Raw genomic sequence first — 71,450 nt, 5'->3', positions numbered from 1 at the left:
ACGATGGGCAGACGACCATACGGGCAGGCAAGATGGGTACTGAGATGACAATTCTGTCCCTGCCTGGCTGGTGACCTCTGGAACCCAAGTTTCCTCACCTGTGAAGTAGAGGAAGCTGTGCCTGCCTCCTGGGGTGACTTATGTGAGGTGACAAAGTATGCCTTGTGTTTTAGATACTTGACAAATGTCACATGTTAGATCTGGATGAAACGTGAAAGCCAGACGGTACAGTGCAGACTCTGCCAGCTTAGCGGGGGGCTTCAGCCGGCCCCTAACCTGTGACGGGGTCCATGTTGTCTCTGTTAAGTCTTGGGCCATGTTCTCATGAAGAACATTCCACAACAGGCCAGGCTGGAGCCAGAGCTAGCAATTAAGGCTGAGGTCCACTCCAAAGGGAGGAGTCTTTAGTGGAACCTGAGCAACAGCATCAGTTCCCCGGGGAGCTAGGGTGTGTGAGTGTGTGTGTCTGTGTGTGCATGCTTGGCATGTGTTCATATCAACCCAAGGGCTGGGCTTGCTGATGCCCGTTCGCAGAGTTTGGGCTGTGGCAGACTTTCTGCTCTCTGAGTGCCAGTGCTGGCTTCCTGAGCTTTCTTTGAGATGGAGGCAGCCAGCTGGACCCAGCATGCTTCCCAGAGGCAGGCTCGCAGCTGCTTTTGCCATCACAGGGAGGAGCCTGGCCTGGCTGGAGCCTCGTGGCGTCGCTCCCAGTCCTCAGCCAGTGGACAATAGGAAGGAGGCTGTGCCCTGGCCACTAGGAAAGTAGATGGGAAACATGGCGTCAGGACCACTGGCGCAGGATCGTCGGTGTGTGGGGTGGGGGGCTGGGGGGTGGGGGCAGAGGGGTCGTTGACCAGGGAGTTATGAGATGAGAGCAGGGAACAGAATTCAGGACAGAGCCGTTACAGGCTGGGAAGAAGTGGGAGGCCAGAGAGAAGGGTGGAGGTAAACACAGGCTATAGAGTCACAGGCCAAGAGAAACAGAAAGACAGACGAGGACTCAATTCTGAGAAAGATTTAGGCAGGAAATAGGTATGAGAAGTCATAGAAACAGGAAGGAGAGGGAGGGAGGCTCCAAGACTATCAGGCAGAGAAGAAAGGATGCACGACAAAGAGACAAGGAGCAAATAAAAGGACCGTGGCCCAGATAGATGGTTGGAAAGGGTTGAGCCAGAAGGGGCTTGAGGACCTACATTGGTCAACCTGCTCCCCATTTCCCACATGAGAACACAGAAGCCATACCAATCAATGGCAGAACCAGACCAAATACAGGGTTCTAAGACAGTGCCAGGAAACAAGAGCCATGAACAGGATGCTCTGAAGGGAAGATGAGCTGGGCTTGGTGGTGCATGCCTTTAATCCCAGCACTCGGGAGGCAGAGGTAGGAGGATCGCTGTGAGTTCGAGACCACCCTGAGACTCCATAGTGAATTCCAGGTCAGGCTGGGCTACAGTGATACCCTACCTTGAAAAAAAATAAAAGGGCAGAGACAGAGGACAGAAAGCCAGACACGGGGCTGGGCACAAGGCAGGTCTGACTTGGCATGTGAACCCACATTGCCAGGGCACCCAACCCTACACCTTCTCATCTGGCTGAGTCCTCGGGCCCCTTTCAGATCAGAGACAGGAAATCAGAAGGAAGAGAACACTCTGGAAGTGGGCACCCTGCCCAGCCTAAGAAATGCCAGCCATGGCGTCCTGTAGCCATAAACCATGAACTTAAGAAGCCATCAGCCTTAGACCACACAGCAGTGGAGGGTACCAGCACCGTGACAGTGACTGGGTGACGATGACACAGGTATCGAGCATGTTCACTCCTTGGTAAACATGACTTACAATGGCCCAGAGGTACATGACGCATTTTAGGAAGGGATCCCGATCAGGACTCTTAACATGGCATATTCTGGAGGCTCCAAGATTTCAGTGAGATGTTTGTTGCTTTGTTGTGTTTTTGATACCGGGTCACTCTATACAGCCCAGACTGGCCTCGGACTTCTGATCTTCCTCCCTCAGCCCCCAAGTACTGGGATTACAGCTATGCACAATCGTGCCTGGCTTCAATAGGGATCTTTGAACAGTGTCATGTAGGTGACAATATTTAAGTGTTCCTCCCAGTTATGGAAGCAAATGGGTTCTCTTTCAGTGAGTATATAAGATTCTTTCAGAAAATAAGATGCCGATTTCTGAAGCCCGGATTACTCACACCAGACCGTGAGAGGGTCAAGGCAACTGCATTGCCTTTTAGATGCCAGGGCCTGGGACAGAAAGGGGCAAGACTGGGATGGCCATCAGTGCACGGGCTGGGTGGGAAGAATGTCCTACCCAAGGGCTGGTGGCTGAGATAGGACAGTGTTTACATATGATCAGTAAATGCGTTAAAGCAGTGGGGGGAGGGGGCCCCTCACCCCCAGAGAGTTACAATGATGGAAACACAGAGCCATGGAATTACCCCTGTGTGTTGGCCCAGAATTGGAGGTAGTGGTGTGAACTCATGGAGAGATCTCACTCTCTCCCTCTCTCTGCTGAGAGGACCCGAAGACAACACCCCCAAAGCAATGGGCACATAGATTTTGGCTTCTAAAAGGAGCCAGGGCCCCTGGCAGACATGACTTCCTCTAGGCCCTGGGGCAGGGAAAGTACACGGTGAACCCAGAACAGCTTGTTGTGCCAAAAAGTAAACAAGTGCTCAGAGAATGTTGGGACATGTCAGAAAGATCCAGAAGGTACCTTATAGGCGCTCCCATGGGGCAAATCTGGAACACACTGCACATCAAAATAAATAGTGATTGTATAACAGATTGTGACTCCTTGAATAAATTAATGAAACCGGGAGTCCACGGTGCTAGGGAGGGAAGGGGAGAGGGAGGGAGCATTCTATGAGGCACAGACTACTTACATTGTCTCAAACTACCACCCCACCAAATTCTTGCTCACTACGGATGGAAACAGGATGGTTTGCTGTGGAGCTTTTCCAATGGAGAGGGCCTGGCAGGCATGTTCCAAGAGTTCAAAGTGCACATCATCATTGAAGGGACAGGTTGAAATTATCCAATGACAGACCAGCCCCTGGACTATTCCTGCCCAAGACCCAAACCTGAAGCTAATCACCAGGAGACATCAGACAACCAGAACTGAAGGGAGGGCTACAGAAAACTGAGTTGTAACCTTCACAAGTGTCAAGGTCAGGAAAGCCAGGGAACATCTGCAGCTGGGCCTCGGTCTGAAGAAGACGAAGAGACATGACAGCGTAAGACCTTAAAGACCAGTGGACTATAAGGAACATTGCTGGGGGCTGGGATGATGGCTCAGCAGCACAGCCAAACCTAATGCTAACAATCAACAGACCATTAAGGGAAAAGTTATATTTCATCTCACAAATAAAAAATGGGCTCAAAACAGTTCAATATCCATTTGTGATTAAAAACACTCAGCCGACTTGAAAGAGATAAAGACTGCTTTGACTTTGTAAAGAAAACCTACAAAATCTCCCCAAGAAAATACCATATTCAATAGTGAGATGCTGTTTTTAAAAAGCTTCTTTTAAAACCCAGAACACGACAAGGATTCCTGCTGTCAGGACTTCTGTTAAATTCTATTCTGGAGCCCCACGTCAGCACAATCAAATGAGGAGGAATGAGAAGCAGAAAGATATGAAGGGAAAACACCAAAGCCCATTGTTTGCAGAAGGTATTATCATCTATAAAGAAATCATCAGTGAGCTGGAGAGATGGCTTAGTGGTTAAGGTGCTTGCCTGTGAAGCCTAAGGATCCAGGTTCAACTCCCCAGTACCCATGAACGCCAGATGCACAGGTGGCACATGCATCTGGAGTTCATTTCCAGTGGCTAGAGGCCCTGGCATGCCTATTCTCTCTCTATCTGCCTTTCTCCCTCTCTATCAAATAAATAAATAAATACAATTTAGGGCAGGGCGTGGTGATGCACACCTTTAATCCCAGCACTCAGGAGGCAGAGGTAGAAGATCGCCAAGAGTTCAAGGCCACCCTGAGACTACATGGTAAATGCCAGGTCAGCTAGTGTGAAACCCTACCTCAGAAAACCAAAATAAAAATAAATAAATAAATAAATAAAATTTTGAAAAGAAACCATCAGTGTATCTAAAAACAATAATGTTTAGTGAGACACAAAAACATAAGATAAATATGTCAAAAGCAAGTGCACTTTTGTGCACATGGCATGCACTGTGCATACATGTGTGTGCGTAGATGCACACCCCATGCCCACGCGTGTAGAGACCAGAGGGGAACTTCAGTTGTACTACTCTGTCACTCAACTGCATGTTTCCTTGAATTGGGGTCTCTCCCTCAACCTTGAGCTAACATGGATCAGTGGACCCTAGCAATTTTTCAGTACTGTCCCAGGACCAGATTTTGCGTAGGTTTTGGGGACCTTAATTTGGAGATCTCCACCCCAAATGGCCTTTATGCTTAAGTAACAAGTGCTATTATCTAACGAGCCATTTCCCTAGCCCAACAGGTACATTTTATATGCTTATAACATAAAGTTCAAAAATATGTCATTTTAAGCCAGGTGTGGTAGCACACGCCTTTAATCCCAGCACTCGGGAGGCAGAGGTAGGAGGACTGCCGTGAGTTCGAGGCCACCCTGAGACTGCATAGTGAATTCCAGGTCAGCCTGGGCCAGAGTGAGACCCTACCTCGAAAAACCAAGCATGTATGTATATAAATGTAATTTTAAGACATGTATTTATAATTTTAACAACAATTAAAATGTATCTTGAAGCAAATTTAACAATAGACAAGTATGTTTTTCTGAGAACATTTATTTATTTTTTAAATTATTTTACTTATTTGAGAGGGCTAGAGAGATGACTTAGTGGTTGAGGCGCTTGCCTATGAAGTCTAAGGACCCAGGTTCTATTCCCCAGGACTCACATAAGCCAGCTGCATGCATGGTAGTGCATGCCTTTGGGGTTTGTTGGCAGTGGCTAGAGGCCCTGGAGCGTGCATTCTTTCTATCTGTCTCTGTCTGTCTGCCTATCTTTCAATCTGCCTCTCTCGCTCTGTCTCTCAAATAAAAATAAAATAAAATATTTATCTATTTGAGAGAGAAGGGGAGAATGGGAGCGCCAGGGCCTTCAGCCACTGCAAGCAAACTCCAGTCACATGCACCACCTTGTGCATCTGGCTTATGTGGGTCCTGGGGAATTGGGCCTGGGTCCTTTGGCTTTGCAGGCAAGCACCTTAACCACTAAGCCATCTCTCCAGCCCTAGGAGAAAATGTTTTTAAATATTTTGAAACCATTATCAAAATTCTTTAAATTGAGGAGTTTTTTGTTGTTGTTGTTGTTGTTGTTGTTTTTGGTATTTCAAGGTAGCGTCTCACTCTAGCCCAGACTGACCTGGAATTCACTACGGAGTCTCAGGGTGGCCCTGAACTCACAGCGATCCCCCTACCTCTGCCTCCCAAGTGCTGGGATTAAAAGCGTGCACCACCACGCCCAGCTTGAGGAGATATTTTAGATTAAGAGTGAAAATAGCATTATCAGTGTCAATTAATGACTTTGTGGATTCCATATCTTTCCAGCCAAAATTCTAGTGTACTTCTTGGGAGAATTTTGTAAGTCAATTGTATATAGATTTTTTTTTTTTTAATGAATGATCACAAGGCCAAGATACAATCTCCCTCCCCATTAAAAAAATAATAAGGTGAGGGGCCTGCCCTGTGCACTATTGAGGCTTTCCGCAGACCGTGCAAACAGTAAGAAAGATTGACTGCGGAGAGAGATAGTAAACAGAGCAAGGCAACAGAGGAAAGACCCCAGGCGCCAGTCCCTGCATATAGGAAACTTGATAAGTGGCAGCTGCCTTGCAGATGAAGAGAAAAAAAACAAAACTGTTCCCCAAATGGCACGGACACTTCAGGCTGTCCTTATGGAAAAACTGAAACGTGATCTGTGCCTTCCCTCAAACACAAAAATCAGTTCCAGCTGAATCAAGGTCTTAACATGGAACAGCCAATAGTTTTTGTTCATTTTAAGAGAGAATATGGGAACATTCTTTTATGAATAGGAGGCAGGAAAGAATTCCAATAAGATATTTTAAAGTGCAGACATAAAGGGAAAGTGTAATAAATTTAACTGCTGCAGAGTTCAGAACTTCTCTCCGTTGGAAAGTGTCACAAATAAAGCAAAGCATACAGGTGCAAAAGCGGGTGTGGCAGACTGTATTTTCCAAAGGTAACTGTGACAACTCTATCCCATAGACTTTCTTACAGCCTGGCTACGCTCTACCAAAAGGCAGGGTTCATACATTTGTCCTTGCACTGTACGCAGGTGTACCTATGACTCAAGGCTATGACTGTCTTGAGCAATAGGTAGAGTTCAGCCAACATGGCATTATGTAACTACTGAAGGTAGGTCATGAAAAGGCCATAGGTTTCAGCCTCCATCCCCGTGTTATGGCTTGGATCTGAAATGTAACCTCCCCGCCTCCAGCTCATGCTTTGAATGCTTGTCCCCTCTTTGGTAGTAATAACTTGGAAAGATGTAAAGCCTTTCTGAGGTGGGCCCCTTCTGGAAGAAGTAGGTCACTAGGGTCAGATTCTTTTGAAGATTATAGTCCACAACCCTTGGCTTCCTGATCCAACGTGATGTGAGGAGCCTCTACCCTGTGCTCCTGTTTTTGTGAGCTCCACCACACCTCCTTCATTACACCGTGATGAGGTGGAACATCTAAAAGCCTCCTGAAGTGGCTTCTGTGATCACAACAATGAGAGACTAAGTAATACACCCTGTGTGGTCGTTTGAATGTAAAACGTCTCCCATGGCCTCCTGTGTTTGAGTGCTTAATTCCCAGCTGGCTGGCACTGTTCTCAGAAAAGCTGTGGAGCCTTTGGGAGGTGGACCCTTGCTGAGGGAAGTGCGTCAATAGGGGAGGGTCTCGAGATTTCATCGTGCAATTCCACTTGCCAGCTCTACTTCCTTTCTGCTGATGTGAAGATGTAATTCTCAGCTGTCTGCTCCTGCTGTGCTTTCCACACCATGATGAAACTTCCTCTCTATGAGCCAGAAATAAACCCATTCCTCCCATAAGCTACTTCTGGCCAGGTGGGCTGTCCCACCAAAAAGAAGGTAACTGCTACATCCTGCTTCTGGTGTTGTGTCTCACCCTGCCGTATCTGCACCACACAGTAGACACCCAGCTGCAGCAAGGTTCAGATTCTGGTTCTACCATATCTGAATGCTCAGATTCCCAGGCCTCAACCTGGCAGACGGGGAGAAGCACAGAACACAGAGATAAAAAGATTATATACAATGTCTATTAGTACTGAGTAGTCAGGGGGTGGTGGTTTGAACAGATGGCCCCCAATATATTCAGCGTTTTATTACTTTGTAGTTTGCATCTGCAGCCACCTGGCTGGAAGCACTGTCAAGGAGGTGGATCTTAAGGTGTGGTGGTGGGTTTGGGATTTCAATCTAAAGATATGCAAAGTGTGCCTAGCTGGAGTTCCTGAAGTGTGCTGTGCTGTGTAGCTTTTGACTTTTGGCTCATGCTTCTCTGTGGTTGGTCCTGGGAAAGCAGGCCAGCTTCTTCTGCCATTACGGAACTTCCCCTGGGTCTGTAAGCGTCAATAACTCCCTTCCTCCATCACTGTGCCTGGTCTGGCCACTCGCCTCAGTGAACCTGCAGCTGTCGGTTACACAGGGCATTGGGGCAGGAAAGGTGATCTGGAGCACATCTGTGTGGACACATCCAGAGCTGGGAGCTAGTTCCCCACCAGCAATAAGGACGTAGAAAGGTCTTGGACCTAGAGACTTGGAATTCTTGCTCTACCCCAGTGCGCTACGTGACTCAGAGCAAATCACTTTGCTCTCTGGGCCTCAGCTTCCTTGGCCCCAAGGTTCTTGTGCATGCCATCTTCATCCTCTGGTGTATGAGGGAGCGCCTCGTGTGCAGCAGATGGTCCATAAACAGAGCTGACAGGGTGGAATGCCCCCGTGTGTCTAGCCAGCCCAGTCCCACTGCCTGTCATTCTTCAGTACCCATCTCGTTGCCACCTCTGCTAGAAAGCCTCCCTTAACTCATTGAGCCACTGCGGGGGGGGGGGTCCTCACGCCTCCCTCCATCCCAGCATTGAGCCCCACTTCCCATCTCCATCCCCTGCGACCCTGAGCCTCGGTCACCAGAGATCGGAGGGAAACATCTGCTCGTGGCAGAGAAGAAAGCAGACACCAGGCAATGGCTGCTGAGCTCACCGTTTAATCAGCATATTATAAGCCTGCTCCTCCAAGAGGACCCAGGCTGCTCTGCTCTGCTAAGGGCCTGTTATGCTGGGGACCAGGTCCCCTGACTTCTTTGAGTCCCGAGTGCGATCCTAGTCACAGGGCTGCCAGGGAAAGTCACTGTCATCTGGACAGCTGCTCTCTCAGGTCTCATGACAGACATGGGAGTCTCATTTATTCATCAGCACTGGCAATATTCCAATAGGGGCATTTTTCCTGTTAAGATCTGCAAGTATGTATGAGGATGTGAACCGACACCCATGCTGTCTTAAGTACATCTTTAGTTTTATGTTGTTGTTGTTTATTTTTATTATTTATTTGAGAGTGACAGAGAGAGAAAGGGGCAGATAGAGAGAGCTCTATCTGAACATGCCAGGGCTTCCAGCCACTGCAAATGAACTCCAGACACGTGCACCCCCTTGTGCATCTGGCTAATGTGGGTCCTGGGGAATCGAGCCTTGAACCAGGGTCCTTAGGCTTCACAGGCAAGCGCTTAACCGCTAAGCCGTCTCTCCAGCCCTTAAGTACATCTTTAAATCTTCCATAGCTTTGTCTGAGGCACAGGGCAGGCTTGGTGCTGTGTGTGAGAGTTGGACATAGCCACCGTGTGCACTCCTGGGCAGTTTCCTAGAACCCCTGGCCCCCTTCACCCAAAGCGAAGCCCACCAGCTTGCCAATTCAGCTTGAACCATGTAAGACGCAATGCCCTGAGGTTGGCTCATATGTATTTGACCTGTCCAGCTTGGTCCAGCCTTGTCCTGCTCAGTCGGGGGTTGAACTCAGACATGGGGCCACCCAACCCACAGCTCCACTATGGGAACCAGTCTGTCCCACTCTTCCTCTACTGGCTTCCAACATAGCCTGGGACCCATGGTCTCAGAAACCCTCCTCGGGCTACGGAGGAGAGACAGGCAGAAGAGGGAGAGACTGAGGCAGAAGACCAATCTGGCAGATACTGAGGTGCCTGCCCTGCAACCTGGAAGACTGCTCCAGCTACAGGAAACGGCTCATTACTGCTGACTACTGCCCACTGCCCACCCCTCTGTCCAGCAAGAGAAGGACACCTGAGATTATTTCTCTATCTACTTTACTGCCTTTGCTCCTCACTTTCTCTATGGCTTATTCATTCCTACAACCATCCGGCCCACCCCACATAGACTCCATAACCCAGGTCCTTGTCTCAGGGTCTGCTTTGGTGGCAACCCAAAGGAAAGCAGCCAAAGATGCAAGACAAAGGCCTAAAGCAGGAAAGGGACCCTAAGGGTGGACAAAACTGGCTGATGGAGAGGATTCAGAGGTGAACAGGGCAGGACCTGGAAACTGATGAGATGTGGAAGGAGAGAGAAAGCAGGAGGCAAGGGTTTCCAGGTTTGACAGCACCTTTTCTGCAATAAGAAATAATAGAGAAGGGCTGGAGAGATTGCTTAGTGGTTAAGGCATATGCCTTTGAAGCCTAAGGACACAGGTTCAATTCTCTGGGTCCCACGTAAGCCAGATGCACAAGGTGGCCCATGCGTCTGGAGTTTGTTTGCAGTGACTGGAGGCCCTGGTGCGCCCATTCTCTCTCTCTCTAGTGCACGAGGGAGAAGGAGAGAGATGGAGAGGAAGAAGGAGAGAGACAGAGACCAAGAGACAGAGAGACAAAGGCAGAGAAAGAAATTGGCAGACGCAGAGAAAGAGAGTGGCACATGCATAAACCACGTGTAGAAGACAGAAAGACACAGCCACTCACCAAGGAGTGATAGCCACCAGCAGCTGGCAAAGGGACAGAAAAATCTGTCCTAGAGCTTCCAAAGGTATGTGGCCCTGTCAACACCATATTTATTATATTAGCTCATGACACTAACTTCTTGCTCTCGGCACCCAGAGCTGTGAGAGAAGACACTGTTGCTGTATTGTCACTGGGCTTGTGGTTTTTAATTTTAAAAAGGTGTGTGTGTGTGTGTGTGTGTGTGTGTGTTAAGTGTGTGGGCACACATGTGTGTACCGATGTGCATGTTGGCATATACATATGCAGGTGGAGGCCAAAGGCCAGCATCGAGAGGACACTGGGTATCATTTTGGATTGCTCTCCACCTATTTTTTTTTTTTTTTTAATGGAGAAAGGGGTATTTATTAGAGCTTACAGATCCAGGGAAAGTTCCATAATGGCAAAAAAAAAAAAAAATTGGACTTGCTTTCACAGGTCCAGACAGAGAAAGAACCACAAGCCAAAAGCCATACCACACAACACACTTCAGGAACTCCCGGCGGAAGTAGGACACTTTACATATTAAGACAGGGTTTCTCTGACTGGAGCTCGCCGATTTCACTAGACTAAACTAGCCAGCAAGCAAATAGGGATCCTCCTGTCTCTGCCATCCCAGAGCCAGGATTGCAGGCACGCACACCGTGGCCAGCTTTTACGTGGGTACTGGGCTCCCAACTCAGGTCCTCGGGCATGCAGAGCAAGCACTTTTCCCACTGAGCCATCTCCTCCGCCCTGGGTTTGTGATTCGCTAGCAGAAAAGGGGGGTGCTGGCTGCGCATCGGGCACTCTGGAGCTAATCCCCTTGTGTCTGGGGAGATCGGCAAGGCTCACCACCACTGCCCACATCCCAGGGAGCCTGCACCTCTCTCCTGCCTGAGCTTCCTCGGGGCTGTGGGAATTTGTGAGCTTCCTTTGGTCTGTCTTGCCAGGCTCCTCCCAGATGCCTTTGCTCTTCCAGCCAGGACCTGCCCATTCTTCCTCAGCCTCTGCCTAGAGATCAGGCACAGGGGCGCCCGGCTCTTGGAGACCCACAATAGCCTTCTGCCTCCCGTGGCTGGTCCCCACAGACCTTCTTCCTAGAACAAAGGTGGGGGGAAGCAGGTGGTGCCAGCCCCCTCTTAGCAGCCTCCCATCTTTCTCCACACTTCCTCTTCCTTGGTCAGAACTCTGTCTGCTCTGGAGTCTGAGCAGCTTGACCTCTCATTAGTCCTTCCCAATGAGTGGCTGTCCCTCCAGTTGCAGTGGCCAAGCGGGTGGCTCTGTTATTACATATGTCGCACCATGACATGAAGGTGTCATTTCCAACTGCTGGACAAGGCCAAGGGCATTGAGTTAAGGGAACTGTGGAGAGTGAGAGGCTTATTTTTTGGTAGCAACCCAAAGGAGACCGAGGATGATAGATACAAAGACAAAAAGCAGGAAAGAGACCCCGAGGGATGACAGGCTTTGCAAGCAAGTGCTTTTAACCACTGAGCCATGTCCACAGTCCCTAGAATTGGAATAACATAATTGTCTTATGGTTACACACACTCAAAACAATGACTGCCAAGAAATACTACAAAAAGATTAGTTACCTTTGAGTCATTTATATTTTCATTCATGTACATGTCTCAAAATAACTGACAGTAACAAGTCCTATTTTTGTAATCGAGAGGGGAAAAAAGGTTATTTTAGAGGATTTCTTTAAAGAAGCTAACATTTAAACTATATTTTTAAAGTAAGTGTGAAAGAAGCAAGCATAGGGATTATGCTGGAGCTGCGTGAAGATGGCACATTCCCTGTGGGTAGCGGTTGCTGGGCTCGGGTGGCCAGACGCGTGAGCAATGGCTCCACATTCATGAGTGAAACAGACCAACCGCTCAGAAGGACTGCTATTCTTAGGTCTGAACGCAGACAGGAATTTCTGCCAAGGATCTGTGAGACATGTATTATTAATTTACTTTTTACAGAGGAGGCTGAGGTGGGGTAGAGAAACAACTTGCCTAGCAATGCAGCTACAATGAGGAGGAGCCAGGCTTAGAACCCATAAGACAGCCATGTGGGGCGACCCCTTTAAGACAAATGGCAAACCTCGTCACTGCTCGGCTCAATGCCCCTGGTGGTTTCTAAGTCACTCAGAGTAAAACCAAAGCTTTTCCCTCTAATGGCCTACGAAGTTCCCGGTGAATTGGCTCAGTAGCAAATGCCCTGACCTCATATCTGGACTCTCCTGATCCCAGCTCCGCCCTAGAAAGCTAAATACACTCACTCCACCCCAGGGCCTTTGCCCTGACTGACCAAGAACACTCCTCATCGATCTCTATCTAGCAACCACCCTTTCCCACTTTGAGGCCTACTAATGTAAAATTGTCCCGCTCTCTTTACCACACATACCCCCCCCCATTAGGCTCTATTGTTATCTATAACATTGTCACCTTCTTCAAGTCACTGCTATTGACTGCCTGTGCTTCCTTCTAGAAGGCCAGCCCCACAGGGACAGACGTTGTGACTTTTATTCACTGTGTCAACTAAGCTTTGTAGACAGAACCTGAGGCGTAGCGTATGGTCACTATGTGTGCTATGTTTGTGTTTTTTTAAAGATATAGTTTATTTTTATATATTTATTTGAAAGAGATAGAGAGGAAGAGGCAGATAGAAAGAGAGAATGGGCACATCAGGGCCTCCAGCCACTGCAAATGAACTTCAGACACACACGCCCTCTTGTGCATCTGGCTTATGTGGCTTATGTGGGTCCTGGGGAACTGAACCGCAACTAAGTTTTTTTAAAAAAACATTTATTTTTATTTATTTATTTGAGAGTGACAGACAGAGAAATAGGCAGAGAGAGAATGGGTATGCCAGGGCCTCCAGCCACTGTAAATGAACTCCAGACGCGCGCGCCCCCTTGTGCATCTGGCTAACATGGGTCCTGGGGAGTCGAGCCTCGAACCGGGGTCCTTAGGTTTCACAGGCAAGCGCTTAACTGCTGAGCCATCTCTCCAGCCCCTAAGTTTTTGTTGAGTGACTGAACGCTTCATAGAGAATGCTCCCCACACTGCTGGCACACAGTGAGGCCCAGAGAATGTGGTCCTGTTTTAATCTTTTGAACGTCAAGTCCAGGGCCACCAACACTCTACAGATGTTGTGATGATCCAGTTCCTCCTATGTGAGGCACCAGGGATAGAAATAACCCAGTTTGGAAAGCCTTCCCATGCTGGTGGGGAATATATGCCAACTAACATAAGGCAGAAACCAAGATGTGTTACTTTATTGGAGAAAGCGTCAGGATGAGAAAATGTGGGGTGGGTGTCAAGCTGCCACGAAGTTTCTCACTAACTGCTCGTAAGACCCTCGGGCAGGGGTGAGCAGCCCCATTTGCAAGCAAGGACACTGAAGCTCACTGAGTCAGGTAGCCTACCCAAGGTCAGGATTGTGATCAGTTATCCTGACCATGGAGATCTTGGGGGCTGCATCAGAGCTGAGAGCGGGCAGGATGGTCCCAGGAAGAGGAGACCAGACTGTAGGAAGCCAGGCCCAGATGTGATGGCATGTGGGCTGCGTTAAAGGGCAGCCAGGATCAGTAGAGGTTTGTCTGTTTGGAAGGCCACGCTGGCCAGAACTTAGTGGGACAGCACTCTTGCCCTCAGCTCATTTCCACAATGGGATAATGCCTGTCCTCATGGAGACAGCCTCACAGCTGAACTGGCCCTCTGACCTTGGCCTCTGCGGATTGTTCCAAGCACAGTCCTCCTGGGTTTAAAGGTCTGCCTCCTCACTTACCCTCTTTGGCCACTTGTTCAAGAGCTAGCAAAATATTCTCCAGGAATCTTCTCTCAATTTTTGTGGGCCTGAGGGCCAGAATCTACAGGCCAAACTTTTTTTTTTTTTCACCCATAGTCCAGGGCAGTTTGAGCTTAAATCGGGCCAAGATTGATCCTTAAGTCCTGAATTTTTAAATTTCACTACTGGGCTGGGGAAATGACCTACTGGTTAAGGTGTTTGCCTGCAAAGCCAAAGGACCCAGGTTTGATTTCCAAGGACCCACGTTAGCCAGATGCACAAGGTGGCACACGCGTCTAGAGTTCGTTTGCAGTGGCTGGAGGTACTGACGTGCCCTTTTCCCCGCCCCTCTCTTTCTCTGTCTCCCTATTTCTCTCTGTCAAATAAATAAATAAAATAAAATATTAAATTTCACTTCTTACGCTATGATTCTTATAATTTATATAAACACTAAATATTGACTGAGTATGCACCTTGATATTCCTTCCTTAATTGTGCTCTAATAAGTTTGCAAAGCACAGGTTCCATCTTTGCTGTACTGAGGATCAGTGACCAAGATTTGGCCTTTCTGTTAACAGCTAAGTAAGTCAGGCAACTGTAGGGGCAAACTCCTACCCTCACTGGAAAGAAAAGACTGTTAACAGGGCTGGAGAGATGGCTTAGTGGTTAAGGAGTTCACCTGAGAAGCCTAAGGACCCAGGTTCAATTCCCCAGTACTCAACAAGGTGGCACATGTATCTAGAGTTTGTTTGCAGTGGCTGGAGGCCCTGGCACTTGCTCGCTCTCTCTTTCTCTCTCTCTTAAAATAAAGAAATAAATTTAAAACCAAAATTTAAAAAGTCTTTTTGGGGGGTTCTTTTTGTTTTTTTTTTTTTTTTTTTTTTTATTTGAGAGCGACAGACACAGAGAGAAAGACAGGTAGAGGGAGAGAGAGAGAATGGGCGCGCCAGGGCTTCCAGCCTCTGCAAACGAACTCCAGACGCGTGCGCCCCCTTGTGCATCTGGCTAACGTGGGACCTGGGGAACCGAGCCTCGAACCGGGGTCCTTAGGCTTCACAGGCAAGCGCTTAACTGCTACGCCATCTCTCCAGCCCTTGGGGGTTCTTTTTGAGGTAGGGTCTCACTCTAGTCCAGGCTGACCTGGAATTCACTATGTAGTCTCAGGGTGGCCTCAACTTATAGTGATCCTCCTACCTCTGCCTCTCAAGTGCTGAAATAAAAATATTAAAAAAAAAAAAAGACTGTTAACAGGGGGCTGGAGAAATGACTCAGTGGCTAAGGCATTTGCCTGCAGAGCCTAACAACCCCAATTCAATTCCCCAGTACCCACATAAAGCCAGATGCACAACGTGGTGTAGGCACTTAGGTGGAAAACTGTCAGGCTTCCTCAAGAGTGAGGCCTGGGGAGTGTGGTAGTTTGAATAGATGCCCCCCCCAATATATTCAGTGTTTTATTAGTTTGTACTTTGGATCTGTAGCCACCTGGCTGGAGGCCCTGTCACTAGGCGGATCTTAAGGTGTGGTGGTGGGTTTGGGATTTCAATCTGAAGATCTGCAAAGTGTGTCTAGCTGGAGTTCCTGAAGTGTGCTGTGCTGTGTGGCTTTTGGCTTTTAGGCTTGTGCTTCTCTCTCTGTGTTTGGACCTGTGAAGGCAGGCCAGCTTCTTCTGCCATTATGGAACTTCCCCTGGATCTGTAAGCTTCAATAAATATCCCTTCCTCCATAACTGTGCCTGGTCTGGAAGTTCATCGCAGCGAACCTGAAGCTGTCTGCTACAGGGAGGGATCCGGACAGGGGCCATGTGCAGCAGAAATAAAGAATGCCTGAGCTTTAGGTCTTGATTGTTTGGTCCAAGACTGCCCACAGGGAGAAAGGACCGAGAAGCATGCAGTCCCACTTGTGTTGGCTGGGGTGTTCTGAGAAAGCCAGCTCACCCTGGTTCAATTTCTCCAGGACTCCACGTAAAGCCAGATGCACAAAGAGGCGAGTGTATCTGAAGTTCGTTTGCAGCAGCTGGAAGCAGCTTCCATCTTTGCAGAGGGAAAGCAGAGGCCAGTGAAGGAAAATGAACTGCCTTAAGGTTATATGGTGTGTTTTTTTTTTATATTTATTTATTTATTTGAAAGTGACAGACAGAGAAAGAAGCAGAGAGAGAGAGAATGAGCACGCCAGGGCCTCCAGCTACCGCAAATGAACTCCAGATGCATGTGCACCCTTGTGCATCTGGCTAACGTGGGTCCTGGGGAATTGAGCCTCAAACCGGGGTCCTTAGGCTTCATAGGCAAACACTTAACCGCTAAGCCATCTCTCCAGCAGGCTTCCATCCAACCCCTCTCTCACATTCATCTGACTGAGGCACTCACTCTTTCAGCCATCATTAATTCACTCACGCAGCCATCATTAACAGCCCCTGCCAACTAACTTAGACGCTGAGGAGATCAAAAGGGAAGTTGAGGTGGCTTTAGCACACAGTCTGATGGAGGAGACAGGCATCACCACACAATACACTAAATGCCACCAAGAGGGACACTCAGGAGGGCAGAAGTCAGTCTAGGGGTTCGAGAGCAGTTCCCCGAGAGGGAAACCAGGACCCAGTTAAAACATAAGTGGGGAGCTGGAGAGATGGCTCAGTGGTTAAGGCAATTGCTTGCAAAGCCTGATGGCCTGAGTTCAGTTCTCCAGCATCCGTGTAAAAAGCCAGTTGCACAAAGTGGTGCCTATGTCTGGAGTTCAGTTGCAGTGGCAAGAGGCCCTGGCATGCCCATTGTCTCTGTCTCTTCTTCTTTCCCTCTCCCTCCTTGCAAATAAAAAAATAAAAACATAAAGAAAAATAAAAAGATAAGTGGGAAGCCACCAGGAGGAGTCACGGGAAAATCCTGCCTGGCAAAGGAAGCTGAGGGGGGCAAATGTTTCGCAGAAGGGTCCCAAAACTCAGCTCACTGCTCCAGACAGAACACAAGGATACTATACTCAGTTTTGTTTGCTACCCCGCCTCAAACTCCTCCCTGCCTCCCGGCTTGGTCAGCAAGGTGAAAGATGACATCATGTCATCTGGTTTGTTTTAAAGTGTGGGCTGATCTGATTGGTTAAACAGCCCAGGTAATATTCAGCCTGGGCTATACAAAAATTCGCCGCCGCTCAGGCGTCTTTGTGATTGATTGTTGGTGCTGCTGATTTTGATACTGTTGCATCCTTTGGCCCGTGACCACAAAAAAAAAAAAATCAGTCATACAGACTGAGGAGTGCGTAAGGCAAAGGAGATGTATTGAAGAAAAAGGTGTACAAGCCTCAAAGCGTCAGGACAAACATGCTTGGGATTTTGGCCAGCATGCAAAAATGAGAGAGAGAAGCCGGGCGTGGTGGCACATGCCTTTAATCCTAGCACTCGGGAGGTAGAGGTAGGAGGATCACCATGAGTTCGAGGCCACCCTGAGAATGCAGAGTGAATTCCAGGTCAGCCTGGGCCAGAGTGAGACCCTACCTCAAAAAAAAAAAAGAGAGAGAGAGAAAAGGAAAAAGGAAGAAAATGAGAGAGAAAGAAAGAAAAAGAGAGAGAGAGAGAAAGGAAGGAAGGAAGGAAGGAAGGAAGGAAGGAAGGAAGGAAGGAAGGAAGGAAGGAAGGAAGAAAAGGAGGGAAGAGAAAAGAAAAGAAAAATGTAAACGTTGTGCTTTCTGACTTAGAGCTCAGAAAACAGGGCCGGTTCAGCCGTGAAGATCGTGAGCAAGGGCATGGAGGAGAGGTTTTCATTAAGGGCATGACCATTCCTCCCATCTCCTTCATGTGTCTTTAGGTGAGGAGTGATTAGCCAGGTATAGCTTCACCCTTCCTGCTTTCATACTAGGGACATGGGAGACAAAGCCTGTCTTTCAGTGACCTCCAACTCTGCCAAGGTTTGCCTACCCAGCACATTGGGAGGTGTTTGGAATGTGACTGGGGAGGGCCAGGGGCTTGCTGTGGACAAGCAGGCAGGTGACCGACCAGTGCTCAGAAGAGGCCCGTGAAGTCATGCTGTCTGCCCAGCTGGAAGGCTCCTCAGATCGGTTCTCCAGCCAGTGGACTCGAGGGGTTCTTGTATAGTCCAGGCCACATCCCCACAGGTGATTCCCCTCGAACTGGCCACACTTGGGCTCTGGAAGCAGGCAGAACCACAGCCTTCACCCTGTTCCCCACCTGGCCCCCTGACCAGTGGTCTCCCCCCAGCCTGAGCTGTCCTTCCCCTTATCCTTCTCAGCCTATTAGTTCACTGACCCTCAGTTCACTTTTCCGATCACTTTGGAACTCTGCATTCACAAATCCTTTTATTTGCTTAGTGACTTGCCATTCAGACACTTTGCCCAGCTCTCTCTCTCTCTAGTTACTTTTTTTTAAAAAGTCTTGTTGATATGTAGCTCTTGCATTTTTCAGACATTAATCTCTTAATAATCTGTATCTTATTGGACGTTCCTACCTGACACCTATGATATAACGTTTCAAATGTTCCCATGAGGGCCACATACTCTAGTTTTGCAAAGTTAAAAAAAAAAAATTGGACTGGAGAGAAGGCTTAGCTGTTGAGTGCTTGCCTGTGAAGCCTAAGGACCCCGGTTCGAGGCTCGGTTCCCCAGGTCCCACGTTAGCCAGATGCACAAGGGGGCGCACGCGTCTGGAGTTCGTTTGCAGTGGCTGGAGGCCCTGGCGTGCCCATTCTCTCTCTCTCCCTCTATCTGTCTCTCTCTCTCTCTCTCTCTCTCTCTGTCACTCTAAGATAAATAAATAAGAACAAACAAAAAAATTTTTTTTTTTTATTTGCTCAGATCTCCAGTGTAGTCTCTTTGGAAAAGGGACCTGAATTGTACCCACCCCATGGGGAAGGGGCTTAGCTCACCTTTCGTAGCCCATGAGGCACACTTGGCTCCCTTGCCACCACCACTCCTCCCTGATGTATGGGAGGGTTCCATGAAATCATGATCCCCATGTTCTACCAACCCAAAGTGGCAGAACCGTTTGCCAGGCCAGCGTGGTCCTCCCAGGAGTTGTCTCACTGCTCCATGCCAAGCTCAGATTAGGTGCACAGCACCTGGGCAGCTCTGCCTGCTTGGCCCAAGGCCATGGGCTGCTCTGTGGGGCAGAGGTTGGCACCACCACCCTCTGGGTCAGCTCGGGGTTCTGGAGGTGGTTCCTCGGTGGCTGGCCACACACTCTCTCATTACGCCCTTTCTCTGACTGCACTGCTGTCCCCACCCAGGAGAGGCTTCCTGCTGTGTCTCCCTCCCAGCCCTTTGAAAGGGTGTTTGCCATGAGTTGAGAAGAGTATACATCCTCTGCATTCTCCTGGCTCCCTCTTAGCCCCTTGTGACCCATCAGCCCCGAGCCCAGGGTGCTGCAGCAATCAGAGATCCTCTTCCTTATTTTTCATCCCAGGCACCCCCAGAGGCCAGGAATCGGGTAGCTCCCAGCGTATGCCTTCTCTAGAGCCCTGGCCCTTCGTCCTCTTCTTCAGGGTCCCTCATTCTCCTCAGCACAGAGGAACACCATGCAGCAACATCACAGTGAAGACACACCCAGGGGCTCAAAGGCTGTTTTCCCCCAATAACTTCTCTCATTAAAGAAAACACAATTTGGGCTGGAGAGATGGCTCAGCAGTTAAGGCATTTGCCTGCAAAGCCTTAAGACCCATGTTTGACTTTCCAGACCCCATTAAGCCAGACACATAAGATGGCACATGTACAAGATTCTACATGTGCACAAGGTGGCGCGTGCGTCTGGAGTTTGATTGCAGTGGCTGGAGGCCCTTGGCGCCAGTTCTCTCTCTCTCCCTCTCTCCCTCTCTCTCTCTCATAAAACATGCACACACACACACGCACGCACACAATTTATGGGACTGAAAAGATAGCTCAGTTGGTAAAGTCTGTGTCTTGCAAGCATCTGAACCTGTGTTCAATCCTCAGTACCCATATAAATGCCAAGAAGGACAGCATGCATCTGTAATTCCAGTGCTGGAGAAGTGGAGCAGGAAGGTCCCTGGAGCTCACTGGGCAGCCAGTTTAGCCTGATGGGTGAGAACCAGGGCAATGAGAGATAAACAAACAGAAACAGTGAGCGGCATGCCTGAGTATATCACCCAAGGTTGTCCTCGGGCCTCCCCATGCACATGTGTGCCCACATACCTGTGAACACGCATACGTACATTCATGTATACTGCACACATACACACATGCAAACAATACATTTTGAAAGGTATATGACTTGGTTCCTTACAGGACACTCTTTTTGGGTACAGCCCCTTGTCCATGAAGACTCCAAGGTAGTCTGTAGGAAACTGTACACAGACATCTTGAGTAGCTCCATCAGGAAAAGAAAAGTTCTCTCAAAAGGAGCTGCTATGGCAAGATGCCACTGCATGCATGGTCACCAACCCTCAATATCTTCCAGTTCTGAATCTTCGGATTCTCCAAATACGGCTCGAAACCATTTGAGGAGAAATCAGGGACAGTGGTACACACCTGTAACCCTGCCACTCCAGAGGCTGAGTTAGGAAGACCAAGAGTTTGAAGCCACTCAGGAGGCAGAGGTAGGAGGATCGCCGAGAGTTCAAGGCCACCCTGAGACTACATAGTGAATTCCAGGTTAGCCTGAGCCAGAGTGAGACCCTACCTCGAAAAACCAAAAAAAAAAAAGAGTTTGAAGCCAGCCTGGGCTACATAGTGAGACCTTGTCACAAAGAAAAACCTTATAAAGAAAACTATGTATGCTTTGGACATGTATAGATTTTTTTCATTGTCACTATTCTCTGAAAAATGCAATATAACTATTTCTGTGGCATTTATGTTGACCTCAGTATTTTAAATTATCTAGAGATAATTTGAAGTACATGGGAGAATTATGCAGGTTTTATGCAAATATGACATTATTGTCTGCAAGGCACTGGAGCATGCATGGATTTGTGTATCTGTGGAGGTTCCTGTGGATTTGGAGGGGTGACTGTACCCCACTCCACTGTGTGAATGTTGTCAGGGATTTTCCTTTAAAATATAGACCCATCATAAGGGAAGAGGAAGGGGACCAACAAGATGAAGGCAGGGGGTTGGGGGATGGGGAGGGATGTGGTGAAGGGGCGCAAATAAAAACAAAGTGTAATAAATAATATATATGTATGAAAATGCCATAAAGGACCCATTCACTTGGTATGCCAACTTTCATAACTAATTGTAGGCTGGGGAGATGGCTTACCAGTTAAGAGTGCTTGCTGGGGGCTAGAGAGATGGCTTACTGGTTAAGGTGATTGCCTGCAAAGCCTAAGAATCCTGGTTCAATTCCCCAGTACCCACATAAGCCAGATGCCCAAAGTGGCACATGCATCTGGAGTTCGTTTGCAGTGGCTGGAGACCCTGGCGTGCCCATTCACTCTCTCTGTCTGCCTCTTCTCTCTCTCTCTCTCTCTCTCTCTCTCTCTCTCTCTGACTTTCTCTCAAATAAATAAATAAAAATATTTTTAATGTTTTTTATTTTTATTTATTTGACAAAGAAAAAGAGAGAGAGAGAGAGAATATGGGAGTGCCAGGGCCTCCAGCCTCTGCAAATGAACTCCAGATGTGTGTGCCCCTTGTGCATCTGGCTAACGTGGCGGTTCTGTGGAATCGAACCTGGGTCCTTTGGCTTTGCAGTCAAATACCTTAACCGCTAAGTCATCCCTCCCACCCCCAAAATAAAAAATTTTTTTTAAAAAAGAGTGCTTGCTGTCAAAACATGAGGGCTTCTCAGCCCAGAGACCAAGTTTGACTCCCCAGAACCCATGTAAAAACTGAACGTGGCCACTTACATATGTAACCCTATAGTCCACACGGGGCAGAGACTGCAGCCTCACTGGAGCTTGCTGATGGACAGCAGCTCCAAGGCTCAAGGAGAGACCCCCATCTCAAAGAAATATGATAAGAGGAACGTGTCAGATGTTCTCCTCTGGCCTCCACCCACAAGTGCATGCAGATTTGTGCACACGCACATGCATACACCATACAACATACACTCCACACATATGCTCTACACACATAAACATAAACAAAAAAATCCTTTTTTAAAGTTTTTCTCTTTTATATTTATTTATTTAAGAGAGAGAGAAAGAAAGAGGCAGAGAGAGAGAGAATGGGTGCGCCATGGCCTCCAGCCACTGCAAAAGAACTCCAGACCCATGTGCCCCTTGTGCATCCAGTTTACGTGGGTCCTGGAGGATCTAACAGGGATCCTTTGGCTTTGCAGGCAAATGCCTTAACTGCTAAGCCATCTCTCCAGCTCAAAATAATGACTTTTTAAATGCAGACACAGCCATCTCTCTCTGTTTTAGTATAACTTAGCTTGTCGTTAGGTTCCCTTATGACAAGAAAGCCCATGGCAACCAGACTACTTTGGTTTCCCAGGGGGACATCCTGACTCTGAATATCAAAATCTTTCATCAACTTCTATATGAGGAACCAGTCTGGTCTCCCTTTATGTTAGCACCCTGTTCTTGTCATTGAAGTGATGCATTGGATCTGAGTGTGAATATGGCTTCATTTTCATGCCTTATTGACACTTAACCCTGTTCCAGGCTGTGAGAGGGCTCCAGGGATATAAGAACAAAGATATAGGCTCTTTAAGATGGATCTCACAGCCATGGGGAGGGCAGGAGAGCAATAGTGAAGATCTCATGCTAAAACAGAGATTGGAAACAATCACCTACCTGAGATGGGGCACTCAGTCCCCAGGGAGTTGGGAGCATACAGAAGGATCTGGGGAAGAGGGTGACAAATGAGATAGACTTGCATGGGCATTCCAGAGAGATAGACCAGCTGTGCAAAGGCCCAAGAGCTGGAGACGATGCCTGGCTTCCAGAGACCAGTGGATACCTTGGTACTGGGAGAGCCAAGGGAAGAGAGCAGGTGAGAGGGGAAAAACGACAGCAAGGCGTGAGCCAGGCCACGAAGGGACTAGAAAGGAGTTTGGGCATCTTCTCTTGATTAGAAACCCAGCCATTCCACATGTGTTACTCTCTTTTTGCTGTGATCAAACTCCTGATCAGAAACACTTTAAGCAAGAAAAGGTTTATTTTGGTCCACAGTTGAAGGGAAGCCAGAATGGCAAAAGCTTGAAGCAGTGGGTCACATTCAGTCTACAATCAAGAAGCAGACAGAGAGAGAGCGAGAGAGTGTTGAATGTTGGCATTCAGCCAGCTCTCTCATTTTCACACAGTCCAGGACCCCAGCCCATGGAACGGTGCTGCCCACAGTTAAGATGGGTCTTCCCATGCCAATCAACCTAATCAGGATAACACCTCGCAGGCATGCCCAGAGGCTAATTTCCTAGGCAATTTGAAGTACTGGCAAGTTGAAAATCAGCATAAAGCATCACACCAATGGTTCTCATCAATTTTAAAGCTTTTTATGAAGTTATGAAACACATACAGATAAATTCACATTATTATATCACATTATAAGTTCACATAAGTATACCTTTTGATGAGTTTTCACAAGGAATGCTCCCATGTTTTATTGGTTGCTTTCTCATTGCCGGGACAAAATATTGGACCAGATGCAATTTAGGGAAGGAAGGAAAGAGTCTACTTTGGCTTATGGTTTCAGAGGATAGAGGCCATTATGATGGGGAACTTTATTTTGGCTTATGCTTTCATAGGATCGAGACCATTATCACAGGGAAAGCATGGCAGGAGAAGGAAGCCAGAGTCATATCATCACATCAGCAAGAAGGAAGTACAGAGAATGAATAGCAAGCAGAGCCCGGCTGTAGCACTTTATGGCCTGCCTCCAGTTACATTACACACTTCCTCCAGCAAGGCTCCACCTCCTAAAGAGTCCACAACCTTCCCAAACAGCGCCACTTTGCTGGGCATCAAGTGTTTGTATATACTTGATGTATTCAGCAAGCTATATATTTATCAAGGCCATGAGAGTCATTTTCCACTCAAACCACTGTACATGTAAATAACATCCATACCAAAATATGTCCAGCACTAAGAAGACCCTGCAGGGCCCTCCACTCTCTGGGCCCTCAGATTTGACCACTGTCCTGTTGTTGTTGTTTTTCCCCCCCATGAGGGACTTGTTCTATCTGTTTAACTTCATATGAGTGGAATTGAACAGTATTCCCTCTGTTATTGCTCAGTAATATGACTGAAGTTCCTTACTATCGCTGTGATAGCAGGCATGGCAGGGCTCCTTGTCCACATCTTGAGGCACTCCATGAGCATGGCTCTGCTGGGTCAAAGTGTGTGGACCCGTTGAGCTGGAAGATGCGAGGCCGACTCACTTCCCCCGTGTGTGGGTGGAAGGTATGGGGCCAGGAGGAAGCTGCAGCAGACCTGGGTTTGGGTGGCCTCTCTTGACTATACTGAGCGGGAGGGCGGATGGGAACATACCACGGGGCTGGGCGGAGGCCAGCGACAATGGATTTGCAGCTGGAGACAGGCATGAGTCAGAAAGTTGGCCACCCCTTATCTTTTAGGAAAGTCGAAATTCAAACCCTTTCCTCTTTCCTAAAGCTAGTCTCTGTGGCACTTGAGGGAACACAGGACCCTAACTGCGGAGGGTTTTCTGCTGGGTGCGTCACTCCTCTCTGTGCTTCTGTTTTCTCATCCATAAAAAATAGGGCTGGAGAGATGGCTTAGTGGTTAAAGCACTTGCCTGCAAAGCCAAAGGACCCAGGTTCAATTCCCCATAATCCATGTAAGCCAGAAGCACAAGGGGACACATGTATCTGGAGTTCATTTACAATGGCTGGAGGCTCTGGAGCACCCATATTCTCTCTCTCTCCCTGCCTATTTCTCTGCCTTGCATAAATAAATAGATAAAATAAAGATAAAACGTAAAATGGGGATAAAAACTGAGTTACATGTTAAAAACCAAGCTCAGGTATGTCAGAGCAAGTACCCGGTGTGAACAGCAATCACATTCAGGCTTGACCCTACTCCTTATCCTGTTAAAGACTGGCCCCCACATGAATGGATCCACTCACTTTGCTGTGAGGTAATCTAGAAGATCTCCCTTGCCCATGATAGCCTTCCCCTCAGCCAGAGGGTTCTACATCCCAAAATAACCACAGACTGTGAAAATACAGGGCTGGGCATGTGTTGGTACAGACCCGCCAGCCTGTTGGCATCCTTTGTGTGAGCCACGCGCTGTGACTTGGAGGCCTGTAGCTCTCATTGGTCTGCCTTCAATTCGACCTGATTGATGCAAGAAGGTGAGCACACATTCTCACAGGCTAGTCCTGCTCACATGACCCTCAGAGCCAGTCCACGGTCACGCATGCTCATAGCCAAGAGCATACGACCCCAGGAGGGACCTGCCATCAGTTGAATGAGGAGGTACAGTAGCCGGACACAGGACGTGGGAAATGTCTTGGTCTCACATAAATGGGGCTCTGTTTTCAGCCACTCTCCCCAAAGGGGTGGCAATTCCAGCCAGAAGGGGCTTGGTTTGCATTACAGCAGAGTGCCAGGTGTTGGCCACAAAGACTGCCACCCAGGCTGGGAGCTAAAGAGAGGTCTGACTGCGCCAGATCTGAGCGTGGACGTGGAACCTTAATGCCTGACGTCTGCCGCTGAGGCACAGTGCTGGTCAGTCCAGGGTTCTGGCGGACAGCTCGGAACTTTCCCCGCCTTTATGCCTGGGGGCATCTAAATTCTGTAGGCAGCCAGAGGTGGAATGCCAGGGCACTGCCCGAGGCCACCTTCTCCATAATGGCTGCCTTGCATTCCCACTGCAGCTCAGCTGCCGGCATTTCCCCTGACATCTGTTGAGCCCCACATTTCCACCTGGTCAGACAGTCTCGGATCCAGGTATGAGGACCTGGGCCTGGAGCTTTAGGTACCCATGCAGATCAGGAAAACGGGCAAACAAATGTACAGAGGGTCTTGTAAGAAATTACTAGGACAGGGAGCTTGAGAGATGGCTCAGCCGTCAAAGGTGCTTGCTTGCAAAAGTCTAATAACCCAGGTTTGATTCCCCAGTGCCCACATAAAGCCAGATGCACAAAGAGGTACATGTATCTGGACTTCATTTGCAGTGGCAGGAGTCCCTGGTGTGCCCACATTTTCTCGGTGTGTGTGGGGGGGGTCTCCCTCTCTTTCTCTGCATTCTCAAGTAAATAAATAACTTTTTTATAAAAAAGAAATTACTATGAAAGTCTACTGATGAAAGGAAGCTAAGAGAAGGGAAGAAGAGGCCGAAAGTGAGGGGGAGGGAAACAAGAAAACATAATGGAGGGAAGAAGAAGAAGTCGTCACGTTTTTCTCATGTGCTGAATCTGGATTTGAATATATGTAACATGAAAGCAGAGGGAGAACTACTTGGGAGGCAATGAGGCCAGCAAGAGTACTGGAGAAAGGACGGAGAAGGGTGTGACTATAAGAGGGGTGTGAATATAAGCCCAGCATAATAACTCTATGTATGCATGAACATTCTATAACGAAACCCGTTATTGTATGCGCATATGAGTATGTATATATGCAGGCTAAAAAATTAATGAAGCTAATGGGCTGGAGAAATGGCGTAGCAGTTAGGGCATGTGCCAGCAAAGCCTAAGGACCCAGGTTCAATTCCCCAGTACCCACATAAGCCAGATGCACAAGGTGATGCATACATCTAGAGTTAGATTGCAGTGGCTGGAGGCCCTGGCCTCACCTGACCCTCTCTTGATCTCTCTCACTCAAATAAATAAATAAAAGCAGTGGACTTTCATTTACTTTTTTTAAATTAATGATGCTACTAATAATTAAAAGTGAAAGGCCAACAATTTTTTTAACATTTTTTAAATTGTTTTATTTATTTATTTGAGAGCGACAGACACAGAGAGAAAGACAGATAGAGGGAGAGAGAGAGAATGGGCGCGCCAGGGCTTCCAGGCTCCGCAAACGAACTCCAGACGCGTGCGCCCCCTTGTGCATCTGGCTAACGTGGGACCTGGGGAACCGAGCCTCGAACCGGGGTCCTTAGGCTTCACAGGCAAGCTCTTAACTGCTAAGCCATCTCTCCAGCCCAAGGCCACCAATTTATTGATCAAACAGAAGTGGCTTGAGACAGAAGGAAGAGGTGACCCTCCACGTCTGCACCTAGCCAGAGTGCCCCAGCGGTGTGAGCCTTGTGCACTGCTGGATTCAGACACGTTGAGTGTTGGGTTGGGGGCATTAGAGAGGCCGATCCCTCACTGCCCCACATCCAGGAGGGCTTTCAACTGCCTCAACTTTACCTGGACCCCTCCAATGGGCTAGTCTGCCAGCATCATTATCTCCACTGTAAGTCTGAACTGCCTGAGGTAATGAGCTCAGATGGGCTGCAGTGCAAATTAAACCAGGGCCAAGGGGAGCAGGATAATTTAAGCGAAGAAGCAACTCGAAGGTCCTGAAGGAAGTCTGAAGCAGAGAGGCGTTCATGCAGGCACTGGCTCCAGCTCTAGGGAGGGTAACAGGGAAAAGGGAAGAGACCCAACTGTGGTCCCTCCAAGACTTCAGAGCCTCAGTGTCAAAGGTCCCAGGGCCTGTGTGCCACACAGAGGCACCGTCCCTGCCAGGGTGTGTATCTGAGAGGGAACTGAAGCCAGAGATTTCGATAGTGGGCTCTTCCACCTCCCCTGCTCCTGAGGTCTCCGAAGCTCAAGGGCAGGGACTTGCTGCCTTCCAACTGGAGCTTTGTTTCTTCATGAAGATGTGGATGAGACCAAGCCACGGGATCCCACGCCATCCTCAAGACCATAGCTTCCACTCCCCAAAGCCTTATATCGTGGGCTGGAGGGATGGCTTAGCGGTTAAGGCACTTGCCTGCAAAGCCAAAGGACCCTGGTTCTATTCCCCAGGACCCACGTAAGCCAGATGTACAAGGTGGTGCATGTGTCTGGAGTTGGTTTGCAGTGGCTGGAGACCCTGGCATGTCCATTCTCTCTCTCTTCCTCTCTCTCTCTCTCTCTCAAATAAATAGAACTTAAAAATTAAAAAATTTTAAAAAGCCATCTGTCATGCAAAGATTCATTAATCAGTTCTGCTATTTGCATGGTTTCAGTCCTGTCCGACACCTCCTCCAGCGCTGCACACAGGAGACGCCGGGATCACCTCTTAGGGCGAGCAAGCAGTGACTCACTCGCAGAGCAAGGACAGTCTTCAGTTCACTTCCTCCAGCGCCAGCACTCACCACAGAGCTTCCCACAGAGGTGAAGAATGAATGAAGCAACCACATTGGGTTCACCTATAGCAAAAGTCCCACCCCATAGCAGAATGTCACGGAGCAATGCCAGGGAGACATGGAGGGGGGATGGACAGCGAAGTTGGGTGGATGGATGACAGGGGACCACGTTCCAGATGCGGTCTCCTGTCCTCCTCATCCTGATTGACACCCAGAGGCTGACCTGACCAGGTCTCAGGGACCTTTAGCTTCTGGTTGGGTCCAGAAAATGGAAGTCCAGTAGAACATGAGAGGAAGGAAGAGATGGAGGGAGGAAAGCCTAGGGACTTGTAAGAAAGTGTTCTTGCTAAAAGGCCCATTTCCTTTTGGGAAGCTCTCTCCACTTGTCTCTCGCTTCTGCCCTTCAGGCCGTGGGGGAAATCAGCCCAGCTATTACAGATTTTAGGTCATTGGTGGGAACCTAGGTGTTGTCCCTTTATACTTTATACCCTCCCTGTCTTTCTCCATAGTCCTTATTTATTTATTTATAGTCAGAGTTTCGCTCTATAGCCTGGCTTGCCTGGAACTTACTGTGTAACTCAGGCTGGTGTCCAATTCATGGCTGCAACCTCCCAATCGCTGGCACTACAGACATAAGCCACTGTACCAGCCCTGACACATCCTAAATTCTATGTGTTTCCCACTGGGATCCCACCTGCTGCGGACAGTCGCTGGCTAGAGGGATGAGGTTGGAATGAACCAGTATGATGTAGTTAAGAGCCCAGGTTTTATAGCCTGGATTTTTACCCTAGCTCTACCACCTATGTGAGGTATGAACTTGGAGAAGTCTGGTAACATCTCTAAGGTCTCTGTCTTTTTTTTTGTTTCAGCTCTAAAATGGAAATTAAAACAGTAACTGGCTTTGAGAAGCAAATCTGGTGACATATGTCAGGTGAACATCTTGCTTGGCACACAGCAAGTGCTGAAAAAACGATGGCCATAGCTTCGGAGGCTGGTTGATCTTCTATGGTTGATCAAATGGTAAAATGTGGTTCCACCATGTCTCCCCTAACCTAAGCCACGGAGAGCCCAGGAAGAAGGATGCCAGCCCAGCCCACTTTTTATTCCCTGGGCACTGACCCTTTCCCTTTCCTTCCTGAGCCTACACATAAATCTTGGTACTACTATCTGGAGTTTTGGGTGTCCTCTGGGAGTTCTAGAATGTGACAAGGGCAGGGGGAGGGTGCAAACTATTGTATCTTGAGTACTTCCTGAGTGCCACCTGGGTCCAGGCTAGTGAACAGTTGGATACTGACTGGCAATGACAATTGAGACAGAGGGAGAAACTCTAGATAAAGGTGGTTGTGCCCATCTCTGAGCTACCACTGGGCCAGCACTCCTATGGGCCACACAGAGATTTGATGATGGTTTACAGTGGTCATCAACTTGACAGGTCCTAGCATGGCCTGCGAGGGACTATGTTAATTATGCTTAGGTTAGTTAAGGTGGAATAACCACCTTAACCGTGGTCAGCGCCACACCATGGGCCAGGGTCCTGGACTGTATGAAAAGGAGAGAGCTGGCTGAACAGGGACACTCATGGCTCTACTCTGCCACCTCATTCCTGTCTTCCCTGCCACAACAGACCTGGCACGGTAAGCTGAAATAAACCCTCCCTCCCTTGAGCTGACTTTTGTCCCAGCAACAAGAAGGTGCAGATGCCACCAGATAATGTAAAGGGCTCCTAACTGCTGCCTCCAGGGAATCCCTGCCAAGGGACTTAGGCCTGGGTGGCACCTCAGCCTCTGTCTTGCAGGATGTGACATCCGCCCATGTAAGTGGAGGCTGGACTCTGAGATACCAGAACTTTCCCAGATCTAGAATCTTCTGTTCCCTTGTGGCTCCAGATGGAATCCAACCACTAAAAGAATATTCTAGCATCTGTTCAGCGGTGACCTCTAAGACCGTACAGGACTGATTTTCTTGCTGGTGCTGTTCAGGGTCTGCAAGCGTCTTGCAGAGGAGAATAGAAGCCCATCTTGAGCACCTGCCAGAAGTCTTGGAGCGAGCCTCACAATGTTGTACTGAGCCAGGTTTGTAAAACCATACTGCTTTAGGGTTTTTTTTTTTTTTTCTTTCAACTTTGCAAACCTTGAAGATGATTTCAGAAACTAGCTGCCTATTCTTTCCCCATGTTTTGGTCGCACTTTTGCCTTTTTGTCCAGTGAGCTGTGGTAATCAGAAAAGAGACAAGTCCCCTGTGGCCACCAGTGGAAGAAGTGACTTCATGAAGAGGAGGGGACGCCGAGCTTCATTATACACCAGGCATTAAAGGGGTGCTTTGTTTGTGATCTCCACTGGTCTGTATGAGACTGAAGATAATACATCCAAGACAGCTGGTGATGTCTATGCTACCATGAAGAAATAAATAATTAGGTGAAACCATTTTTAAAAAAAAAAAAAAAACAAGCTAACAACTCCTTACATATCAACTTACTCTACGTTCTTCAGGCCTGCTCTGTGCCTGGCACAATGATGTTCTCTCTACATTCTCACAAGCACTGTGTAAGGACAGAGTCATTATTTTGATTTCAAAGCCAAGGAAATTGAGGCTGACAGACTGGTGACTTGCCAAAGTCTCCCAGCAAGTCAGGGGGGCGGAACCAGGCCTTGAACTCGGGTCAGTTTCCGAAGTCTCTCAATTCTCTGGCCTCAGGCCACAATTCACCCTGACTGGGGAAGTGGGAAGACGCTGACCTGGTGGCTGGGTCACTTGAGCTGGAACACGCTGTGCACCGACGTTCTGGCTGGCCTTGCACCTAGGTCCTTGTCCTCGCTGGATCTCGCTGTACCCACCTCGGTCCCCCTGGGGATGCATGCATGAGCTAGCGAGGGCAAGGCCACTTCTGACTCTTCTGTGTCCCCAAGGCCTGGGGGGAAGGCAGTGGCAAGGTGACACGCTTCCATCCAGAAGCGTGGCTATGCCAGGCAATGAGGAGGCCAGAGGAAGCCCAGGATTCTCCCGTGAATTGGGAGCTAAGTGCCCACTGTGTGGACTCCGGTCAGGGCTATAAATGGGCACTCCAGAATTCTCCTAGCTTCCCTGGGGCTCAGAATGAAAGCCCTGTAGCCTCTTGTCTTTTATCTCCTGGACCACAGTCGGGCTCTTGCTTGGGGTCCATGCTGCCCGCGTCCCTACTGCAGCATAAGAGAAACAAACCATGGGCGCTCTGGCAGAGCTTCTCTGTCACCCACCACAGTGCTCGTGTGTAGAGCTTGATTCCTCCACAGTGAGTCCAGTGGCCGAGGGGGTCACATGGTAAGTGACGGGTGGGTGGCATATGCAGGGTGTATGCTGGGCAAAATGATGACTCGCCTTCTGGGTGGGACTCGGAGAGACAGTACAAGAGATGCCATCACGCTACTCAGAACAGCATGTAATTTAAAGTTTATAAGTTATTTATTTATAGAACTTTCCACTTAAAATTGTTTTGGTTTGGTTTGGTGAGACATGGTCTCACTACAAAACCCAGACTATTGAACTTATCATCCTTTTTGTCCTTGTCTCCCAAGTACTGACCTACAGGAAGTATGCCACCACACTTGGCCCCCCTTTTAATATTTTTTTAAATATTCTTTTTACTAATTTACTTATTTGAGAGAGAGAGAGAGGCAGATAGAGAAAGAGAATGGACACGCCAGGGCCTTTAGTCACTGCCAACGAAGTCCAGATGTATGCGCCAACTTGTACCTCTGGCTTTACGTAGGCACTGGGGAATTGAACCTGGGTCCTCTGGCTTCACAGGCAAGAGCCTTAACTGCTGAGCCATCTCTCCAGCCCTAAGTATTCTTTTTTAAATTTTTCATTTTATTTATTTATTTGAAAGTGACAGACAGAGAAAGAGACAGAGAGAGAGAGAGAGAGAGAAAGAATGGGCATGCCAGGGCCTCCAGCCACTGCAGATGAACTCCAGATGTGTGCGCCCCCTTGTGCATCTGGCTAACGTGGGTCCTGGGGAATTGAGCCTCGAACCAGGGTCCTTAGGCTTCACAGGCAAGTGCTTAACCACTAAGCCATCTCTCCAGCCCTCTTTTTTTTTTTTTTTTTTTGGTTTTTTGAGGTAGGGTCTCACTCTGGTCCAGGCTGGCCTGGAATTCACTACATAGTCTCAGGCTGGCCTCAAACTCATCCTCCTACCTCTGCCTCCCAAGTGCTGGAATTAAAGGCGTGCCCCACCACGCCCAGCTACCTAAACATTCTTTATCTCATAAGAGAGAGACAGATTGCGATGCACCAGGACTTCCTGCAAACAAACTCCAGACACATGTGTCACTTTGTGTGTCTGGCTTTTGCATGGGCACCAAGCAATTGAACCTGAGCCATCAGGCTTTACAACCAAACATCTTTAACTGCTCAGCCAATTTTTCCAAACCTCATTTAATATTCTCAGGCCGTGGTATTCCTCAGATCGCTGAAGCCATACAATGTGAAACCATGGAGAAGGAGGCACTGTAATTATGCGCTGTTAAATGAATGGTTAGCCTCTGCAGGACCATTTTCAGTAGCAAGGGGCTCATGGCCTTGAAGGCTGCCCATTTCCCTTTTAAAGGACACAAGCTAGCTCAAGCCAAGGCAGGCACAGCTGCTTCCAACCTCCTGACGCTGAGGAGGTACCATCCACTGGAGAGGCCACTGCTACCCAGAACCTTCCCAGACATGCCAGAGCTGGAAAGCCTGGAGGTAGAGGGACCCCAGGCCTAGAATTCCCACTAAGCGATCCCACTCCACCCCTGGTCCCTACAGGCTAGTCTTCCTCAGCACTGTTTCTTGGAAGGAGAAGTTGGCTCATGATCAGATGTTCTGGAATTCAGCACAGGAAGTGGCCTTCTGAGCAAGGAGAAAGGATTCTGATGAAAGAGCCAAGAATTCTGGCTCCTGGTTCCTGCTCCAGTAATTACAGGCGTGTGTCACATGGGCCTGGGTTCAACTTCAGCTCTGCAGTTTAAGAGCTGTCTGGTTTCCTGGTTTCCTCTTCATGAGAGGGGATCACACAGTATCTGTCTAGCAGGTTCTTTGAGTATTACGGAGGAAGCAGCAGGGCTCAGAGTAAGCTGGCAGGCAAAAATGTTAATTTACTGCTTGATAAGTAACTGCTACTAAGTGCCCCTCCACCCAGTGGAGCGTAATTCCACAACCAAGGATTAACATTCTAGCCCAATTTCGGGGGGATGGGTGTCTCCAGGCCCCTTGACCTTTCTGATTAATGTTAAACTAAAATGATGAGTAGGCTAGAGACATGGCTTAGCGGGTGAGGCACTTGCCTGCAAAGCCTAAGGATCCAGGTCCATATAAAGCCAGATGCACAAACTGACACATGCGTCTGGAGTTTGTTTGAAACGGCCAGAGGCCCTGGTATGCCCATTCTCTATCTGCCCCCTCCTCGAATAAATAAATAAACAGGGCTGGAGAGATGGCTTAGTGGCTAAGGTGCTGGCCTTCAAAGCCTAAGGACCCAGGTTTTACTCTCCAGATCCCACTTAAGCCAGACGCACAGGGTGACGTAAGTGCACAATGTCACACATGTGCACAAGGGGGCGCCCACGTCTGGAGTTCCACTGCAGTGGCTGGAAGCCCTGATGTGCCAATTCCGCCCCCCTCTCTGTCATAAAAAATAAATAAATAAATAAAGTATTTAAATGAGTGAATGCTCTATAAGCTACTAAGTGCTATGACTCAACTTCCACACCTCCAACTCAGGTGACCTCTTAAACACCTACTTCCAGAGCCCTCCACCTGGACATCTGGTGGCCATGGCGTGTGTCACTGCTCCCAAACTGAGCCGAGTTCCCCACCCCCCAGCCCCCATCAAACTCTTCTCGGGAACGGCCTCCATCTCCCCCCTGCTGCAGGAGCCTGGCAGTTTCCCCAAACCTTCTCCATATTCATTCTCCCCCATGCCTGACAATTCCCTTTCCTCTAAGTTCCCAGATCTGCCACTCCTTCCCGCCCCCCCCTTTTCTCCTCTACATTATAAGAACCACCCCTCGCTGGTCTCCCAGTGGACAGACCTGCCTTCCAAAAGCTGGGGTGTCTCATTGCCCCTCAGTGTTTCGTGTTGGCTTCCCAAAAAAAAAGGAGGCAGAGAAGATTTGCTGGCAGGAGGTTCGTTGGGGAGCGCCCTCAAGGTCAGCACCTGCGGCTAGAGGTTGAAGCAGGATGAGTGGAGGGACAAACTGGACTGTGAGTCAGACCTCACAAAGGCCTTGGCTCGTCCCTCCTAGAGCCCCAAATTGGGACCCATGTGAGCCAGTCAGTGGATGCAGGTTGGCTTTGGGGGGGGGGGGGGAGACAGGACACTAGATGGGGAGGCAATGACAGGGAAGGAAGCTTCAACCACAAGCTGTCACTGGCACTCCCAGCAACTGAGGAAGGAATGTTCTAGTCGCCTCTGGGCTGCACCCACAGTGTCTATTTCAAAAGTGCTTCAAGTCGAGTGGATGCTCAGAAATATTTATTGCATGATATAAAAGAAAATAGCTCACGATTGCCTTGAATTTCAGTTGTGAATGTCTGATTTAGCACACCAGGCTCTGAGATCGGTCCCAAACATCTTCACCTCTCTTCCCTCATCTGTCCCCTCCACTCGCTCCCGACCGTCTCAGAGCCATACTGCGTCGCTTGCCGCTCCCCAGGCTCAGCATGCTGTTTCACACCTCTCTGCTTTTGCACGTGTTAGTTCAGCTTCCTGAAATACTTTCAAGTGGGAAAGAGAAGTCCTAGTCTCTTCTCCCAGCCAATTCCCACCCCTCCATATAACACTACAGCTAAGCCCTGCCTCTCCCGGGAAGACTCCCGTTCATTTTTCCAGAGCTGATGCTCCCACGAGTCCAGGGCTCAGCCTCTTTGTGCTGATTCACCCCTGAGGACAGGCTTCTGGCTCCTTCCCGGCTCAGAGCACTGGGGCCTGTCCGCTCAGTTCCTCGGGATACGTTTGCACTGCAGCGAGAAGTCTTGAGCAAAGACAGCTGGGGTAAAAGGATCAAAGTACGAAGGCACGAGGGGACAATGCAGGAGGGAAGGCCAAGTGGTGTCTCATTTTGTTCAGCATCATGGCTGTCGTCATTTTTCTCCCCCTTATTGCCACCGTCACCATCATCAAGGCCACACTTTCTGAGCATGTGGCTGACTACATACCAGGCTCTGTGCCATGTGTACTTCAGACATATTTCCCTTTCGTCCCTATGCTAGCCTCACTAGTAATGATACCATGAAAACAGATCCTGTTAGTACTCCTATTTTACAAGTAGGAAGCTCAGGAAAGTGAGGAGCTCTGCCCAAGGTCACACAGCTGGTTAGGGGTGGATCTGACCCAAGGATAGCATCACCATACCAGTTAGCCACGTGGGCCACACTGACCTCAGCCCTTCGGAGCCCTTCCCACTACATCACCGTCTGTGGGAAATCCTTTCCAAGCTGAGATGCAGGGTGGGGCTGGGAGGGGTGAGGGAGAATACTCAGAGCTGCAACTGCCCTTCTAGATCCACCCAAGACAGAGCCTGATTCATCTATGGTTACTGCGGTTACTGGGTGTTGCTTGGAGAACTTGTCCCAGACTCATGTCTGCAAATCAGGAATCCGACATCCCAATGGAGAAGACCTGCTCTACTGTCGCACTGCCTGTGGGGGTGGGGGGGTAGCCAGGACTGTAGCCTGGACTTGAGCCAGGGCTCTGCCCCCTTCCAGGCTCACCTCATCAAAGGACACCTTGTGCTGGGAAGAACATACCTAACTCACACGGGGACATTTCACAAGGCTACTGGCAGTGCTTAGAATCCCTCCAAAGGTTTGAGGCCTGCTCTACAGGAGGGAATTCACGCCTGGCACTGAAAACCGAGTCAAAAGCCTGTGACGAGGGAAGTCATAGGCCCGGCAGAGGAAGCTACTACTGCTGCTTGGCTAAATGGATATGTTGTGCCCATCAAATTGCTCTCACCTTTGGACGGAGGAGCTTCGTTTTGCATATGGCAGTGACTACTGGGGAGACTCAAAACTCATCAAAATGTAGAGACTAAGTGACTGTTGAGTGCTCAGCACTAAGTGAAGCAATTACATCAGACCTGGCAAAGCCCAGGGAAGAGCTGGGGAAGGGGTGCAGCAGAAAGAGTGGAAAAGCTAGAGGAGAGGCAGGATCGCTTTGGAACGATGTCTTCTGGACACAAGGTGGCCTTTACGCTCATTATATCACAGCGACTGTGGTCACCTGCGAAAGACCTGCACAGAGTTGCGCCCATCAACATGTCATCATGGACGATGGAGGAGGACAAAAGAATCACATCAAATTTGAAGAGAGTCTCGTTGGAAAAGAGAAGGTGTTCTGTGGAAGAGGGGTAGGGACGAAAGAAAGTAATGGGAGGGAATTATGATCAAGATACATTATGAGAGGGCTGGAGAGATGGCTTAGCAGTTAAGGCGCTTGCCTGCAAAGCCTAAGGACCCAGATTTGGTTCCCCAGGACCCACATAAGCAAGATGTACAAGGTGGTCTGGAGTTCATTTGCAGAGGCTAGGGCCCTGGTGTGCCCATTCTCTTTCTCTCTCTCAAATAAATGAATTTTTTAAAGATACATTATGAGGCTGGAGAGGTGGCTCAGTGGTTAAAGGCACTTTCCTGCAAAGCCTGCTGTTCCTGGTTTGATTACCCAGTACTCATGTAAAACCAGAGGCACAAAGTGATGCATACACCTGGAGTTTGTTTGCAGCGGCAAAAAGCCCAGGTGTGCCAAATCATTCTCTTTTTTTTTTCTGTCTCTCTCTCTCTCTCTCTTCCTCTAGTAAATAAAAATATAGTATAAAAAGATACATTAGGGGACTGGAGAGATGGCTTATCAGTTAAGTGCTTGCCTGTGAAGCCTAAGGACCCCAGTTCGAGGCTCGATTCCCCAGGACCCACATTAGCCAGATGCACAAGGGGGCGCACGCGTCTGGAGTTCATTTGTAGCGGCTGGAGGCCCTGGCACACCCATTCTCCCCCCCCCTCCCCATCTATCTGCCTTTCTCTCTGTGTCTACTGCTCTCAAATAAATAAATAAAAATAAACAATTTTTTTTAAAAGATGCATTAGGTACATGTATAAGAATTGTCAATAAAAAAATAACCAAAAAAAAAAAAGGAAAATAAGTAAAAGAATTCCATCAGAGGCACAGGTCTTGAGTTCAGGGAACAGGACCACGGACCCAGAGCGCCGTCCCACAGTCAAGCCCCTGACGGAAGCCCCCCGACACTGGATCTCTTGACTTAGGCACCTCACAAAGCAGCCAGGGCTAGGCCTGAGGAGGATCCAGGAGGGTGCAGACCCCAAAGAGGCCATGACAGGGACAGATACACAAATGAGAAGCAGCCAGTTGAAAAGCTTTTAGCCATATTGATTTGAATCAGGCTCCACTATGCCAGCCTGGTAAACCTCAGGAGGATAGCTGATCTCTTAGGGCCTCAGTTTTCTCCCCTACAAAATGGGAATGAGAACCATTGTCTGACAGAGTTGTCACGGACACTCGATGAGGTATATAATGAGGGCATCCAGTGGGACCTGGGGAAGCACTTGTGAGGTGGCAGCTGAGGCTGGAGCGGGCACAACCAGAGGGTTTGTCTGTGGCTAGTCCTCACCGGTCACCACTGGTTTCTGCACATCCCTGGAGTCCAGAACAAGATGAGCAGGACTCTCATCTCTACAGAGAGAGGGCAAGCCAGTTATATCTACTTCACAGATGAGAAGAAGGAGGCAGACCCTTGCCGACGGGCCTTGAAGGAAGAATGCCGGCGGCTGGATTCTCACCAATAAAGCCAAAGGAAGCCTTCCTGGGGTGGCTCCTGGAGCCAGCCGGCAGCATCTTCTGGCTGGAAAGCCACCAGCTACTGCCTTGCCTCGGCTCTAGCTGCCAAAACACCAGCTCTGGCAGAAGAAGCCCAACAGGCTCAATAACTGCCCTTTGCCAGTTCAAGGAAAGACTGGGGCTCAGGAAGGGTGTGGCTGCTCTGTCAGCCAACCACTTGGCAAAGTCGGGACACGAAGGCAGGAACCATCTGCAACACCTGGCAGTAGCTGACAGGCCCTGGAATCTCACCCGGTAGGAAGGCCAGGAGAAGCTGCAGTCTGAATCTGCACAGCCCCGATCGGGGTCTCAGCAGACCACACGTGTCCCCCCCCCAAGTCCCATCGATCCTCCCAGGCGTTACACCCCCTGACTGTGTCCCGCCCACAGCTTCTAACCCCTTGCACGCTCTTTTCAGCCTGGAATGATGTTCCTCTAACTTTTATTTACTTTTTTATGTTTATTTTTATTAATTCATCTATTTGAAAGAGAGAGAGAATAGGCGCGCCAGGGCACCCAGCCACCACAAACGAACTCCAGACGCGCGCACCCCCTTGTGCATCTGGCTAACGTGGGTCCTGGGGAATCGAACCTGGGTCCTTTGGCTTTGCAGGCAAACAATGCCTTAACCGCTAAGCTGTGCCTCCAGCCCAGTTCCTCTAGCTTTTAGCTTCTCAGGAAGGGCTTCTCTGAGAGACTTCCCTTGCTCCGCACCCCACCTCCTCAGCACCACACGCCGTCACCCATCACCTGTTCTGGTGTCGCTAGCCTGGCGCTTCTCTCCCCGCTCTCACAGTGCCGGTAATGCTGCGAGTCTCTATCTGTATCTGCGTCAGCCTGCCGCCCCAAATGGAAGTCTCCAGAATCCAGAGCTGGGCTCTGACTGCAGCAAAAGGACAAAGAATCTACAACTTCCCCTCCCCCCCTTCCCCTCCCTCCTTCCTCCTTTCTGCCCCAAAGCCTGACTGAACACCTACTATGTGCTAGGCCTTGTTCCAGGGGCAAAGGGTCCCTGGCACACGATTGCCGTTCTGTTAGGGAGGCTGCATAGTGAAAAAAAAAAAAAAATAGGATAGTTCTTTTAATACGTTTGGGTGGTGACGGGCACTAGAAAGGATGTAAAAGAGCATTGATAGAAGTGGGAGCTGCAGGCAGGGAGCCCAGGGTTTCCAATAGATACAGTGGGCACGAGGAGTTCCTCGCTATCCCCCCCCCCCCGGGGGGCTGCCAGACAGTGGGGGAGGGGGGAGGACGTGGACGCGAAGCTTGGGCCTCTGAAAGTGCCAGACGTCTCTCCTACCCACAGACACATTTTCTGGCTCTCCAGGAATTTGGTTCAGTAACAGTTCTGACTAGTTAGCTGTGAGCCGTTCACAATAGCTGCCATTTACTGAGAGCCTTCAGAGCACTAGGGACAGGGGTAGCCCTTCTCACGACAGAGCCTCCAACTGTCTGGGTAGGGCATTGAAGCAAGCATCCCACGGTGTCTGGCATCACACAGCCCACATAGTCTGTCCCTGGGATCTGAATCTGGGTCCGGGTACTCCCAGGTCCAAGTGCCTCCCTGCACCCCACCCCCGCACCCCACTACCATCTCCCACAACCTCCCCAAGCCTTGAAGCAAGTAGGCAGTCTGGTGGTAGAAAGATCCATGGCCATGTCTGGACAGTGAGGCCCTGATGCCAGCACGGGACTTCTGAGTGGGCGTCCCTCGGGTCCTCTCCCCTCTCCCTGGGGACTGTGCCCTATACCAAGCCAGTCTGCCACTTATGGCCGGTTTGCTTGTAACTTTGGCATGTCACGTCATGTCAAAATGTACCCTGTTCCCCGATCGGCCTGGCAGAAGGCCATCTCCATAGCCAGGGTTGGGCTAACGGCAGGTTGCCAATCTGGGCAAAGATAAGTAATAGCAGGGTCAAGGGTCAGGCGTCCTGAGTTTATGCTGACACAAGATGACTCTGTAATGCCCCAGCGACCTTCTCTCTAGAGAGCCAACTGCTGCTCCCATGGCAGAAAGGGCAGTAAAGGGCATTTGCTGAGGCCCTACTAAGTACCAGGTGCTTTCTCGGGCATTATCTAGTCTCCTCTACTACGCAAAGTGCAGGGAGTTTAAGCACCAGTATATTTGTTTTTCAGGGTTGCCATAACTGTTCCCCGCATGCTGGGCAGCTTAAACAAAAGTAATGTATTGTCACCTCACAGTTCTTGAGACTGAAAGTCCCAGGTCAAGGAGCTAGCAGGCTTGGTTTCTTGAGGCTTCCCTCCCTGGCTTATAGATCTGACTTATTGGTCTTTGTATTCACGTGGCATTCACTGCGCATGTCCATATCCAAATTTCCTCCCCTGATGCAATGGTTGGTGGTGATTATCCACTCGGCAGAGTCTAGAATCAGCTGGAGAAATGAGCTGAACCACAGCGCTCGTCACTCTGCTTCCTGACTATGAATGCAATGTCACCGGCTCCTGCTGCCACGCCTTCCCTCCCGTGAGAGACTGTTTATCCCCAAACTTGAAGCCCAAATAAACCCTTCCTCCTTTAAATTGCTTCTTGTTGGGGCCGGAGGGATGGCTTAGCGGTTAAGGTGTTTGTTTGCCTGCAAAGCCAAAGGACCCAGGTTCGATTCCTCAAGACCCACGTTAGCCAGATGCACAAGGGGGCGCATGTGTCTGGAGTTCATTTACAGTGGCTGGAGGCCCTGGCACGCCCATTCTCTGTCTCTCTCTCTTTTCCTCTTTCTCTGTCAAATAAATAAAAATAAAAACTATTTTAAATCACTTCTTGTCAAGCATTTGGTTACAGGAAGTGGAAAAATAACTAATATACCTTGTAAGGATGCAGATAGATTCAGGGCCCATCCTGCTACCTAGCCCTCAGCCCTGTCTCCAGAGAGTCGCATTCTGAGATACTGGAGGTTGGGAGTTCAGGAGGTCAGGTGAGGGGTAAGGAATACCATTTTGTCTATCATAAGTAACAGAGCCAGACTTTGAACATGGACCTTTTTGGTTCAAAACTCTTTCCTCTTTTGTCCTTCTCTCTCCTGAACCCCAGACATTCCTCAGTGGCCTGCCCAGGGGAGCTGGCACCCATTGCGTCTACTATATGCCAGGTGCTTCTCCCAGCATTTCATTTAACACGACGATGCAGCAAGGTGGGCACTGTGAAGAATCGGAAGTTCAGGGAAGGGGAGGGAAGGCGCCAGCACACACAGGAAGTCAGAGGCTGGCAGGGAGTAAACTCGAAATGCCCCTTACTTTTCCCCTTCACCACCCTGCTTGGTGGCAGTTACTTAGTGATACAGGGGAATGGCCAAATGGACGCTCACAGTGGACGCTAGGCATGTGCCATTGAATGGCTGGGATGCCCAAGCAGAAAAGGAGACTGGGACAAGAGGAGGACAGGGTCTGGGTCCAGCCAGCATTGAGGCCCACTGGGCAGAGCTCTGATGTTCGTGTCTTGACACCAGCTCTCTCTGCTCCCATCCACTCCTTTGGCTGTTAGGACTATTATTTTTTTTTTAATTTTTATTTATTTATTTGAGAGCGACAGACACAGAGAGAAAGACAGATAGAGGGAGAGAGAGAGAATGGGCGCGCCAGGGCTTCCAGCCTCTGCAAACGAACTCCAGACGCGTGCGCCCCCTTTGTGCATCTGGCTAACGTGGGACCTGGGGAACCGAGCCTCGAACCGGGGTCCTTAGGCTTCACAGGCAAGCGCTTAACGGCTAAGCCATCTCTCCAGCCCTAGGACTATTATTGAAAGCCAGAATGAACCTGTGGAAATGTGACGGCTGCCAGGAACTTCTGCACATAACAAGCAATTCCCTTTCTTCAAAGAATGAGCCCTGTCTACAAATCTCAGAGTAAGGCTGTGGAGCTAGAAAGGGCCAAGAGCTATACTGCCCAAGCCCCTTACTGGACATTTAAGGGAGACCCCAGGCCCAGGGACCAAGGGTTTGCTTAGGATCAGGACTGCAGCTCCAAGCTCTCTGGCTTCAGCTCCCCAGTGCCCTGGCCAGTGCAGAATGATGAACCCATGCCTGCTGATCGCCTTACCTGATAAGCAAGCAATGTTGTAACACGAGTTCAACAGCTGGCCGCTGTCCCTGGACATGCAGAAGGGCAGCACAGGGCATCTTCCATATCTGGAGTGCTCCAACCTAGCCTGAGCTGGGATGGGGGAGGGTGAGAGCTATCCCTGAACCCACCAGTCTCCAGGAACAGGCTAGCTCTCCGTGCTGTTGGCCTCAGGGAATAGATACCCGTGCATGAGGGAGAGAGCACGTGATAGGATTGGAGCCCCCGCCCTCTGGAGCTCCCATGTGACAGAAGCAGTTAAAAGAACAGGCTGGGGGCTGGAGAGATGGCTTCGTGGTTAAGCGCTGGCCTGTGAAGCCTACGGACCCCGGTTCGAGGCTCCATTCCCCAGGACCCACGTTAGCCAGATGCACAAGGGGGCGCACGTGTCTGGAGTTCGTTTGCAGTGGCTGGAGGCCCTGGCGTGCCCATTCTCTCCCTCTCTCTCTCTCTCTCTCTCTCTCTCTCTCTCTCTCTCTCTCTCTCTCTCAAATAAATCAATAAAAATAAGCAAAAAAAATTTTTTTAAAAAGAATCACCATTAGTTTAAAAAAAAAAAAGCATGGACTGGGGCTGGGGCTGGGCCTGGGGAGACAGCTTGGCGGTTAAAGGCATTTGCTTGCAAATTCTGCCTGCCCAGGTTCAATTCCCAAGCTACCCATGTAAGCCAAACACAAAAATTGGCACAAGCATCTGGTGTTCAATTATAGCTATAAGAGGTCTTGGCATACGCTCCCCTCCCCTGGCCACATGCATATGTGCAAGTAAATAAATAATTTTTTATGTATTTGAGAAAGAGAGACAGATAGAGAGAGAAAAAAATAGGCATACCAGAGCCTCCAGCCACTGCAAACAAACTCCAGATGCATGCGCCGCCTTGTGAATCTGGCCTTATGTGGGTACTGGGGAATCAAACCTGGGTCCTTTGGCTTAGCTGGCAGACACTTTAACCATTAAGCCACCTCTCCGGCCCCTAAATAAATAAGTTTTGAAAGCAGACTAAGCAAAAGGCTTGGATTCAAGTCTTAGCTTGCTCCGTGAGGTGAGAACGGAACTTGCTGCCTCTGTGTCTGTTTCCTTCTCTGATAAGGGAGTGATAACAGCGGTGCCCCAACACATGTAATTGTAAGGACTGAGACTGGAATTGTGTCATATCCACTGTGAGCTTCAGCTAAGCTGATACCTACATGTCACCTACTGGGGCCGTCATCAAAGGTACCAGTAGCACAAGAAGTAACTTCACGTCCCAGCTCTGCCTTTCTCACTATGCAGTGATGGACAATCACTTCCCCTACCTGTGTCCCATCTAAACTGAGGACAGGATGTCCCACCTCCCAGGGTCATGGTGCACGTCAGAAAAAAAAAAAAAAAACACTTTTGACAACCACCAACAATGAAGATGATATAGCAGGTGGACAGACAAGTGTCTGTTGTCCTCCTTTCAGAAAACAAAACTGGGGGTCAGAGGGATCCCAGATGGGCAGTGCTGGATCTGGAAGATCCTCTGGTGCTGGGCATCCACATCCTGTGAACCTAATCACTATATTTCCATGCTTCCAACTCCAGGTTCCACATGCAGTTATTGTCCCGGCTGGGTCCCAGGGGAGCTCGTTTTGTTTGTATGTTGTTTTGGTTCGGTTTGGTATCTTTGCGTGTTCCTGTGTGTGGGCCTACCCGTACGTATGTCTGTGCTTCTGAAAACCAGATGTTGACATCGAGGGTCCTCAATCACACTCCATCTTATCCTTTGACACCCTCCCCAGCACCCGGGATTGCAGGCTGAGGATTTAAACTCAGGGATGGCTTAGCAGTTAAGGCATTTGCCTGCAAAGCCAAAGGACCCAGGTTCAATTCCCCAGCATCCAGAAAGGGCTTTGTATGCACTTCATAGTGAACATAGCAAGAAGTGGGGAGCAGCCACTGCTGAGGAGGATGAAGAAGGAATTCTTTCATCCTGTTTTGTTATAACAAAAGGGCTGGAGAGATGGCTTAGCAGTTCAGGAGCTTGCTTGCCTGCGAAGCCTAAGGACCCAGGTTCAATTCCCCAGTACCCATGTAAGCCAGATGCCCATGGTGGAACATGCATCTGGAGTTTTTGCAGTGTCTAGGGGCTCTGGTGTGCCCATTCTTCCTTTCTCTTTCTTTCTGTCATAGCTAAATAAGATATTAAAAATAGTTAACACAAGACAGCCTAAAACAGGGGTTTTCATCTTTCCTATTGTATGGGTGGGATGTTGTCAGTTTTCAGGCTTGTGACAGCCATGGCTGCTCCTCATGGAATAGGGTAGAAGAGAGACTATCAGCCAGACATGGTGGCACACGCCTTTAATCCTAGCACCGGGGAGGCTGAGGTAGGAGGATCGCTGTGATTTCAAAGCCACCTTGAGACTCCATAGTGAATTCCAGGTCAGCCTGGGCTAGAGCAAGACCCCACCTCAGAAAAACAAAGAAAAGAAAAAAGAAAGAAAGATTACATTACAGATGGGGAGAATGGCACTGTCTGTCAAACTTCTGTTTCAGGTACACATGGATATGTGGGTGTAACTGTGTTCCCAGTTGTGGTAGTACGTATTTCTTACTATGACTGAGTAAACTCTGACACTGAACTGATTTACTCATAGTTGACACTGACTCCTACTTGTCTGCAGGGCAATCATCTATGAGGGTAACATTTCAGAGTTCTGTTTGTCCCGGGGGCAGAAAGTAATAAGTTAAGCACACAGCCCTTTGCACGCAATAATGTGATAACGTGCCCTGAATGAGATAACAGAGCTCCCGAGGGTTCATTGGTCATCCGGGCATGATATAGTCAGAAAACTTCCAGCCCATGGTGAAGATGGATGTCTTTTCTGAACACAGGTGTTCTAGTGAGGGGTCAAAGAGATATGGGTGCTGGAGAGATGTCTTAGCAGTTAAGGCACTTGCCCGCAAAGCCAAAGGACCCAGGTTCGATTCCCCAGGACCCATGTAAGCCAGATGCACAAGGGGGCACATGCATATGGAGTTCATTTGCAGTGGCTGGATGCCCTAGCACACCCATTCTTTCCCCCTCTCTCTCTTTCTCTCTCTCAAATAAATAAATAAAAATAAAATATTTTTTTTTAAAAGAGAGGTGATGGGGCTAGAGGGATGACTTAGCGGTTGAGCGCTTGCCTGTGAAGGCTAAGGACCTGGGTTCGAGACTCAATTCCCCAGGACCCACGTAAGCCAGATGCACAAGGGGGCACATGCACCTGGAGTTAGTTTGCAGGGGCTGGAGGCCCTGGTGCCCATTCTCTCTCTCTCTCTCTTTGTCTCTCTATCTCTGCCTGTTTCTCTCTGTGTCACTCTCAAATAAATAAATAAGAACAAACAAAAATTTTTTTTAAAAAAAAAGAGATGATGGACTTTGTTGGCTGGAAATTTTCCTGTGAATACACTGCTCATGAGCTATTCATGGCAAGGTCCATGGTGGCCAAGTTGGGAACCCTGAGCCCGTGTTGGGCGCTCTGTGCCTGTAGCATATGGTAGAGCGATACAGTCGTCATGGGCTCCGCAGGGGCACAAGGCAGGGGAGAGTGGGAGAGGTTACTGGTGAAAACTGCTACGCTCAAAGGAGAGCAACGGACCAAGTGTGCACAGATGGAGAAAATTAGTAGGCGTGGTGGTGGGGGGGGGGGTGAGGGACAGGAAAGGAAAGAGAAAGTTTGGAAGGCAGACAACATGCTTTCATGAAAGGGGATAAGACTCCTCAAAGCCTTCCCTCCCTCTCTCAGAGCTGACTTCCCTGGGCCCCTCATTCCCTATACCCCAGTCATCCTGAGCCATCTGTGGCTATTTTCTCCCCTGTGGTCAAGCCACTTCTTTGCTAAGCCTCCCATCCTTCTAGACCCAACAGGGCACACCCCGCCCCCAGAGCACCTTCCCTGGCTGCTCTGGCTACAGCCTGACTCTCTTTCTCTCTCTGTTGTATTGCCAGTTGACATCAAACTCTTCAGGTCCTAAGATGTGCCTATGCCCATACTGACCGTGAGCATCCAGCACCCCAGCCAAGATCAGACACAGCTCAGAGGACTGGCAGGGAAATGTGTGTTGGAAGGGTGGGCAGATGGGTGAAGACAGGACAGGGGAGTGGAAAAACAGAATGAGCAAGAGGGTACACATGGTTACAGTGAGGTAAAAAGAGCTCTTGAGCCCGGGGGTGGTGATACACACCTTTAATCCCAGCACTCAGGAGGCAGAGGCAGGAGGATAGCCATGAGTTTGAGACCACCCTGAAACTACATAGTGAATTCCAGGTCAGCCTGGGATACAGTGAGACCCTACCTTGAAAAAAGAAAACAATAGGAAGAAAAAGGAAAGAAAGAAAGAAAAAAGCTCTTGACTGTGTCTAGAAGCTTCCTTACTCATTTATACATGACCTTGAACAAGCCCCTCAATCTCTCAGGGTGTCAGTCACCTGCCTGCAAAATGGGGGCGGGGGTGAGTGGGGAGAACGTCTAACCCCCGGGCTTCCAGCTCCCGTGTTGATGGTGGCAGGGACATTATTTGCTGTCTGACATGCGGGTGAACTTAGCTCCCAACCAGGGCTCAGAGGAACCTTGGAAACCACTGTGGATAAGGCGAGCTGAGTGTCTGGGGTGTGGACCAGCCTCCTGGATGAAAACCACTCTGGCCGCTACTGGGGAGACAATGAGCTCCCCACCTCCAACCACCACCATCAAACTGGGGACTGCGGAGGCTGAGCCCTTAACAGACCACGCATCCCTTACTGCCTCTCAGGAGCCCATTACCTGAGAGCGGCTAGCAAGCCTCCCTCTTCAGTGTGTCCCCTCCCTCCTCTCACCAAAGGCCAAAGCCACCTTCCAGTTTGCTTTGTGCCCACCAAGCCTCACACCCCACGCTTGGATTCTCCTGGGCCCTGCCATCAGGCTCCTGCCTCAGTTTCCCTGTCTGTTTGCCGTCCTGATTTTTGTCTTAAAGAAAAAATACACATAACATATAATGCATCATCTTAAGTGTTTTTATGCATTCAGTTCAGCGATGTTAAATATGCTCGAGGTTTGCAGCCGCCACCGTCATCCATCCCCATCTTTTCCTCTTGCCAAGCTGAAACTATGCCCTTGGAGGGATTATCAGTCAGGCATGGGTGGCTGTTGGGCTTTTCCAGCCCTCCGTTTCCCTTGCTTATCTGGTCCATTCCCTTATGAAAATGAGTTACTGGCGTTTCCAGCTGTTAGCATAGAGCTGTTACTTATTTTGTAAGCGTTTGCCTCACAAATGTTGATGAGCTTATTAGATGCATAAATGTAATTGTTTAATCTTCTTGCTCTATTGAGTCTTTTATTAACACATAGCATCTTTTCTTCCCTCCTCTCATAATTTGCTTATAGTTAAAGTGTATTTGTAAGGCACTGATGTAGCCACCCCAATCACTCTTGGTAACTACTTACATAAAACTTTATTTATTTGGTTTTTCGAGGTAGGGTCTCCCTCTAGCTCAGGCTGACCTGGAATTCACTATGTAGTCTCAGGGTAGCCTCGAACTCATGCCGATCCTTCTACCTCTGCCTCCCAAGTGCCGGGATTAAAGGCGTGCGCCACCACGCCTGGCTATTTTATTATTATTTTTGTCATTCCTTCATTGTCTATTTATTTGTGCTTTGGATCTAAAGTAGACCTCTTGTGGGCAGCACATGCAAATGGCCCCGAACTCACAGTGACATAACAACCATTTTCAATGTTACAATGGTGCAAAAGCAGCATGCATTGAGAAAAGGCTTTGAGGTGTGATCTGGTCACAAGCTAGTGACAAGCTGCGGCTCCCAGCCACACAGTCACAAGGACAAATATCCCATCCCTAGTCGCTAAGTTAGGGTGCTCGATCGAGTAAGAGAACACATTCTGTGTGCGTTCTTATTTGTGGTGCACATGTATATGAAGGCCAGAGGCGGACAACCTCAGGTATCATTGCTCAGGAATGCTACACACCTTGCCTGAAGTCTCTCACTGGCCTCGAGCTTGCCAGTAGGATAGACTAGCTGGTCTACAAGCCAAAGGGATTCTGCCTGTATCCATCTCCCCAAAGCTAGGATTATAAGCAGGTGTCACCACATCTGGCTTGCTTGCTTGCTTTTTTAAAAGATATTTCATTTATTTATTTGAAAGAGAGAGAGGCAGACTAAGAAGTTACGGCATACTGACACTATGAAGTATTTGAGTGGAAGAGGAAGAAATAGAATAGTCTAGCATAGGGTGGGATTTAAAAATCAGCATTGGGCTGGAGAGATGGCTTAGCGGTTAAGTGCTTGTCTGTGAAGCCTAAGGACCCCGGTTCGAGGCTTGGCTCCCCAGGACCCACGTTAGCCAGATGCACAAGGGGGCGCACGTATCTGGAGTTCATTTGCAGTGGCTGGAGGCTCTGATGCACCCATTCTCCTCTCTCTCTCTCTCTCTCTCTCTCTCTCTCTCTCTCTCTCTTTCTCTTTCTCCCTCTTTCTCTCTCTGTCTGTCGCTCTCAAGTAAATAAATAAAAATAAAATATTAAAAATCAACATTGTTGCTGCGTGTGGTGGCACATACCTTTAACCCCAGCACTCAGAAAGCAGAGGTAAGAGAGTCGCTGTCAATTTGAGTTCAGCCTGGAAGTATAGAATGAGTCCCAGGTCAGCCAGGGCCAGAGTGAGACCTTGTCCTGAAAAACAACACAAAATTACACCCGAAAGTTATAGTGCTCTAATTTGAATTCCTGGCAGATTAATTTCAGTAACAGACATGAAGTGTTCCTTTAATAGTTCTTTCCCTACCCTTTTTTCAGTTGAAGTTGGAAAATCACATCTTTATGTATTATGTAAATGATTTTTTTAACGATTAGCCTCTTAAGTTATGTAGGATACAGCAAGTGGAATATGAAGTTGTTGTTACAACAATATTACCATTTGTAATTACCTGTGGGGCTGGAGAGATGGGTTAGCAGTTAAGATGTTGCCTGCAAAGCCAAAAGGATCCAGGTTTGATTCCGCAGAACCCACATAAGCCAGATGTGCAAGGTGGCGCATGTATCTGGAGTTGGTTTGCAGCAGCTGGAGGCCCTGGCACACCCTTTCTCTCTCTATCTGCCTCTCTCTCTCTCTCAAATAAATAAATAGAAATAATTTAAAATATACCTTTATGTAATTGCCTGTGTATTTATTTCTTCACATGGCTTTGTGTCTACATTTTACCTTTTATTTATCTTTTATTGCGCCCTGCAAGACTTCCTTGAGCATTTTTCTTGCAGAGCAGATCCAGTGGTTATCAACTGGGAATGTCTTAAGTCTATTTATTTTTTTGGTATGCGTATGTGCATTTTCACATGTGTGGGAGCACACACGTGTGTATGAGTGTGAGTGCACATATGCACACATGCCAGAGGTTGATGTTGGTTACCTTGCTCCATCACTTTCCACTTATTTACTGAGCTAGGGTCTCTCACCAAACCGAGTGTGTACTGATTTGCCTAACCTAGCTAACCATCTTGCCCCAAAGATCTGCCTCTCTCCTTCCCAAGCACTGGAATTACAGGCCCATGCTTGCCACCCACCAGTATTAACGTCAGGGCACATGACCAACTGAGCCCCGTTCCCAGCCCCTCTTCCTCATTTAGGAAGTTTTGCCATATACCAGATTCTTGCTCAACAGGATTTTTGTTATCTTGATTTCTTTTGGCACTGTTTTTCCCCTTTGGGTTTTTGTTTTTGTTTTTTTTAAACATTTTTTTTAATTATTTATTTATTTATTTGAGAGCGACAGACACAGAGAGAAAGACAGATAGAGGGAGAGAGAGAGAATGGGCGCGCCAGGGCTTCCAGCCTCTGCAAACGAACTCCAGACGCGTGCGCCCCCTTGTGCATCTGGCTAACGTGGGACCTGGGGAACCGAGCCTCGAACCGGGGTCCTTAGGCTTCACAGGCAAGCACTTAACCGCTAAGCCATCTCTCCAGCCCTTGTTTTTGTTTTTGAGGTAGGGTCTCACTCTATGCCAGGCTGACCTGGAATTCACTATGTAGTGTCCAGGTGGCCTCCAACTCACAGTGATCCTCCTACCTCTGCCTCCCAAGTGTTGGGATTAAAGGCGTGTGCCACACGCCTGGCTCTCCTTTGGTTTTTTGAGGTAGGGTCTCACTCCAGCCCAGGCTGACCTCACTATGTAGTCTCAAGCTGGCCTCCAACCCACAGCAATCTTCCTATCTCTGCCTCCTGATATTAAAGGTATATGTCACCTTGCCCAGCTTTGGCACTTTATATTATGATTATTATTAAGTAGGAACTTTGTGTGGACATACCATGTGTTGGCACCATCACTCCCCTCCTCCCTGCCTCCATTCCACTGAGGGCCCTCCTCAGTGGGATTGGTGGTGTTCACCATGAGGTTGTGGGTTATGAGCTGTGAGGGCAGCAGTCAGTCATATGTCATTTGGCACACTGACTGACTATAAATACCCACTGCCTTCTGCCCTCCAAAGCTTCTGCTGCGTAACCTCCTGAAAAGCTCACTGCAAAATCTCTTGTGTGTGACTAGTGCTTTCTCTCTTGCTTCTTGTGTCAAGATTCTAAAGATTGTGTATCTGGCTTTGGACAATTTAATTATAATGTGTCCCAGTGGGTGTCTCTTGGAATTTGTCCTACTTGGAGTTGTTGGAGTTTCTCATACACTTACCAAATTTGGAAGGTGACCAACCATTATTTCTTTAAATATTCTTTGATTCCATTGCATTTTCTTCTTCTTCTAAGACTCCTGTAATATATGTATTAGTTGGATTAAGGGAGTTCTGCCAGTTCTTGGGCTCTGTTCACCATTTTCTTTCTTTCTTTCTTTCTTTCTTTCTTTCTTTCTTTCTTTCTTTCTTTCTTTCTTCCTTGCTTTTCTTTCTTTTCTTTTTTCTTCCTTTTTTTCATTTTTATTGTTGTTGTTCCCAAGATTTGACTTCTACTGTCCTGTTTTCAGACAAGATCTGCCATTTTCAGGGTGGTATGGCTGTAGACCATTGTCCTGTCTTCAAATTTGCTGATTCTTTTGTTTGTCTCCTGAAATCTGCCTTTTGGGTTCCTGTAACAAATTTTCCATTTCAGTTATTGTACTTTTCAGCTCCATGTTTCATTGGAGATTTTCTATCTTTCCTTGGGTATTTCTTTTTTTAATCTTATATTTGAGAGAGAGAGAGACAATAAGTATGAGCAGGCTAGGGTCCCCTGCCACTGAAAATGAAGTCCAGATGCATGTGTCACTTTGTGCAGCTGGGCAGCTGGCTTTATATGAGTGCAGGGGAATCAAACCCAGGCCATCAGGTTTTGTAAGCAAGTGCCTTTAACCACTGAGCAATCTCTCCAGCCTGTTTCCTTAGATATTTCTATTTTGTTCAAACATCATTTCTTTTTTACTTTGAGCTTTTTTTTTTATTTTGGTTTTTAGGGTCTTGCTGTAGCCCAGGCTGACCTGGAATTCACTATGTAGTCTCAGGGTGGCCTCAAACTCACAGCGATCCTCCTACCTCTGCCTCCTGAGTGCTGGGATTAAAGGCGTGCGCCACCACGCCCGGCAACTTTGAGCATCTTTAACAGAGTTATTTTAAATTCTTTTTAGAATAAATCTACTGGATCTTTCTTGGTTTCTGTTGATTTGTTTCCTTTGAATGGGCCACACTTCCTTGTTTCTTTGTGTGCTTTGTGCTATTTTGTTGAAAACTAGACCATTTAAACTAGTCACTTAGTAGGTTTGGACATCAGATTGTCCCCTTCCTCCAAGAGTTTTCTGGGCATTATGTTGTGTTGTTCTTGTTGTTTCCACTGAAAACCCTTGGTCGACATGGCATTCCATGCCTATAATCCCAGCACTGTGAAGGCCTGGGCAGGAGGAGCACAAATCCAAAGCCAGCCTGGGTTACACAGGCCAGTGTGAAGCTGCATAGTTAGATCCTGACTCAAAAAAATAAAAGAGGGGCTGGAGAGATGGCTTAACAGTTAAGGCATTTGCCTGCAAAACCTAAGGACCCAGGTTTGATTCCCCAATCCCCAAGTAAGCCAGATGCACAAGGTGGCACATGCTTCTAGAGTTCATTTGCAGTAGCTAGAGGCCCTGGTGCATCCAGTCTCTCTCCCTCTCTCTCTCTCTCAATCTCTCTCTCTCTCTCTCTCTCTCTCATTTTCTCTCTCTCCCACTTTCAAATAAAATAAAAGCAGAACAAAAACTGCTCCGCAAAGGGGAAAGTGTGGGGGGGGGGAGGGAATTAACATGGGATTTTTTTTATAATCATGGAAAATGCTAGTAAAAATTTTTTAAAAAAAGAAATAAATTAGTAATATTTACAAAAAAAAAAAAAAACTGCTCCGAAGAACATCCTGCCATTTAAACATGGTCTCTCTTTGGGGTTTTTTTCTAAGTTTGTTTCTTCCCTGCACATGTGTGATCATTTTAACGCTGCCTGTACTGTACTTGCTTTTCACTGGCCTAGTCTTTAATGCATGACTCCCAGCGAGTACAAGAGAGAAAGGAAGAAGAGAGGACACCTGCTATCCAAGTCCCCTGGAAGTTCCTTAAACTGAAAGAGGAGGACTTGCAACTTTAGAAAAGATATTTAAAAAAAAATAAATAAGGCTTCCTGCTGAGCATGGTGGTGCATGCCCTTAGTCCCAGTACTCAGGAAGCAGAGACAGGAGAATCACTTGAGTTCGAGGCCAGCTTGGGACAGGAGACCTTACCTCAAAAAAATAAATAAATAGGGCTGGAGAGATGGCTTAGCGGTTAAGCGCTTGCCTGTGAAGCCTAAGGACCCCGGTTCGAGGCTCGATTCCCCAGGACCCACGTTAGCCAGATGCACAAGGGGGCGCATGCATTTGGAGTTCGTTTGCAGTGGCTGGAGGCCCTGGCGTGCCCATTTTCTCTCTCTCTCTCCTTCTGCCTCTTTCTCTGTCAGTCGCTCTCAAATAAATAAAACAAAATGAAATAAAATAAATTTAAAAACTTACTTTAAAAAATAAATAAATAGGGCTGGAGAGATGGCTTAGTGGTTAAGCGCTTGCCTGTGAAGCCTAAGGACCCCAGTTCGAGGCTCGGTTCCCCAGGTCCCACATTAGCCAGATGCACAAGGGGGCGCACGCGTCTGGAGTTCGTTTGCAGAGGCTGGAAGCCCTGGCGCGCCCATTCTGTCTCTCGCCCTCTATCTGTCTTTCTCTCTATGTCTGTCGCTCTCAAATAAATAAATAAATAAATAAATAAATAAATAAATAAATAAATAAATAAATAAAATTAAAAAATAAATAAATAAATAAAATAAGGGATTTCTCATCTTTGGGCCTCTTTATCAGAAGGAAACTCAATCAGAATCCGTGCTCAGAGCCCATTATTGTGGACTACATCCTCGCGCTCATTTGGCTCTCATCAGCTGGATGCAGGTTGGCCCCGGGGACACATAAGCAGCTAGCTTGCGGGCCCCAGGGCTGAACGGGGGCAGTAGCTGCTGGTGGGCTTCCAGCTGAAATGGATTGAAATTAACCACAGCGTACTGACCAAGCCTTCCGCCTGAAAGTTCCCAGCATTCAATAGATTCCAGATTTCCAAAACCAGAGCAGACAGAACCCACCAGGGCCATGGTTGCATAAGTGGAGGGGAGACAGGATTCTGACGTGCCCCTCTCTGCCAGCTTCCTGTCCAGTTTGGCAAGTATTTTTTTTTTTTTTTTCATGTAAGGCCTGAGTTACAGCTTGAGTAACAAGATGACTGGGGTAGGGAGAATGTCTATAGACAACAAAGAGGAGCAGAGCCCCAGAACCACAGAGGCAGGAGCACCAGCAGGAGGCAGGGCTGCAGAGCGGGCTGTACCCAGGCATGACCCAAGCGCTTCCAGGCACAAAGAAAGAGAAGCTGTGGGGAATGGAAATGTCTTTGTGGAGGAGGTGGCAGGTCTGGAAAACAGCGAAAACTACAGCTGGTAGTTTGAACTGAGCAAAGCTTCTAGGTGGGTTGGCGGGGCAGGCGGGGGGGGGGGGGGAAGGGGAGCATGGGGTGGGAGAGAAATATTTAGGGACACTTGATTTGGCAGGAGGGGAGGAGGATTCATCATACACTGGCTGCTGAGATACCAGCAAAGCCCATACTGAACTCTGCCCTGCAATGGGATGAGAAAACTGGGCCAGGTTGCAGTTCCAGCTGTGTGACCACGGGTCTGCTCCGCATCTATGAAATGGAGGTATTGATCCAACCTAACATGTTTGCTTAGAGGTTTAAAAATGAGGATGTATGTAGGGGTGCTTTTGTCAAACCCTAAAGCACCCTGCCTTGTCCCCTAGTCAACATTTCTGACATCAACTCTTCAGAGAATGGGGCTTTAAAGAAGCCAACATGGGGGAGCTGGAGAGATGCCTTAATGGTTAAGGCATTTGCCTGTGAAGACTAACAACCCAAGTTCGATTCGCCAGGACCCACATAAGCCAGGTGCACAGGGTGGTGCATGTGTCAGGAATTCATTTACAGTGGCTAGAGGCCCTGGCATGTCAGCCACTTCTCATTTTTTCTCTGTCTCTTGTCTCTGCTTACAAAGAAAGAAAGACAGAGAGAGAGGGAGGGAGGGAGGGAAGGAGGGAGGAGGGAAGGGGAGAGGAGGGAAGGGAGGAAGGGAGGTCTTCAGTCCACGCTGGTCTTCAGTCCACGCTGGTCTTTCTTCAGTCCATGCTGGTCTTCAGCCTGTGTTGGAGGGCAGCCAGCAGCCCTGCAGTCAGGAGGGAGAAAGAGAATCTTTTCTCCCAGAGCTTCCTTAAATCAAGCCCCCCTCCAAGAGGGGTCACCCACTCTGGGGGAAGGGTTCACCCTGGAGGAAGGACTTCCTCCTTCAGTTAATCTTTCCTGGAAGCAACTTCAGAGACCCACCCAGGAGGAATGTCTGTGGATTCCTAAACAGATCAACTTGACAACCGAACTTAACCATCACAAACCTCGATTTGGATTCTGTCCTATTTTTAATGAAGAATTGGTTAAAATGGACTCAAGAAGGATAAATTATTAGGTATTAAGCTTATTTAGGGAGGAATCACAGATGATGGAGTTTAACTTGGGGTCTAGGAAGAAGGCTAGAGGAGAGTCACGAGCTCATGGAAAGTAGGAAACACGCACCGGTATGGAAAACAGCAGAGTTCATGGAGTTCATCTAAGATAAGTGCAGGTTTTTAGGGAAAGACAGGGGTCGAGCTACAAACATGTGGAAAATAGGGAGCTTCTGTAGAGAGATTTAGAAGGAACCCTCATAGCATCTGCCCTGAGCTTCCCCATGGAGGGAAGTTTGGAACGCAAAGAGCGGTGGTTTAAGAAAGAGTAAGGGGGGGGGGGGGATCAAAGCAGAGACCAGAAAGTTCAGATGAGAAATGAGTGGTAAAGAGAGTTGTACCCATGGTTACCCCAAGTTTAGAGAAATTACGCATGGAATAAGCCCGGAGGTAGAGGAAAGCACCCATGTGTTAGATCTAGAGTGCAAGCAAAGCATGCATGTGGTAGATTCAGAAACCGGAGGAGAATCATACATGTAATTAAAGTGAGAAGTTACCCCAAACTATAAAGCAGAGGGCAGGCAGAAAAATTCAGACTAAGAAACAGTACTCTGCTCTCTTCCCCTGCACACACCAGCTGTGCTAGGGTGGAGGGAAGCCAGACTCAAGTGTGTCGAAGTGGCACAGGCTAGGGCAAGGAGGAACACAGAGAGAGAAAGAAGGCCTGGAATAGCCTTTAGAGTTGATTGAAAATGTATTCTTGAGCTGGGCATGGTGGCGCATACCTTTAATCCCAGCACACGGGAGGCAGAGGTAGGAGGATCACTGTGAGTTCAAGGCCACCCTGAGATGTCAGAGTGAATTCCAGGTCAGCCTGGGCTAGAGTAAGACCCTACCTTAAAAAACAAACAAACAAACAAGAAAATGTATTCTTTTGTCAGATTCAGGTATGTAAAGAGGAAGACCCAGTTGGTTTGTAGATTTGAAGGGCAGATCCCTGTGCCAGCCCAGCTGGGTAGTAAAGCCCACCCATCTAGGTAGCTGGACAATGGGTATCAGGGGGCACTGCAGCCGTTGCGGATGAGTCTCGATCAGACACAGGTTCCATTCCTGCCAAGGCGATGTGGCATCTGTTCTCTCTGGATCTCTGTTCCCGAGATGGCTTAAAAGAAGCTAGCTTCCTCCTATTTCTCCTTCACTAGCACTCTGGGGCTGAAACAGGAGTTGGTGGCCAACGTGGATTAGTGAGACTCTGTCACAATAAAACAAACCATGGGCTGGAGAGATGGCTTAGTGGTTAACATGCTTGCCTGCAAAGCCGAAGAACCCAGGTTCAATTCTCCAGGACCCACGTAAGCCACATGCAGGTAGTACATATGTCTGGAATTCGTTTGCAGTGGCTGAAGCCCCTGGCACACCCATTCTCTCTCTCTCTCTCTCTCTCTCTCTCTCTCTCTCTCCCTCTCTCTCTCTCTCCCTCTCTTTCGCTCTCTCTCAAATAAAGTAAATTAAAAACCATCTCAAAATAAATAAATTAAAACCAAACTGAAAAGGCATCTAACCTGGTCCTTGACATGTCAGGCATACTCAATGACCACAAGAAAGGGGAAGAAAATAGTGAAAAAGACAAACAGTGCTAGCTACCAAAAGTGCTGGCGGCAACATTACTGAAGGAGGAACCAAGTTTGCCAAAAGCTTACTGGAGGAAGGGTGCACTGGGCAGAATCTCGAAGAGCCCCAACATGCCATTCACCGGCACCTCCCTCCCTCTTATTTGCGTGTGACTGAAGCTTGAGATGGAGAAGGAGGGTGGCCAATTGTAGGGAAGAGGGACGCGTCAATTGGGCTTTGAGTGCTCACCAAAGACTTCCGCTTTTGTCACTGAAAGGTCATTTTGCAGATTCGCGGTTTAGAAAGGACACTCTTGCTGCGACAGGGATGGCCCTCAGGAGGATGGGGACTGGAGGCAGCTACAGATTCTCCAGATGTGGGCTCCAGAGGCTACCTTATAGCAGGTGGGGATCCATGGAGGGAACGGAGGACAGTGGACGCTCAGAAGGTTGTCAGCCACTAGGAAGGTGTGAAGGGTGTTGATCTGTCTCTGTTAAGTAAGAGGCCCTTCGGGGGAGGTCTCCAGCCCAGCAGGCCAGACGCCGCAAACAAAGGGCAATGGAAACTCTGAGCATTCCTCCTCAATACCACGTCCAGCTGGACACAGTCTGGGACAAGCCAAAGTCAGGTAGGTGGTCATTCTGCTGATCTCTCCCAAGCCTGTGGGATTTCTAATCCATGATGGGAGCCATTTCAATAATAATAATAATAATAATAATATAGTAATAATAATAAATTAGTAATTTTTTAAAAATATTTTTTGTTCATATTTTTTATTTACTTATTTGAGAGCAACAGACACAGGGAGAAAGACAGATAGAGGGAGAGAGAGAGAATGGGCACGCCAGGGCTTCCAGCCTCTGCAAACGAACTCCAGACGTGCGCGCCCCCTTGTGCATCTGGCTAATGTGGGACCTGGGGAACCGAGCCTTGAACCGGGGTCCTTAGGCTTCACAGGCAAGCGCTTAACCGCTAAGCCATCTCTCCAGCCCAAATTAATAATTTTTTAAAAAACAAAATTCACAGCCATGCCAAGGAACTTCCTGTGTGCCAGATACATGTTTGCCCTGCTTACTCCCCCAACAGCCTCTTCTATAGTTGGAGAAACGGAGTCTCAGACACTGGGTAAACTGCCTAGGCTTCCCCAAGTTACTATGTGCAGGGATGGAACCTGGAGCCCATGGGAAGGTGGCCCCCCACAGCTGCTGAGTTCAAGTCTCCCTCCCATCCAAGAAGCAAGCTCTCGGGAGGGGAGAGGGAAGTATGGAGACAAAGCTGTGACAGAGAAACCATAAAAGGGAACAGGTCCCTAGCAGGGAATTTCCACAATGTGAGCGTGCTCTAGAAAGCATCCCCCACCAAAGAAAACAGCATCTCCTGTCCACCCAAACCACCAGCATAATGCAATGTAGCCAATCAAAATCCATCGTGATGCGGTACTACAGATCTGCCGGCCTCGTGAATGTGGCCTCCGCTCGGAGTTGAGCATCAGCCATGCAGGGCTGCCCTCTTTTGCACGGTGCCAACCACATGTTAAGGACTGCATGGTGGTAAGTGAGCTTCCCGTGCAGGCACGATGGGCCTGTGACTGTCCAATTTACAGACTCCAGAACCCACGCGAACAGCTGGCCACATATGTCTATAAACCTGGTCCTATGGGGAGCAGAGATTAAAGAATCACTAAGGGATGTAAGGGCAATCTGGCCGCGACATCTGTCACCCCGTTGATCACCAAGGTAGATTCGGCTGATCTGGCTGGCTAGGCGGGTGTCCCCTTCCTCCCTCACAGCTCCCTCCCAAAGCTGTGTGCTGGGTCAAAGAGGACCACCTTCCCCGAATAGGGAGGACAGGTCTTCGGTCAAGGGTACGAGTAGCCGTGCTCCCTGGCTAGAACCTCCAGCCAAGCTCTTAGGACTCACTAAGGCTCCCAAACAGCAGGAATTGAAATCAGTAGAAACTCCCTAGCAAGAACAAACAGGCCAGTGAATGATGGAGGAGCGACCCCTGATGTTCTCTTCCAACAGCCATGAGTGAGTACTGGGGTACCCCATCAGCACATCAGCACATAGGCATGTGTTTACCACACACACCTACACACACACCACACCACACCACAGCACACATACTGTGCACATACCAAAAAGAGCAAGACCTTTTTTTAAAAAAATTTATTGACAATTTTCATAATTGTAAACAATATCCCATGGTAATTCCCTCACTTCCTCCCCCCTCCCCACTTTCCCCTTTGAAACTCCACTCTCCATCATATCCCCTCCCCCTCTCAATCAGTCTCTCTTTTTTATTTTGATGTCATGTGATCTTTTCTTCCTATTATGATGGTCAGCAAGACTTTTTTGTTTGTTTGTTTGTTTTGTTTTTCGAGGTAGGATCTCACTCTGGCCCAGGCTGACCTGGAATTCACTCTGTATTCTCAGGGTGGCCTCGAACTCACGGCAATCCTCCTACCTTGGCTTCCCAAGTGCTGGGATTAAAGGCGTGAGCCACCACCCCTGGCTCAGCAAGACCTTTCTTGAAGGTTGCATTTTGTATCCCCTTGCAGGTTTCTTAGACTCATTCCCTGTGGCAGCGCAACCTGGCAGGAATTACGGTCACTGACAAATCCTTTCTGTGCCTTCAGACTCAGCACTGAGATGTATCTTAAAAGAGGTGAGGTAAATCTGATCCTCAGGCCATACAAAAGAAAACAACTTGTGTTCCTTTGTAACGCGATTTAGCCACAGTACAAACTCCCAGATCTGAGATGTGAATCTTTAATTAATTGATTTACTTTATTTTTAAGTAGGGTCTCATTCCAGCCCAGGCTGACCTGGAATTCACTATGTAGTCTCAGGGTGGCCTTGAACTCACAGCGATCCTCCTACCTCTGCCTCCCGAGTGCCGGGATTAAAGGCGTGCGCCACCACGCCTGGCCCAGTACTCTTAACCATAGCACCATCCTGCAGCTCCACCAGTTCTGTCGCGACCTTTCTAAGTGGCCAGAGACCCCCCCACTCCCCTACATCCCGGCCTTCATGCTTCTTTTTCAAGAGACCAAGCTATGAAAACGCTGCTGCCTGTGCTTGGCTGGGTACGAGAGGTCCTCCGAAGGCGAGAACATCTTGCATGACCCTCCTTCCCTCCACCTTGTCCTATTGACCACTGTCCAAGCCCACTTGCCCAGTTGGCTCTAGCCTTTTCCCAATATTTAGAGCAATCCAATGCTCTCTTCCCCTCACATAACCATTTGGGGAACAGTTTTAAAGAACAGATACGCGCCGGGCGTGGTGGCGCACGCCTTTAATCCCAGCACTCGGGAGGCAGAGGTAGGAGGATCGCCATGAGTTCAAGGCCACCCTGAGACTCCATAGTGAATTCCAGGTCAGCCTGGCCCAGAATTGAGACCCTACCTCGAAAAACCAAAAAAAAAAAAGAAAGAAAGAAAGAAAGAAAGAAAGAAAGAAAGAAAGAAAGAAAGAAAGAAAGAACAGATACGCCTCCTACTACTGAAGGAAGCCTGTATTGCCTCAATGGGAAACTGAGCACCATCAAAGTCCATGTTCCTTTCTTGCATCTGACCTTGCCCAGATAGATACCAAAGTTGGCTCTTTTTTTTTTTTTTTAAGAACACGTTTTTGTTTTTAAAGATTTATTTTTTATTTATTTATCTATTTATTAGAAACAGAGAGAGAGAATGGGCATGCCAGGGCTTCTAGCCACTGCAAACGAACTCTAGATGCATGCACCACCATGTGTATCTGGCTAACATGGGACCTAGAGACTAGAACCTGGGTCCTTGGACTTTACAGGCAAGTGCCTCAGCCGCTAAGCCATCTCTCCAGCCCAAGTTGGCTCTTATCCAAGATACTTCCATCGATAGTCATGAACTTTGGGTCTTCACCATCTCCTTTGACTTAACTTGGCAGGATGTATACATTATTTTACCTGCCTTCTGAGCACCTGAGCAAAATGCCTGCCCTTGGTCAGCGGCTGAGCAATGGGAACATGAAGGTCAAGTCTGAAGGCTGAGGCAAGCTCCTCCTGGGGAAGCTGCGCTGCTCAAAGCAGACCTTGGGTAGGCTTACCAGGTCAGGGCTCAGAAGATGAGGGGCCATAATTATATGTTCACGTGCTTAACAGAAGGTATGAAAAAGGCCGTCATAAAACCTGCAAATTATCCCAAATGGAGAGAGATTACCCATTGCCCCACTGAGAACACAGGCCTATACCATCCTGAACCCAGAGAGTCCTGAAAACCTCACCAGTCCCCTCCTCCACCTCCTCCTCCTCCTTCTTCTTTTTCTTCTTCTTGTTCTTCTTCCGATTCTTCTTCTTTTCTCCTCCTCCTCCTCCTTCTTCTTCTTCTCCTCCCTCTCCTTCTTCTTTTTTTCCCCAAGGTAGAGTCTCACTCTTGCCCAGGCTGATCTGGAATTCACTATGTATTCTCATAGTGGCCTCGAACCCACGGTGCTCCTCCTACCTCTGCCTCCCAAGTGCTGGCTCCCATAGGACTAGGTTTATAGCCACCACGCCCGGCTTCACCAGTTCCTTTCATCAGTCAGGCCTCCCCAGACACCAAATTTCCAAAGTCTACATAAAGGACCCCCAAGTCTCTTTTCCTACTTTACTAGATGTGGCCTTAAAGGTATTCAGTACCTGGGAAGAGAGGCCTCAAAGAATGAGAAGAAAAGGAAGGGAAGGCAATGTACTGAGGGAATGGCTTAATAGATGGTAGCTGCCACAACCAGTTCCAGGCCTAGGCCAGGGCAGCCCCAGCTGCCTCCATGCGTGACACAGCCTAAAGCTTTATACATGGCCTCTCTGTTCTGTACGGGGGAGACTGGAATCAAGAAACGTCTCCTCCCATGCCCCATGGGGACCCTCACCAAGCCAGCCAGGACACATTAGTCAAGACTGTTGAAACTCCCACATTCTGGCCCACACCCACTTTGTAAAGAGAAAGGACTCTGGCAACAGGAATTCTCCACTCTCTTGACAGGGAGGATCATCCAAATAGCAAACGTTCTAGAGACACTGCGCAAAGGAGATTGACAGCGTAGCCATTATGTTCCTGTCGCTGGGACAAAACACCCAAGCAGAAGCAGCTTATAAAAAGAAAGGATTTGTTTTCGGCTTACAGTTTTGGGGAGACGTTTCGTCATGGGGAAAGCGTGACAGGAGTAGGTAGTCAGTGGCACATTGTCACATCAACAGGGAGGAGGTAAAGAGCCTAAGCCGAGGGCAGCAAGTGTAGCTGGGCTGTAATACTCTACGGCTTGCTCCTAGTAACACCCCGCCCTCCAGCAAGATTCCACCTCCCAAAGGCTCCACAGTCTTTCTGAACTGGGGATCAAGCATCCAAACACATGAAGCAATAGGGGTGTCGTATGGCAAATGTCTCCAAATGGAAAGCAAGTGAATTGTATCAGTATTGTCAACTTTTTCAAAAGCAGCTGGGACAACTTATGAGAGACTCTCAACATTGAGCCTGTTGACATTCCCCAATAAAAGGAAGAATATGAGGGGCTGGAGAGATGGCTTAGCGACGAAGGCATTTGCCTGCAAAGCTAGAGGATCCCCGTTCAGTTCTCCAGGTCCCACGTTAGCCAGATGCACAAGGGGGCGCACGCATCTGGAGTTCATTTGCAGTGGCTGGAGGCCCTGGTGTGCACATTCTCTCTCTCTCTCTCTCTCTCTGCCTCTTTGTTGCTCTCAAGTATGTGTGTGTGTGTGTGTGTGTGTATATATATATATATTTTTTTTCTTTTTTTTAAAGGAAGAACATGAAAAAGGTTATCAGACCCCAAACTGAAATCTCAGGCACCTCCCGTGCCAGCTGTATGCAATGAAGCTTGAGGTCTAGAAGCCTCGGGGGAGAGGGGGCAAGGAGATAGAGTTCACAGAGGGTCTATGTAACAGATCAAGGGACAGCGAGCTCCTTGAGGTTCATTCTCCATGCTGGGGTGAGACTTGTCTGTCACCTGTGCCCTACCTGGAATGGACAGATGTGTGTTCACCTCTCCCTACAGAGAAAGTTCTACGCAACAAGGGGACAGTTTAGATTTAAACCACCACAGAGAGTTACTTTGGCCTCTGTTTCTAGATTATGAGAGCCCGTAGGGTGGGAAGCCTTCCCCAGCCCCACTGACAGGGCTTGGTGGCTATGCAGGCTTCCATGTTTTCCATGTCTATGGAAGACCCTCTGGTGACAGATGTGGCAGGAACTAGAATTAATTTCTATCTCTGTTTTAGGGTTTTTTGCTTTTTTTTTGTTTTGTTTTGAGTTTTTTTGGTCTTTTGAGGTAGGGTCTCCCTTTATCCCAGGCTCACCTGTAATTCACTCGGTAGTTTTAGGGGTGGCCTTGAACTCACTGTGATCCTCCTGCCTCTGCCTCCCAAGTGCTAGGATTAAAGCCATACACCACACCACACCCTCTTTTGGGCTTTTTTTTTTTATTTTTTTTTTTAAAATTTTTTTTGTTGTTCATTATTTATTTATTTATTTGAGAGCTACAGACACAGAGCGAAAGACACATAGAGGGGGAGAGAGAGAATGGGCGCGCCAGGGCTTCCAGCCTCTGCAAACGAACTCCAGACGCGTGCGCCCCCTTGTGCATCTGGCTAACGTGGGACCTGGGGAACCGAGCCTCGAACCGGGGTCCTTAGGCTTCACAGGCAAGCGCTTAACCGCTAAGCCATCTCTCCAGCCCTCTTTTGGGCTTTTTTAAGGTAGGGTTTCACTCTAGCCCAGGCTAACATGGAATCCACTATGTAGTCTCAGAGTGGCCTCGAACTCATGGTGATCCTCCTACCTCTGCCTCCCAAGTGCTAGGACTAAAGGCATGTGCTACCAAGCCCAGCAAGAATTAATTTCTCAATCAATATAGAAGCCACCTATTCTATTTTACTCAACTCCCTGGATATTTTTGATCCTTGATCTTCCTCACTGAAATTGATGGGTAACCCCAGCAGGTCTGCATCACACTCTCCCTGATACGCTCCTTAGAAAACTACATTACATCATCCCAGAGGTCACTGCCATCTGAAAAGAGAAACTTCTCTAACCAAAAGTGACAGTAGCATTGATACACGTGTATGAATGTAAGAAAAGTGCTTACAGGGCAGTTTGGTGATCATAAAATATGCATTTAGCCAGACACCACCAGGCGTTACACCCCTAGGGCTCATGACCTCACCCATCATAGGCTTTTTGACTAGGTTTTTAGTACCAGGCATGTATTCCCTCCAATGGAGTGGCCCTCCAGTCCAATTAGTGAATAGTTGGTTTCTCCCATAACAGACATGCCACTATCGCACCCATTGGCTCATTTGGCCTGACTGGCCAAACTTAAGGCTTGCAGTGTCCACTGTTGTTTATCTCCACTGATGACTTCTCTCTCCCATAGAACTGCATGGCAGTGTAGCTTTTTCCGGCTTTCTGTCAGCTGGTCTACAGGGAGGAAGTTTTCAGCTCAGCTCTAGCAAGATTTCTCATTGTCCTTGCAGCCCAAGCCTGTGGAGTCTTGAGCAATAAATTCCCATCTTTTTGATCAGGTCTTAGCTAAAGACCTCTCATCCTCACATCTCCTTCCCAATAACATTTTCCTTCAATATGTAGATGACCTTTTTATCAGCCTCCCACAAAAGAAACCTCTGTCCTCAATATCATTGGAGTATTGCAATGACTGCCTTCTTGTAGCTGCAGAGTTTCCTCATCCAAAACATAATTATCTTCTTGGAAAGTACAATTCTGGGAACAGATGTTAATTCCAAGGGCAAAACCTGCTATGGTTTGAATGTAAAATATCTCCCATGGGCTCACATGTTTGAACACTTGGTCCCCACCGCTGGAAGCCACACTGTTTGGGAAAGCTGTGGAACCTTTAGGAGGCTGAACCTTGCTGAAGGAAGCAGGTCACATGGGGGCTGTGAACCTTGAGGTTTTGTAGCCTGGTCTTCCTTCCTGTTCTCATTCTTCCTGACTAAGGAATTCCAGGTCAGCCTGAGCTAAAGTGAGACCCTACCTTGGAAAACCAAAATAAATAAATAAAAATATCCCTTTCAAGAGCTGGAGAGATGGCTTAGTGGTTAAGGTGCTTGCCTGCAAAGCCTAAGGACCCAGCTTCAATTCCCCAGTACCCATGTAGTCAAATACACAACATGGTGCATGCATCTGGAGTTCATTTGCAGTGGCTAGAGGCCCTGGCACATCCATTATATTTCTTTCTATCTCTTTATGCCTCTTTTTCTCTCTCAAATAAACAAAGTATTTTTAAAAAGTACTTCTATCAGGACAGGTGTGGTGAAACGTGCCTTTAATTCTAGCACTCGGGAGGCAGAGGCAGGAGGATTGCCTTGTGGTTCAAGGCCAGCCTTGGCTAGAACAAGACCCTATCTTGAAAAAATTTTTAAAAAATAATACCCCTATCAAACATGCCCCCGAAATCATGGCTTGGCTAGAGGCTATTAAAGTCCCAAAGTAGGTGGTAAGCCATTCACTGCAAGGCTTACCAAAAAGAAAAAGCCCAGGTGTCACTTGGAAATGACCAATCTGATAAGCAAGTCAAGGCAGCAGCGACATTGCCCCTTCAGGCTACCTTAATCCCTCATCCTTTACTTGTTCCTATACGCTCAAGAGGAAGTTCAGGGAGCTTTAGCACAAACAGTTCCACTCACACCCCTGAGGGTTGGTTAAAAGGACCCACTAATCATATCTTAGTGTCTCATTCTTCCCAATGGAAGATTCTAAAGAGACTTTAAGGCCTTCAGGACTTGAGCAAGGCTGTATTTATGGACAAAGGAAATCTCCAACTTTTGTAGTCAATGTCTTTTTTTTTTAAAATATTTTTAATTTATTTGTGAGAGACAGAGGCAGAGGGAAGAGAATGAGATAGAGAATGGGCACACCAGGACCTCCAGCAACTGCATACAAACTCCAGACACATGTGCCACTTTGTGTTCCTGGCTTACGTGGGTCCTGGGGAATCGAAGCTGTGTCCTTTGGCTTTGAAGGCAAGTGCCTCAATCACTAAGCCATTTCTCCAGCCCTGCAGTCAGTTTGTTAATCCTGTCCAACATGCCACCATGCAAGTCCAGAGAGAGGTCACTGACCCCCTCCACCCTTCTAGCCCATCCAAAGATGAGTCTTTTCCAGAAGAAGATTGGCAGATAGATTTTACCCATATGCCCCATGCAACAGACTTACTCACCTTTGTAGATACCTTCACTGGAGGCATGAAAGCCTTTCCTGCTGGGACTGAAAAGCCCTCAAAAGTCACAATAGCACTTCTTGAACATACAGTCCCCTACTTTGGTCTGTCATTCTCTGTATAGTCAGCTACTGTCTCGGCTCTTATCTCACAAAAAGGACTAGTGAGGACTGCAGAGATTGCTCAGTGGTTAAAGGTGCTTGCTTGCAAAGCCTAATAGCCTGGGTTCAATTCCCCAGTACCCACCTAATGCCAGATGCACAGAGTAGCACACGTGTTTGCAGTTTGCTTGCAATAGAAGGATGCCCATACGCATTCTATCCCTCTCTTTTCCCAAACAAATAAAAATATTTTAAAAGTACTAGTGGGGCTGTAGAGATGGCTTAGTGGTCATGGTGCTTGCCTATGAAGCCTAAGGACCTACATTTGTGTCTCCAGATCCCACGTAAGCTAAACGCACAAAGGTGAGGCAACGTGCAAGGTGGCAGATGCCCACTAGGTGGGGCAAGCATCTAGAGTTCAATTTCAGTGGTTGAGGCCCTGGAGCACTAATTCTTTCTCTCTCTCTGCTCCCTCCCTCTCTCTCTCTCTCTCTCTCTCTCTCTCTCTCTCTCTCTCTCTTTCTCTCTAAAATAAAGAAGTACTAGTGAAGCCCTTCAAATAAAATGTTACTTATATATCTTGTGGTACCCACAATCATCAGGAAAGATAAAGAGGGCCCTTCAAACATTAAAGAGACTTCTTGCTGAATTAATTCAAAAATCCCAAGCCCTGGTCAACACTTCTACCAGTGACACTCCCAAAGGTCTCATATCACTTCCGAAATTGAGACAATGTCTGCAAAGAACTCTAGGCACACACACCACTTTGGGCATCTGGCTTTATTTGGGTACTGGGGAATTGAACCTGGGCTGGCAGGCTTTGCAAGAAAACTCCTTTAACTGCTGAGTCATCTCCCCTGCCTGAGATGATCTCAATCTATTTGAGGTCCTATATGGAAAGCATTTCTTCAGAAAGATCTTTTATTGGACTCATTAACTTGCACAGTATCTCTGGGACTAACTATCAAGGCCATTACAATAGTCAAGATAATATAGCCCATAGCCCTAAGTCGTAACCCTCCTCACAAACTGGACAAGGCCAGTCAAAATTAACTGCAATCAGGGGCCAGGGAGATGGCTCAGCAGTTAAAGGCACTTGCTCTGTGAAGCCTGCCAGCTGGGACTCAATTCCCCAGTAGCCCATAAAGCCCGATGTAAAAGGTGGCACATATGTCTGGTGTCTGGAGTGATGAGACCCTGCCCACGCCCACAGGCAGTTAAACAAATGATTTTTTTTAAGCCTAGGACAGGGCTGGGACCCTGTGTGTGTATGGCAAGAAGAATATGGGGGAGAACAAGAAATACATCAATACATCCAGAAGAGAGGGCAAACTCTCTCCCAGGGTCACCTCTACCTCATCTGCCTGGGCCCAGAAGTCATTGCAGGGGAAGCAATGACACGAATACTGCTCTCACAGGCAGCCTAAAAACCAGTTCCAGAGAAATGGTGGCAGACACTGTGTTCACTCCAACCTCCTATCAGCAGAGATCCAGAGGCTACAAAGGAAGCAACACTAAATCAGATCTTTATCTTGTCCAAAGCTCAGGGAGCATTGGGGAAGAGGGGGGTGGAAAGATTATAAGAGCCTTAGGATAGGTGGGAATAGCCTGAGACGCCATGTTTCCCCCATCCCTGCAGAGACTGACTGAGACCTTTTGGTCCCCACAATGGATACCAATAACCTCACCAAAGACCCTCAGCATAGTTGGGGTGGGGGAGGAGTTTATGTGTGAAACTTTTTTATAAAAAAAAAAAATCAGGGCTGGAGAGATGGCTTAGCAGTTAAGGCACTTGCCAGCGAAGCCTAAGGACCCATGTTCTACTCTCCAGATCCCACGTCAGCCAGACGCACAAAGGTGAAGTGTGCGCAAGGTCGCACATGACCACTAGGTGGCAAACACGTCTGGAGTTCGATTGCAGTGGTTGTGGTCCTCGAGCCAATTCTCCATCTCTCCTGTCTGTCTCTCTCTCGTGTTCTCTCTAAAATATAATAAAATTTTAAAAGAATTTTAATCAATAATTTTTTCAAAGCCCAGCACAACAGAAGGTGGAGCGAGGAGAGTTTAAAGCTCAGACATCATCTGCAGTCTGGCAGATTATGTTTGCAGACACCTCAGTCACCCTCTGACCACTACAGGCACTCCATGGCGTGCAGCCCCCCCACCCCCATAAGCAAATAAATAAATAAACTGCAACCTGACAGCACGTAACTGCTGCCCTGCTGATTCAAAGTCCTCCAGGAATCAAACACTGACCAATCAAGACTGCCCCCAAATGCATGGCAGCAAAGGCGTGATGGAATTCCATGGTAGGTCATCCTATGGGAAGAGGAGAGGTCCAAAATCCATAGCCAAGGCCCATCCCCGCATGTATGCCAGACGGTCTACCTTTCCTGCTTTGCCCCTGCGTTCTTACAGTGTGCACACGGGCTTTCCTTCCTCTCTGCTGGTCTAACTGGGTGGATTCTTTCACCAGTCCCATCCCGCTCCCCTCATATACCCTCACTCCATAGAAGGAGGGTTCAGACCCCTTCTTGGAGACCCCAAGAGTGTCGAGTTAAATTCCATTGGTCTTTGAGGGAAACCCTGGCCTCAAAGGTGCCATTTCAGATGGTTTGATGAAGGCCTCCTGTTTCCAAGGGTATGCTGACCATTCCTTCTCTCTTCTTCCTCTTTCTCCTCTTCTTTTTGGCTGTTTGAGGCAGTCTCTCACTCTGTAGCCCAGGCTGGCTTCAAATTGACAATTCTCCTTCTTCCACCTTCTTATGACTGGACTTACAGGGTCCTGATTTCCTGCTCCTTCCTAGCTGGCAGATCTATGGTGTAGCCTGGGTCCTGTGGTCACATAATGACTTTGAATGCAGGGGCACTGCCCACTGAACCCACTCCCTTTTCCCCAGGCAGATACACACAGTCCCAGACAAAGTTGGTGGGTTTTGTTTGTTTGTGTGTGTGTATGTAAAAAAATAATAATAAGGAAAATAAAAGAAGCAAAAAGACTAGATGTAACAAATCTGGAACACTGCAGGGAAGCATTGCACAATTTCCCCACCCAAAGGCTCTCTCTCAAGTAGAGAAGTTTCTGGGAAGTCCGGGGCCCAGACCAAACCTCCCTCCAACCCTTCACCAGGAACAGCCCTGCTGGGGAGTTTAGTATTGTCTGGGTGTGTGGGCTGGAAGCTCTCCCTTCCAGGGAATGCCTCCATCAGGTAATTTCTCTCTGCAAACCCCAATATTCAAAAGTTCTTTTGTACGCTTTCTTGCCCTTAGCATAAACAGCCTTTCTAGAGGATGGGCTGCTACTAGTCACACAGCAATTTCCCTTCTTGGAAATCCAGCCAGAAGTTGCTGCTTCGCTCCAGGAAAGAAAGAAAAAAAAAGGTCTGTTGCTTTCTCTCAGCTTGCCTGCCAGCTTTTCTGCCTAAACCTACTCTCCTCCTCTTTATGTCTCTCCCCCCCCCCTCTCTCTCTCTCTCTCTCTCACACACACACACACACACACACACACACACACACATACACACGCTCTGTCTCTTCCACTTTTTCTCCCATTCTGTTTCTTACCATGAACCATGCAGTGAGAGAGAGAGGGAGGGAGGGAGGAAGAGAGAGAGAGAGAGAGAGAGGCGACCTCCAGATGTTCCCGACCGTGTGGCCATCTGCTGAGATTGCTCCAGCGGGTAGGGGGGAGAAAAGGGGGGAGCAAGGATCCGGGGCTGCATGCAGGAAGCTGGGAGCCAGGCCGATTGGAGTGGGCGGGAACTGCGTACTTTTGCGACGCTCCCTAGGGTGGAACCCGGGCTCCGCCGGCGGGCGGGGCTGGCCGAGCGAGCGCCCCGCCAGGCTGGCACTTTGACGACACTCCCTGAAGCTGCCTAGCCTCCCTGGCCTGTGCTAACCACCGGGGGTGCCCCGACCGGGGAGCCGAGCGACGGACGGACGCGAGGGCGGGCGGGCGGGGACAGGGGGCGGGCCGCTCGGCGTGGAGAAAAGCTCCGGCCCGCCCGGGTGAGCGTGTCGAGGAGCCCGGCGTGCAGCGCAGCTCGAGGTGGGTGCTGGTCCCGGAGCTGGTCGGGCGCGCACGTTCCCCAACCTCGCGTCGCCCCATCCCGCGGGGCGCAGGCGGTGGTGCAAGCTCCCGCCGAGGCCCCTCAACTTTCCACGCCCCCCCCCCGCCGCCGACCCCCGGAGCTTGGCGGGCGTGGGAAGCCGGGACCTGGGCGATGGGGGGTGATGGAGGGGAGAGGACTCCTGTAGACAAAGGTTCTGGATGGGGGGCCGTGGGAGGGGGTCGCGGGCCGGTGCCTCCGGCGTGGGGGGGGGGTGTCGTCTTTGTCGAGGACACGTGCTTGCCACCGTCGTGGGGTTTTGTGGATCTGGGTTCGGGGACGGGCGTCCCTCTGCCCGGTGTCTTTGTGTGTCCGCCGCTTTGCACGGCTTGCCGGGCGCCCCGGGTGCGTCCCCCCTCCCCTCGGTTGGGTGGGTGGCGGGGCCCGTGGGCGCAGCGCGTGTGTCCGCGTACGTGGTACCCGGTGCCTGTCGACGTGTCCCGGGCTTGGGTGGCCGTGCCCGGCTCCCCCACCCCTACCCATCCACGCCGTCCACCCGGCCCCGGACGCCGCTGCAAACTTTTCTGCGCGCTTCTCCGGCAACGCCTGGGTCGTCCCCGCCACCACCCGCCCCTCCTTCACCTCCTGGGGTCCTTTGCACCAACCCGGGACGGGATAGGATCGGTGGGTGTGTGTGTGGTGCTGGTGGTGGTGGGAGGGGGAGAGATCGGCAGTGCCCCGGGGAAGGACTGGCCCCGGCCGGGCCTGGGCGGAGCGTACGGGACACCCCGCACAAGACCCTGCCCCGGAGGCGGGAGGGATCCGGCCGGTCCGGGCTTTGGCCAGGGGCTGGAGAGCCGCGGACGGGCCTGGCTGGGAGCATCTCTGATGTGTGTGTGACCGTGCGACTCGTCTTCTCCCCCAGGGACCGGCTCCGGTCCCCCCACCTACCCGCAGCAGTGAAGGACCAACCTCGATCGGTGGGTGAGAAGGCCATGGCTTATGGGGGATCCCGGGCTGCTGGCGGTACTGGCTCATCGGACCCCTGGGTGGGCTGCGGGGCACGGGGACTTTACACACCCTGGCTTCGAACGGAGAGGTTAATGGCCCACGGCTTGGTTGCTCGGCCCGTCCGAGGCTTGGTCACCTTGGGATGGATGGGATGAGAACTCCCCTGGCCGCCGCCGGGCCGGAGCCGAGCGCACTCTCGGGGATAACTAAAAGTTCCTGGAGCCGGGCTGACAGCAGCGCCCGCCCACACTTGGCCAGGCCAGGAGGTGACTCAAACATCGGTCTTCCCTCGCTCCACGCCATGTCCTTCGGATAAGTCTAGACTTGCAGAGGCCCGGAGAAGGAGGACTTAGTCTTTCCAGGCTTTTGATCCTGGGTGGCAAAGATAACCCTAACAGAGAGAGGGAAAGACTGGGAGGCCAAGAACCTTTCCGAATGCTACCCACCGGGTGGAATGGGTGGGGAGGGGCCGCAACTGTGGCCACTTTCTTGTGTCTCCGGTATCTTATCTACCTTCTGGAAGGGGAGAGATGGACAACTTCCCTACCCCACTTGCGAATGTAGCACACACCTCCTTGCGGGAGCAATTCCCAGGCACTAAGTTTCTACTAGGAAAAGAAAGCTGGACTGTAACAGCCAGGAC

At 48.9% G+C, this 71,450-nt stretch overlaps 1 protein-coding gene across 2 annotated transcripts in view; it reads left to right on the top strand.

Moving 5' to 3' along the window:
- Positions 1-69,729: 69,729 nt before the first annotated feature.
- The window catches only part of Tsku (tsukushi, small leucine rich proteoglycan), an 11,682-nt gene continuing 9,961 nt past the window's right edge, over positions 69,730-71,450 (top strand). Inside the window, exon 1 of one of the 2 annotated variants that reach the window (XM_045146218.1) lies at positions 69,730-69,795. The gene's annotated coding sequence lies outside the window, so the exon portion shown is untranslated. Of the gene's footprint in view, positions 69,796-70,620; positions 70,777-71,450 lie in introns of those variants that run through there. The other variant, XM_045146217.1, reaches the window with a different exon arrangement.

The sequence above is a fragment of the Jaculus jaculus genome, chromosome 3 (genome assembly GCF_020740685.1).
Source record: "Jaculus jaculus isolate mJacJac1 chromosome 3, mJacJac1.mat.Y.cur, whole genome shotgun sequence".
Classification (NCBI taxonomy): Eukaryota; Metazoa; Chordata; class Mammalia; order Rodentia; family Dipodidae; genus Jaculus; species Jaculus jaculus.
Note: the sequence above shows the minus strand (reverse complement) of the source record. Positions and strands in the feature narration are given on the sequence as shown.